A 70335-nucleotide genomic window follows, 5' to 3' on the forward strand; every position below is an offset into this window, starting at 1 on the left:
GGGAGGGGACAATGGGGAGGGTAGGTTTAGCCGGGGGAGGGGGCGCCGCCGCCCGAGCCGCCCTGGGGAGGTCGAGCGCGCGGGGGGGGGGGGGGGGGGGGGGGAGGGCCACTCGGGGATCTACTCTACTGGTTTTGATCCATGCATTGGGAGGCTTTTATTTTATTTTTCCTTGTCTCAATCTTTTCTTTCCCATTACAAGTAAGTCTGTTTGGTTAAGTGGAACGGACCAGGAACAAGTATGAACCGTGTTTTGAAATAGAGAAAAAAAAGGAGGAACCGTCAACTAAACAAGAAGAACAATTTCCTTTCCCAGGAGGCAGCAAACTGCCACCTTGCACTCTCTACAGCATCGCGGTCACAAGGGCATAATGTTTGCATATATCGCAACGCCAATCCATATGAATGGTTTGCCTGCCAGCAAGGATCACACAGGTTTGACTGCTCACACGGCGTGCCGCCCAAAGAGAACCTGGGGGTGCATGTACAAAAAGCAACTGTCGAGCTCTCGCTCACTCGTCTCGCATGTCACGGTCGCTGCTAGTAGGGTGCATGAGCTCATTTCGACTGCTTGGCAGGGCAAATTTAACAAATCTGACCTTGTGATAAAAGTATTTCACAAATTAAACTGTTAGAAAAATAATTTCATTTAGCTGATCTTTTTGTGTAGCGTCCGACATCTAGGCGTCACACTATACTGTGCAGTGCCTGCCTCTCCGGCGCTATACATCTGACCAGCATGAAATACATTTATTCTTTAAAAGTTACTAAGTCAATGTGTATAATGTAGCGCCTGACGTTTGGGCGCTTGCACAATTGAGCTGCCTCTGCCCGCGGATTGCATGGCTAATGTGAAGCTCCAATCACATGCACATGGCTTGTTCATCAACGTACGTATAGGTAGTAGCTTTTGTTAATTTGATGGGACACGCATGCAGAGTAGACTAGACTCGACGAGACGATCAATCGCTAAGCCAGTGCAGGTCGATTGCAGTACATGCATGCACACGCGGGACTAGCTCGGCTGAGCAGTGACCACGCCATGGGCCATGCAGGTTGACACGCCGTCCTCTCTTTGACCGTCAACAACGGAGTTCGTCTACGCTTCTCTCCCTTGCAGAGTGCATCGAGGCGCAGTGCAGGCAGCTCAATTGTGTAGCGCCCAGACGTCAGGCGCTACACTCTTAGCTCTTAGGTGTTACACAGTGACTTAGTAATTTTTAGACAACAGATGCTTGTCATACTGGTCAGATGTGTAGCGCCTGAGTGTTAGGCGCTACACAGTGTAGTGTGACGCCTGAATGTCGGGCGCTACACAAAAGAGTCAGCTGAATGAAAAATTTTCTTGAACAGTTCAGTTTGTGAAATACTTCCGTCTTGAGATTAGATTTGTCCATTCTGCCGCTTGGCAGAGTGTATGGGCTCACCTCGACTATGCCCATCTCATGCAAAAGACCTCTCAAGTCTCAACCATGCTGAGTTGGGCACGTCCAGATAGGGTGCATGGAGGCAGCCATGCTTACCTTGACCCTAAAAAATGCTTAGAATTTCAAAATTTGTATAAATTCTTAAATAATATTCAAAAGTTAAAAATATATTTTTAAAATATATGTAAAATTTCTTTAAAAAGGAATGTGTTTGATTTTTTGTTCATGTTTTTCACATTTTGCTGACTAGTAAAAAAATATTTGAAATTTGTTCAGCATGTTTAAATACATACAAGCTGCCAAACAAAGTCCCTGCTCACCATGTCTCAGCACATACATGATACATTGCTATCATACAACAGCAGATGCATATACTTAGCATGTCTCAAAGGGGAACAACAATGTTGTGGTGGCAATTGCTACAAAACACACCCGTGGTTGTTGACTCCCGCTGAACTTGCGACTCCCGGTCTAAATCGAAACCTAGACATGTTTGGTGCACCAGGAATGAGATGATCCCAGACGGGATTGCAGGCTACTCTCACTGTCATGTGGACCCTACGTGTCAGACCCTCTTCCTCAATTCTGGCAGATGCAAACAAGTGCGCAACACAGCGCAGGAGATCACGCTGGCGCCCGAGTGGAGACGGCGGATGCCTCAGCGGCGGAGAGCAGCGGTTGCTGGCCACGGCCTACCACGAGTGGCTCCGGCGCCGTCTACGCAAGGCAATGGCAATAAGGTTGACCTGCTGCTGCCCCTCCCGCCGCCCTGCAAGGAGAGTGGCAGCAAGAAGGGTGATATGCTCGTCGCCGCCGCCGATCTGCAGGCCTTGCTCACCGACCTGCAGCTCCAGGCGCAGGCACAGGGGCGGACCGTCAGCAGTACGGTGGTGGACATTTTTTTCGAAAAAGGACATTTCATTGAATAGATATATCAAGATGATACAATCGCATCGAAAGAAAGTCCGGTCTTTGCATAGCTAGATGCACACAACCAAAAAATCGAAAGTGCCCTAGAAATAAAAATAATTCGGTACAATGCGAAGCAAATAAATCAGGTCGAGCCTAAGGAGCGGCAGATCCCTATCCGTAGATCACACCGCCATCCATGGGATAGAAAACCTCCCTGGCCGAACGCTCCAGCCGTGTAGACGCCATCATAAAAAGGTTCCTGTCCTCCTGCCTCTGCAGGATAGACCAAGTACGGAGCCATCGTATACAAACATGAATAACCTGCATAGGAGATGAGACACATTTGTTATTAAAATTCACATCATTCCTGGTAAGCCACAGTGCCCAGCATAAGGCCGCCGCTCCCACGAGAATATGTGCAGAAAATTATTTATCAATACCCCGCAACCAGTTGCCAAACATATTCCGTGCACTACATGGTGGGTATAAATTTGAAGCTACTTGAACTATGGCCCAAACTGCGCGAGCGAACTTGCACTCAAAAAATAAGTGTCTAATAGACTCGTCATGTTGGAAAAAGACACATGTCTTAGAGCCTTGCCAGTTTCGTCGTGCCAGATTATCTCTCGTTAGGATGACTCCTCTATTTAGAAACCAGAGGAAAATCTTCACTCTTAGAGGAATTTTGAGCTTCCACAATTTCCTGTTATCAACTGGAACATCACAATGAACCATTGCATCATACATGGATTTGACAGAAAATTTGCCATTCTGATGCAAGTTCCATCGAAAGACGTCCGGCTCACCTGACAGTTGAATGTCCTCCAGGCGAGTGAGTAATTCATTCCATGCTGCCAGGTGAGGGCCAAGAAGGTCCCTACGGAAAGAAATATCAGGGTTTTGTTGTCCTAAAAACTTGTTTGATCTTGACAAATTTATGTCTGACAATCCTGTACAAGCTTGGATATTGCACCATTAGAGGGTTGTTTCCTAGCCAGGTGTCTTCCCAGAATCGAACCTGAGAACCGTCCCTAACCGAGAAGGTCCCAAATTGGAAAAACAATTCCTTGGCTTTCATCACGCCACTCCAAAAATGCGAATCCCCAGGTTTCCAATGAACTTGAGAAATGGCTTTGGATCCCCGATTCGTCCATTTTAAACGCGCTTATGACAGGCCTGGCCCGTATGTAAGTGCTGGCATGGCATCGTAAGGTCCACTCGCCAGGTTGACTGTTGACATGTTATGACAAATGGGGGCCGAAATATTTTTTGAAATGCAATCAGGTCCCTATAGAATTTTTTAAAAGCGATCGGGTCCCTATAAAATAAAGTAAAAAAGCAATGTCCGCCGGCGAGCTCGTCACCGGAACTCGTTAGCGACTTTGTGGGCGATGGCTGGTCTCTCTCCCGTAGCCCCGACACCACAGCAGCCAGCAGCAAGCGGAGCGTAGGCATGCAGCAGCTGCGAGAGTGGCAAGCGGCAGCAGAGGCATGCGGCAGCGGCAGCGGCGGCGGCGGCGGCAAGCGGGAGCAACGACAAGCAGCGGCGGTGGCGGAAGCAAGCAGCAACTGCGGACGGCAAGCAGCAGCACCAAGCGGCGGTCGCGCATGGCTAGCTAGCTCTGGCTGGCCGCAGTGCATGCGTGAGATAGCTAGCTAGCTAGCTCTGACTGCGTATGTGGTGAACTAGCTAGCTTCGGCCGGCCGCGGTAAGCGCGTGAGCTAGCTAGCGTGGTCCCGATTGTGGATGAGCGGGCATGGAGAAGTTACCATCACCTGGCGCTAATCACTTAATGAGGTTTAATTTTTGGCTAATCAATCATTAAGTCGATGTGGTTGTTTTTAGTTAAAGATTATAGAAAAAGTGGTAGTTTGTTGCATAAATTTGTAAAATGGTAGATTATGGGCACGGTTTGATGAATTGTGGTAGATTTTGTTGAATACTCATCATTGTAGTGTTGCTCTAACATCATGAAGATGGTACGAGTAAAATGGAAGCTACAAATTCCGGCAAAAAATTAATAAATCAAGACCAGGTAAACAACGGTTGAACACCAGAAGAACTGAACAAACAATCCGATATGCAGTATATATTTTGTCAACATGTCAACTCACAGCTTATCTACGGGATTGATTCAGTATGGAAAGGTGCTCTGCAACATCTACCATTGTTGGTCTTCTGCGCACATCACGGTCAAGGCATTCCACGGTAATTTTTGCCAGCTTGTCCAGCAGCTCCAAATCTTGTGTAGTCACAATTTCCTTGTCGAACAACTCAGCTGCTTTCCACCCCTGCTTGTGATTGTCAAGGAAATCATTTACTAAATTCAAAATTTAGCCACCCCCCCCCCCCCCCCCCCCCCCCCCCCCCTTTTCACATGCCAGAGTCTGAGATCTTTGGCACAAATTGGTCATCCAAGAGTATATTTGCTAACTTAACATCACCGTGTAAGAATTTTGTGTCAAGTGCTGAATGCATATAAGCTATAACACCTGTTGATTCATACTTGAAAGCACATCCAAGTTGAGAGGCACCCTCTTGTTGCTGTGAAGAATTTCATGGAGGCTATCTTTGGAGAAGAACTCATAGACTAGCATTGGGTTGTCAACTTCCACGCAACAACTTACAAGCCTAACAATGTTCTTGTGAATGTGTTCAGATTGGGCGATGGCTTCATTTACAAATCGATCATTCTCTCGCTAGTACTTCATCAAGAATGCCCAGGTAAACTTCTACAAAGGGACCTCTTGAAAGCAGATTCTTATATCCTTTAAAATTGGCTTGAGCGCTGGTTAAAGCCATCTCAGCACACTCGCATAAAATAAAAGCCAACTCAGCAAACCGGCGCACACCCCCCCTGCATCACGGGCTCAGCCCATTTTCTTTGTTTTAAACTTCACAAATATTGCATGTGGTGAGATTTGAACTCCGTATCTCAGTGTTCCCTTCCAAACGTAGTAACCAACTCGAACGGCTCACCTGCACCTTTTACTTCTTATTCTGCGCCTTCTGGACTCTGTTTCTTTTTTTGTTTACTTTGGCTGATTTTCATCATTTTTTTTCTGTTTCCCATTCTCTTCCTCTTTTCTTTTCTAGATTAGGTGATTTTTTTCAAATTCAAAACTTTATTCCAATCATGTACTTTTTTCTTGAAAACCATGAACTTTTTCATTTTCGTGATATATTTTTTCTAAATTGATGAACTTTTTTCAAATTTGTGAACTTTATTTTTATCAAAATCGGTGAACTTTTTCTCAAATATGAGAACTTTTTATTCAAAAATTTGGTGGACTTTTTTCGAATTCATTAGGCATCTAGTACTGGTGCAATGTTTTATATAACCACACAGATTCAGACAAACAGTTTGAAGCAGCCCCTGATGTGAACTACATCAGCATTGATGAACCCCCTATGAACAAAGTCAACACTCAACAGTACACAGTGCAAGAATTAATAACTAAAATCATAAGGATGGTACGAATAAAATGGAAGCCACAGTTCCAGACCAGGTTAGCTTATTCGACACAACATATATGTTCAAACTCTACATGTAAATGCATCGACTTGTCCACTCACAACTTACGGGATTGAATCAGCACAATGCGCCGTTCAACCTCTTTCATTCCCGGTCTTAGGTCCACATCAAGGATAAGACACTCCCCAGCAATATCTGCCAGATTGTCAAGGAGCGCCAAATCTCCTGTCACTGCAATTTCCTTGTCAAAAAATTCGGTTGATTTCCTCCCATGCTTGTGATTCTCAAGGAAATTCCTTACTAAGCTGTTATTGTCAGGATTTGTTGCCTTCTTCCTTGTAAGAAGCTCCAAGATGATAAGTCCAAAACTGTAGACATCACTTTTTTTAGTTAGCCGGCCTGTTTCTAGGTATACCGGATCCATATAAGATATGTCAGGAATGATTTGGCTGCCAGCCATCCTTGACAGGCCAAAGCCAAAGATCTTTGGCACAAAGTTGCCATTGAAGAGTATATTTGCTGGTTTAAGATCACCATGGAGAAGTTTGATACTCGCCTTTGAATGCGCATAAGCTAGCGCACCTGCTGATGCTGCAGCAATACTTAATCGCACGCCAAGGTTGAGAGGCACCTCGACGTTGATGTGAAGAATGTCATGCAGGCTATCCGTGGAGAGGAAGTCATAGACTAGCATGTGGTTGTCAAATTCAAGGCAACAGCCTCTGAGCCTAACTATGTTTTTGTGAATGACTTGAGACTGGATTACGATTTCATCTAAACATTCAGTTTCACTAATCAGCTTCCTAACTGTTATTGGTACATTGCAGACAAGGCCTCTGTAAACTTCTCCAAAGACATCTTTTATAATAAGATTCTCATACTTCAAAATTGGCTCAAGCTCACCCTGTTTGAACTTTCTCAAATTTGGAAAGTCCAATCTAGGCCCACCCTTCCTCGAGTAAAGATCCCTGGGTGCTTTTCTGCCGAAGATGTCCAGATTCTTCAACTTATGAAACACACCAGAGTTAGAGCTAGAAATGCTTGCACCTTGTTGCTCCGTATATTGCTGTTCCCAGCATGATGACCATAGATCAACTGGAGCATCTTCTTGTTCTTGCTGCCAATGTTCTTCTCTTAGTGTCCCAACATGTTCCGCGAGTTCTTCTGTTTCAGAGGATTCCCTGATACCCTTTCCCATGTACTCAGATGAAAGATCTGCAATTTTCTCTTCACAATATTGTTCCTTTAGAAAACCAACCTGGTCGTCAACTGATGAACTATTGATACCAGCTTCGACGGTATTTGCTGTGTCATCAAGCCTGTCAATTATATGACGTGCAACAGGCCTCTTCTTTCGGTCCGACTCCATGCACTGTACCCCTATCTTAATGCATACTTTTACTTGCTCCATCTGTGTCTCCCATCCATGTGATCCCTCCAACCGATTCATCCAAGTGCCAACCACCTAAAAATTGCAATTGTAAGTTAAGATCTAGATAATAAACTATGTGGTCTACCGCTACTCCAGAGAGAGAGAGGAAAAACAAACATGCTGGAAATTGCAAAATGGAAAAAGATAGCCATCATTAAAAATTGAGCTATGTTCTCGATTGGATGTTACATTTGTTGAAATATAAGTGCATTTCTCACATGTGTCCACTTTAGTTTGACCTATCAGGTAAGCTAGTTGGTGTATGAAACACAATACTTTATCCACATGGAGTAAAAACTTGGGTTTGCTCTTTATCAAGGCACCTTGATAGACCAAAATCAGCAATTTTGGGTGCCATGTGTTCATCTACCAATATATTACCAGGCTTCAGATCCAAGTGGAGAATGCATAAGTCATGAAGATGAAGTAAGCCCTCACATATTCCCTTGATAATCTTATAGCGCTTCCTCCATTCAAGTCCGCAAGACGCATCTATGGATGAAGGGGGTTTCAGATTTTACTCCTTTTGATACATATAATTTAATGCAAATCACAAATGCCTAACAATGGAAGAAATGAGTTTTATAGATATGTTCCGGTTTATCCTCCAAGAGGCAAGAATAGCATAAATCTCAATCAGCTGTTTGTTGTTAAAATAGGCAAATCCAAATTCATGCCCATGTGCAACTTAACCTGCTACAACAGGTTGCCTCTCCTTTTCAAAAAATGGAAAAGAATCAACTTCCCCAAATCCATATTTGTTGCATGTATTTATTCCAAGAAAAGGATATCATTTTCTCCCTTAGCTAAATAAACATTTAGTATTTTGACCAGCAAGAGTTAAAGCAAAGCCAAACCTGGCTACATTTCCGCACACAAAAGGTAGCTACCTTTGATTACCATTGGTTGCCCCACATGTCATGGACTCATGGGCCATTATTTTTTAGGGAGGAGAATTTTTTTCATAGATCAAAAGTCTGTATTTTCTGGTGATAGTACTACCAATGTAAGTTCACGTCTTTTTAATAAACATGCATGGAAAGGAGTACAAATACTCTACAAATGAATGCAAGTATGAACTATGCAAGACAGCGAGGTGAAATAAATATAACAATAAATATTTAACAGGGCGTTCCTTTTTATGAGTAATTGGTCAACATGCATCTTATAACAGGCCGTTGGATCAAAATGGTATGAGAGAATCTTGAAATTCTAATTTTAAATTGTGGTATTGTTTGTGTGGGACACTTGGACTATGTAATGGCATTTGGTGAAGAAAATAAATATTAATATAGATGTTACGAACATTACCGGTAATATACTTATCAAGGTAATAAACCACCTCGAACCCACCACTGCCTATTTGCTGAGCATCGGAGAAACAGTTTGTGATATCTTCTAAAAGTGATAACGGCAGGTACGTTGGCTCTGCATTTCCATCAAGCAGCATGCGTTCCAGGTCATCTTTGTGTCTGATAATAATTTCGGTATCCATTTGTAATTAACACCACGGTGCAGTACCTTCGAAACAAGAGCAAACACATACGGATTTTAATTAGCTAGCTAGCATACTACTCCATTACTAGCTTGTGAATTACCCAAGTATCATTAAAGAAAACTGTTTTGCTAATTTGCATTTTTGATTCCTAATAGGTTTAGGATACAAGTCACTAATACGTGAACAGTTTGTTAGATTTTAATTAGCTAGCATAATACGGATCGATCAAGTTGACGATTTGACTACGAAAAGCTGCAATACAAAGATCATAGATCTACTGTGGAGACTAGCAATTATCTTGTCTGATTAATTTGACTTCGTACAGGGACAAGAAGTTAGTGATTTTAAAGTGCATCAATCATTCGGCAACAGCAACAGATGCTTATATAGCTAAGCCTGATTTTATCTACATAGTTGTCCTTTTGGGCTGCTATACTAGCACACGCGACGAGAAATCGGGAAGAGGTAGGCCAAAGTTAATTAAGAAGAAATCAAAACACTATATATGCAGCATGGTGCTGACAGAGGCCATTCAATTCAGAAACTAAGAGAGATAGAGAGAAGAAGCCACATGTACCATACATACCAACGGCAACGAAGTATAATGAACCAAGTAGTCCTGTAGAACCCACCCGCCCCGGGCCGGCGAGCAGACAGCAGAGATCGGTGAGATCTGGATCACCACGGTGCTCTGGATCCCGAGCTTAGAGGAAGGCGACGACGACCCCAGGCTGCAGCGTCAACGCTTTAATGGTAGCTAGAGCGTCGTTATCCTCCAGCGAGATTAGTGTGGGGTGTAGTAGAGCAAGTTGGGCTGCAATTATACACGATGACAGTCGTTGCGTCCACTAAACTAATGGCGTAATTGAGCTACCCTAGGGATAAAGAAATCCTTATGGGCTATGTTCCACGTTCTCTAATCACAAATTGTTCATACGTTACCCGCAAAAATAAAATAAAAGAAGTTGTTCATACCTTGTCCTTAATTACCCCCTGATTGCTTTGACCAAGTAGGGTTCCTACTCAGCAAGTGACATCGGCATCTATCTTCAGGAATTGACTGGGTCGTTTTTACCAGATAGGCCGCCGTTGCTCCTCCGGCTGGCTGCTGGCGCTGCCTCCCCTGCCGGCGTCTCAAATGTTCCCCGCGACGCGCATCCCTGTCCGCGATCTCACCTAAAATGCTCAAACCCCCGCCGCCACCGCCACCGCCGTGAACGGCTACCCCACCGATGAGCTCCACTCCGTTACTACCTTTTCCAGTGCAGCTACAACTCGCCTTTACCTGAAGGGTCACGCTGCTCAGCGGCCGGCGCCGCCCGCATCCGCAACGACCTGATGCGCGGGAAGGTTGAAGGGATGCCGTCGCCAGAGAGATCACGCGCGTGTGGGCGGGGTCGAAGAGTAAGAGGGGACGGGCGGTGGACAGAGTGGCCCCATGCGGCCGGGAGATACGGCGGCATGCGGCGGGTCAAGTATGAGGAGCGGCGGCCGGCGACGGTCGAGGGAGGAAGGGGACGAGAGGGGGATGAGAGGGCGGGCCTGGCGGAGAGAAAGAGAAGGCCAGGCCCAGAAGGTGAAGGAACCCACATCCTGGCTCATTCGTGTAGGCCAACCATTTCCCGGCCCAGGAAGGCAACCATTTTCCGGCCCATTCCTGGCCGACACCCGCCTCCAAGGCACGGCCGCGCCGCCAGCCGCCGCTCATCGCCGACTGCCTCCAGCTGCGGCAACAAGCCTTCTCGGCGGCGACCGATCCCCGGCCTCCCCTCCCCCTTCATGCCTCACCACACCTAAGCGCCCGCCTCCCTTCCAACTCCGGCGGCACGCCTGCCCGGCCGCGACGCCCCGGCTCCGCCTCTGGCCGCCACTGCCGCTACACGAACCCAAGGTTAGCAGCCACTATCATAAGTCACCGCCATCTGTAGAGCTACAATTTTATTTATTTATTCTCTAGGCATGGATCTAGAGAAATTCCACAAAAGAGATATGTATTACCATGCTATGCATTATCTAATGAGTATCAAGCACTTTTGCACAGTTCAGTTATCTAATGAGTATCTAAAATGTTTCAGAACAGTTCAGAGTGAACTGTTCTGAAATGTTTCGTTCCGTTCACTATTCATTGATGATGTCCTAGGCTTAAATTCTTGCAATTTGACAAGCTTCAGTTTACAATGGCATCATATATGTCATGTCCTTGCGGATGAGTGAAAATGCACAAGACGAACAAAGCGCCTGATATCACCCAAAATTGAATCTGTGCTGAAAGACAATCAACATGGGTCTGTCTCTGTCCTGCACCCCCAACGCCTTACGACGACGAGAAGGAGATTCTGCGATTGATGAGACCGTGGAGCACATCACTGCACTGCTATGGGGGGAGGGGGACTCCTGCAGTCGGCGTCCTCTATGATCTTAAAAGAAACTTCACTAGATTGTGACCTTAAAGAAACCGGTCCTTTTTTTTAGCTTTGTATACACCCAAATTTGATATAGCTCATCCGGAATTGTTAGTTTCGTTCAGTAGCTGAGGTTTGACTGCTAATTTCTTTAGATGGCCAACAGAACATGAGGGAGTGTGCACACGAACAGTAACTGCCAGCCAACTCTCGTTCATCCGCCTGTCACTATCGATGTCAACGTATGTGCAGCTGTTTGCCTTGCTTTCTTACTGCGATAGACTGTGCATTGCACCTGTCCAAAGTTCAGAGAAGCATTACGATAACAATCCTACAGAACGGGTGGTATTTCACAGCACACGATGTAGGAACTATGAACTCTGTATTTTCAAACAGAAGGGTAAACCCCACGGAATGTTCATATCTCCACACAAATTCATACAAATGGTTTTGTGGCAGAGTGAAGTGGACTCCGTCAGCATTAGCCCGCCATAAATATACTCACTGGTACACAGGCCATAGGCCACTGGAAATCAATGCAAACACCGCCATCATCGTCCAACATAACACGGTGGAGTACGCTGTGTAAGCATCGCACTGCAGGGTTCTTCGAACACAGCATCAATATTAGCAGCCACAGAGTGTATGCGTTTGTGTAAGTTGCAGAGGCTTGCGTTGCAGCCCCTACCCGCGGAACTACAATAAAGGAATATAGATTAACTGATTGTTCATATCACCATGCAAAATTGCAAATTCATACAACTGGTTGGTGGCAGTGTGATATGAACTCCATCAAAATGAACCCCCTATGAACAGAGTCAACACTCAAGTAGTACACATTGCAAGAATTAATCACTAGCATCATAAGGATGGATGGTATGAATAAAATGGAAGCCACAATTCCTAGAAAGTGGAACCAACAATCCGACAGAGACCTGAGAGGGCGTGCTTTCATCACAGTTTACAGTTGGCATTCCAAAGATTTTTTCACAGCAACACTTCGATCATCACACGTTAACATATAGTTGTGCCTATCAGAAGCTTATTCGACACAACATACATGTTGTTCAAACTCCACTAGTAGATGCATCAACTAGTCCACCCACATTACGGGATCGGTTCAGTATAGATAGACGCTTTGCAACATCTACCATTGTCGGCCTTAGGTCCTCATCATGGTTGAGGCATTCCACAGCAATTCTTGCCAGAGTGTCAAGAAGCTCCAAATCTTCCGTCACCGCAATTTGTTTATCAAACAAGTCGGTTGATTTCTTACCCTGCTTGTGATTCTCAAGGAATATCCTTACTAAGCTGTTGGCCCTCTTCCTAGTAACAAGCTCCAAGATGGTAACTCCAAAGCTGTACACATCACCTTGTTTGGTTAGCACGCCTGTTTGTAGGTATACCGGATCCATATAAACCATGTCACCAGCAACTATTCCAGTGTGTGGCACAGCCATCCTTGACATGCCAAAGTCTGAGATCTTAGGCTCAAAGTTGTCATTCAAGAGTATATTTGATGGTCTAAAATTACCATGTAAGATATTGCTACTACTGGCCATTGAATGCATATAAGCTAAACCATGTGATGATTTTGCAGCAATACTTAAACGCAAATCCAAGTTGAGAGACACCTTGTTGCTGTGAAGAATGTCACTGAGGCTACCTCTAGAGAGAAACTCATAGACTAGCATCGGGGTGTCAACTTCCAAGCAACAACCTATGAGCCTAACGATGTTTTTGTGAATGACCCGGCATTGGATCTCGACTTCATTTGGAAATAGTCCCCCATCCTCCGGCACAGTACCACTAATCAGCTTCCTTACTACGACTGGTGCAAAATCATCAACAAGTCCCCTGTAAACTTCTCCATAGCGTCCTTTTCCAATCAAATTCTTATCCTTTAAAAATGGTTTGAGCTCACCCTTTCTGAAAAGTCTCACAGTTCTTGTCTTCTCCAATGTAAGCCCACCGTACCGCTCGTAGTTCCTGCGTGCTTTTGTGTTGAAGATGTCCAAATTGTTTAGCTTGTAGAGGAAACCAGAGTTAGAGCTAGAACTGCTTGCACCTTGTGGGATGTCAATCCGCTTTGTATCTTGCGCTCCCCATAATGGCCACTGATCACCTGGAACTTCTTCTCGACCTTGCTGCCAATGTGGGATGACATTTTGATTTGTATCTTGCGCTCCCCATAATGACCATTGATCACCTGGAGCTTTTTCTCGAATTTGCTGCCAATGATCTTCTTTAGGTGCCCCAATATATTTTGCAAGTTCTTCTGTTTCAGCATGTTCCTTGATGTCCTTTCCAAGGTACTCAGATGAAAGCTTTGCAACTTTCTCTTCACAACATTGTTCCTTTAGGAGACTAACTTGTTCAAATGATGAACTACTGATGCCAGTTTCCATGGTACTTGTGATTTTATCAAGCCTATCCTTTACATGCCGTGCAACTGGTCTCTTCTTTGGGTCCGAGTCAATGCATTCCATCCCTATCTTAATGCATACTCTCACTTGCTCCAAGTGTGCCTCCATTTGATCTGATCCCTCCAACCGATTCATCCAAGTCTTAACCACCTACAAAATTGCAGTTGTGACTTAGACCTAGAAAATAAACTACGACGACAAGTGATCTATGTAGAGAGACATGCTCAAAATTCTAATATGGAAAAAATGTAGCCATTATATATTATAAATTGAGCTATGCTGTCAGTTGGACGTTGTATTTGTTGAAGAATAAGTGCATTTCTCACATTTGTCCACGTTAGATTGACCTGAGTAAGCTGGTTGGTGTATGAAACACAACATGGTATGCGTGTAAAGAGATCTTGAGTTCAAGAATGGGCTAGCACAATTAAAAAAATTGTAGCCTACTTTCAGTCGGTGTTAGGCCTAAGGGAGCCACAGGGCTGGCCGCTTTTTTCTACATTTCCTCATGAAGTTCGATCTTTTAGGTGGACCGGCAAGGACAAGTGTAAGTGTGGTGCTACAAATGCGATTCTAGTGCTATATCTTAGGCCAAAGAGGCTTATATGCAAGTTTATTTTTTGTTAATTAAGAAAGCAATGTGGTACTGAAGGTGGGGTGCCACAAAAATATATACTGTTTTAGACTATACCATGCAAGTGGGACGTGATTTTTAAAAATTCTGTTCTTTTGGGGAGATTTAATTACAGTTTCTGTAAGGTAAACTAGAGTATAAGATATGTAGTTATTTGAATCCTTCAACATCGAGCAAACACTTAAATTGTTCTTACATCCACTTCTGGATATCCCTTCTCTCCTGTCATTATTTCCATTATGATAACACCAAGACTATATATGTCTGATGCGAATGTTAGTTTCCCTCCGAAGGATTCTGGTGCCAAATATCCCCTGCAAGAAGTTTAGATCGTCATCAACAAATGTGCACTCAAATATCACTTCGTGCCAAACAAAAAAGGGCTTTCAAGAGACTGGCTTACATCGATCCACATGGGTTCAAGGTAGAAGCCCGGGTTTGCTCTTTATCAAGGCACCTTGATAGACCAAAATCAGCAATTTTGGGTACCATGTGATCATCTACCAATATATTACCAGGCTTCAGGTCTAAGTGGAGAATGCGTTTCTCGTGAAGATGAAGTAAGCCCTCACATATTCCCTTGATAATATTATAGCGCTCCCTCCATTCAAGTCCGCGATATGCGTCTGCGGAGCAAAGGTTTTTCATATTTCGCCTCTTAGATGCTCATAATGTAATGTAAATCTACAAATTCCTAATCATGCAATGCATCTAATGAGTTCTCATTTAAGATGTTCTAACTTATCCTCAAAGAGCCAAGAATAGCTAATAAAACTCAGTAAACTATTTGTTAATAAAACAGGCGAAGCCAAATTTATGCTCATGTGCAAGTAACCTGCTAGAGCAGGGTATTTTTCTAGTGAATTTCTAGTCTACAGTAAGAGCCCAAAACAGAGTGAATACCAACAGATAACGGTCCTATCAGATGTAATTTCACGTTGTTTATTGTATACGGAAATGAATAAAAATATTCTACATATAAATATAACTGGGAGCTATGCAAGATACTGACGTGAAGTAAATAAAACATCACAAACTTTGACAGGTTGTTGGAGATCAAAATGAGTAGGTGGTTAAAAATAGTTCAGGAGCATCTTGAAATTTCTCATTTCAAATAGATGTATTGTTTGAGTTGGACTCTGGTACCGCAATGACATTTGATAAAAATAAATATAAGAATTGGCATTATGATCATTACCAGTAATATACTTATCGAGGCTTCCATTCGTTACATACTCAAAACATAGCAACCAATTTCGCAGCTCTGCCATGACAAACTTCCCTTCGTAATTTGCAGTTCTCCCTTGCGTGTCGGAACAATATCCCAAGAAACGCACTATGTTTTTGTGCTTGACCTTCATTAGGCACTCAACCTCTTTATAGAATTTATTCTCATGCACACCAAATGTGTTGGACAGCTTCTTCACAGCGACCATCCCTTTTCCCACCATTCCCTACAGTAACAACACGCATTACTTGTCTGCACATGTGTTGTTGTATGATTCTGATGTGCACATGTCGTTCATGTTTTAGATCACACCAATGGATCAGGAAAGAGATATCATGCTAGAGGTAATTTGTACCTTATAAACCATGGCGAACCCACCGCTGCCAATTTGCTCATCATCAGAGAAACAGTTTGTGATGTCTTCTAAAAGCGATAACGCCAGGCGCGTTGGCTCTGTACTTTCATCAAGCAGCATCCGCTCCAGGTCAACTTTGTGTCTGATACAAATGTCGCTATCCATTCACAATCAACACCCGGTGCAACACCTTCAAAACAAGAGCAATATATAACATTACTTTAAGTCCACCATATACCCCATTGCATAACTAAACCATGAAAACAGAGTGGAAGAACGAAGATCATGTATACACATGCATCTCAACTCCACATTAGCTAGTGAATTACTCAAGTATCATAAAAGACAACTAGTATTTTGCTAGCTCGCATGCTTGAATCCTAATAGGTTGGGCCTTTTCCTTTGGAGTGTTCGCCAAGGAGTTCCTCCTCTCCACTAGGCCATGGTTGGTTATTTCTTGAATTGTCATGGTGGTTGTTGGTGTGGCCAGACCAGGTTTTGCAGGGAGTTGTGGGCGAATTTTGGGAGAAAGCTTTATTGATCGATGGGGTCAATGCCAGCGACGACGGTGTCTGCAGACGTCGTGTTTCTTTCTTCAAGGCGTCTCGAAAGAGCTCACTCACTTCTTTCCGGGTAGCGGGCGAGTAGGCGGTGGAGTTTGAGTTGGGGCTTTGCTGTGTGTTTTCGCGTGATTGTCCCTTAATAAAGCAATCGTGTGGTTTTTGGCCTAGTTTTTCTTATAAACCGAGCCAACTCTATTCTTGTTTACGAAATTGCAGTAGCACCCTGCCCTCTTGACGAGGTTCCATAAAAACAAATCCTAGTAGGTTGATGATACAAGTCACCACTTCGTGAGCAGTTTGTTTTGTTTTAATTAGCTAGCACAAATATGGATCGGCCGAGTTGATGATTTGATGACAAGAGCCTGAAATACAAGATCAAGATCTACCGTAGAGACTAGCAATTTTCTCGTATGATTAATTTGACTCTGTACAAGGACAAGCAGTTAGTGATTTTAATGTGCATCAATCATTCAGCAACAGTAACAGATGCTTATATAGCTAAGCCTGATTTGATCTAGACTAGTTGTCATTTTGAGCTGCTATACTAGCACACGCGACAAAAAATCGGCGGGAAGAGGTAGGCCAAAGTTAATTACGATGAAATCAAAACACTATATATGCAGCATATGGTGCTGACAGAGGCCATTCAATTCAGAAACTAATTAAGACCCTGTTCGGCAACCCTCCACTCCTCCACTACGGAGCGGAGAACCGTTCTAGCTGCTCGCCATGAGAGCAAAACACTATATATGCAGCATGGTGCTGACGACAGAGGCCATTCGATTCAGAAACTAAGAGAGATAGAGAGAAGAAGCCACATGTACTATACATACCAACGGCAACAAAGTATAATGAACCAACTAGTCCTGTAGAACCCACCTGCCGGCCAGTGAGCAGACAGCAGAGATCGGCGAGCTTTGGATCGCCGCGGCCTGCCTGAGTTTTGAGGAAGACGACGATGACCCCAGGCTGCAGCGTCAACGCTTCGATGCTAGAGCGTAGTGGTCCTGCAGCCAGATTAGTTAGTGTGGGTTGTAGTAGAGCAAGCTGAGCTGCAATTCTACACGATGATGGTCGTCGTATCCACTAAACTGAAAATGGTGTGACTGAGATACACTAGGGATAAAGAAATCCTATGGGCCATGCTCTACATTCTCTAATCGGAAGTTGTTCATACCTTACCCCCTGCTGAGTTTGACCGGGTAGGATTCCTACTCAGAGACAGCAGCATCCTGTCTTCAGGAATTGACTGGGTCGTTTTCTCCCTTCGTTTTAACCAGATGGCAGCGCGTCCTCAAAAACATAGAAAATAAATAGTATTCCTAATAAAATTTCTGTACGCGTTTTCTATGCATCTTGCAGAAATTTTCCTCTGGAATCCTTGATCCTATGTTTTTCCTACGAAAATCCTTCAAAACTAACGAGGCCTTAGCGATTTAAAATTAAATCATTCAGCAACAGAAACATATTCTTTGTTTAATTTAGTCTTGAAAAGGAAGATTTTATTGCTAGCCACAAGTCTGCACAGATCATCTGAAAAATTCAAGAGAGAAACAGAGATGTAAATACATACCGCAGCGGAAGCAAGATATGTAACTAATCCTGTAGAACCAGGCGCCCGCTGAGCAGTGATCGATGAGATCTGGCGCTCATGTGCTTTGAGGAAGATCGACGACGACAACAACCCCAGGCTGCATGCCCTAGCCTGCAGCGTCAACGTTGATGGCAGAGCGTAGATTTTGCTCCAGCCAGATTAAGGGTGTAAGGGTGTTAGATGTAGAGCAAGTTGAGCCCCAACTCACCAACTATAATCATATAGAAATGATGATGGTCGTTGCGTCCACTAACCTAATGGTGTGAGTAACACCCTTACACGTCATTTCCTTTTAGATAACAAAATTTGGCCGGCCGGCCGGCCGGGTTCGCCATTGTCTGACAACACGGTGTAAAATATTTTGAGTTACTACATTCCACCCGTTGCGTCACTGGCGCATGAGGTGAACGAAGGCTGTGTAATATCTGATAAGTAACTACCATACATTTGTATTTTTTTAGGGAACTTTCTTAAGGGCAGGGTGCTCCTGTAATTTCATAAAAGGAATAGAGTTGATCCGATTTATAAAAAAACTAGTCCAAAAACCACACAATTGCTTGATTTATTAAGGGACAATCAGGCGAAAACCCCGACCAAGCCAACTCAAACTTCAGGGTGGACACGGTCCGGGCCGGTCCGGGCCCTGACCGAGCCGCCGTCTGGACCGGCCGCCGGCGGACCGGACCGGACCGGACCGAGCAGTCCCGCGGTCCGCTTTCCATGGACCGGACCGCCGGTGGTAAAGCTCGGGCCGGACCGAGAGGACCGCCCATGGCGTCGTACGGCGACGGCAAGCGGCGGCGCATGGCGACTGTGAGCTCCTGCAGGAGATTACGGGGCACAGGGAGGAGAGGAAGGAGAGAGACACAGCCGCGTGCCCATCATGAGCACGTTTAAAGAGGTCGGAGAGGCCAGATAGATGACGACGGCGATGAATGGAGATGTTGCCGTAGAGGTGGTGGCGTCGCAGGAGCCGGTGGAGGTCACCTCGACATGAGGCTGCTGGAGTTCTTCATCTCGGAGGCCACCGAGCGAATGAAATCCAAGGGCGGGTCTATTCCTGGCGACACGCAATTAATCTCGTTGCTTCGGTGTTTCCTATTTTCTTTTTTTAAGGGTGTTTTCTATTTTCTAAACTAACTACTGCCTGTCGCTCGGAAACCGGTACACCTGGGCCTGACACTCCGGCCACTCGTCGTATACTCCTGGCGTAGCACTTCTTCGCCATCGATGATCTATGCACCTACATCGTCACATGAGTCGATGATATGAAAGATATATAGTTGGGCAACAGAAAGAGACAAACTTGGCAAAAATGGAAGCAACATATCATAAGCATAAATAACAAAGTTCATCGTACCCAAAATGCCCTAACTAGAGTGATCTTTGCTAGCTGAGGAGGACGGTTTAATTACATCACAAATAAAGTTTCATCGTGCATAACTCAAAGTTTTGTGATACAGAAAGTATGGACTAAATGGACACATTGTCATATATCGTCAATCACTCCAACATGTCGTGCCATCCATCCAAGTCAGGTAGATAGTCCCCGAGCTTAGTGAAAGGCTTCAGGTCGAGACGCTGAGCGGCTACGCGTGTTCGGACGTCTTCCGGCGGCATTTGCCCTTTTTCGTAAAACATCCCTGTTTTTTCGAGGACCTCCTTCATGATGATTTTGGCAAGTTCACATTGGATGTGATAGAACTCAGCTCGAAGTTGATGATCCAGGATATCTCCTAGGTTCTTTACCCATTGCAGAATATGGGCATCACCGGATGTAGGTGACATGCGAAGGTTCTGCTAATCCTGTCTGTACTCCAGCATGTGGTGTAGGACATAGAATCCATCACTAAGAGTACCACTCGGTTGCTGGATGCAGCAGAAGTCGGTATTATGGCCGAAGGCGGACCTGCGGTTCCTTGTCTTCCTGGTCTTGATCTCTCCACCCCGTACGCCGTAGATAAAGATAGCACTGTCAAGAACAAACTTGATGTGGGTGTAATCCTTTTGTTCATGTTCTTCGACGAATCCAAGCAAAGAGCGTGGGAGAATCGGGGGTAAAGGATGATGAGGACGGCGCTCCCGTGGCTGCGCAAAATAAGTACACCTCAAATTAGCCTCCATCGTGCAAATGAATGATTGAAATCGAAGGAAGGATATCCGCGTGGATGACTTACATGGGATGATAAGGCACGAGAATCGTCTCCTTGTCCTTATTGGCGACCATGAAATCGCGATGTAGTCCCTCACGGTGCTCTGGGCAGACTGCCAAGAAGCCCTCGTGCATGAAGTACGGGTCAGCGACACAGATATAAGGTATCTGCTCAATCCCGATAATGTAGTTCATGTACAAGGCAAAAAGGCGGACAAACGTAAAATCCAGCTTTTTCAAGTGAAATGTGTCGAAGATGTAATCGAATCGAAGGAAGAAATTTTCCGCGGGGAATATGTCGACGTAAAACCTTTGCCGTGGCACGTTAACCACGTACAATGGGTATCCTGGATTTTCTGAGGCGATTAGGCTTTTCTCTCTCCGCAGCACATCATCATGAAGTCTCCTTAGATCACCATATATGGCCTCTACCGCTGCCTTAGGTAGGATCGGATGACCGGGGATATGGCATTTTGCCGCACCGAGGATAGCTATACGATCTTGAACCCGAGGCTGCTGAGGCGGCTGGATCATAGAAGCAACTTTGTTGCCTTTCCTCGGTCCCTTCCTATGCTTCTTTGCTACTGGAAGATTATATATAATACGTTCATCCTCCGGCAATTCAGGCACCGACTCATGACGCTCAAACCCTGAGTACTCATACTGCTGAGCCATCAATCCTCCATCGTCATAGGCGCCAGTATTTAGATACTGTAGAGTGTCATCGTCATCCTCATCCTATTCGATGGCATCGATATCATGCATTGCTTCTTCGACGGCGGCGACGTCATCAGCGACTAATGAAGCCTCTTCCTCACCCCGTCCGCTATCACCCGACACGACAGGCGACGCTAATTGGGTAGGTGGGGTGTTGATGTTCATACCTTGCTGAGGTTGCGTGGTTGTGGGTGGTACTATAGTCGTACTCGAGACCCTATTGAGCTGCTTAGTCTTCTCCTTTCTTTGATGATCTTCAACACATCTATTTGAATTCCCTGCGAGTGAAGGATTTCTCGTATGGAGAAAAACCTCTTGAGCGCTATCTGATCTTATTTTTGTATTTCAAATATGGGACCTGCCTTTTTAATGGGACATCCCGGCAACAGGCCTACTCATGCTCCCGGCCGCCTCCAGACGAAGCAGACTCTTTGGCCACAACAGGACCCACCTCTTGCAATCGCCAAGCCGCCGCGGGGTCTCGTCGTCATCTCCCCTAGTATCGGAGGAGCCAAATTCTCGTGGCCCGGTTTGACACTGGCCACAGAAACCTTGAAGACGTCAGGGGGATCGGCCGGCTGTGGAACAGTTGTTCCTTCGGCTTCACTATCGTCGCCTTCCCCATGTCAAACTTCTGGCCGCTGATGGTGTACAATATGGTGCACGGGGTTAGGTCGGCCTGCAAAGACATGTCTACGACGTGAGACATCCGAAAGACAGCGGAAACGGGAGATTATACATTTATTGAAGAGGGCCGGTGTGACATGTACCGTGAGGGCGTCGAGCTCAGCCAAAGATGAAGCATTGCCGAGCATGTCCGAGACGAAGGACGAGTTGCTATGAGCAGGTGCGGGAGCCGGTGCAGTAGCTGGTGTGGGAGCCGGTGCAGGAGCTGGTGCGGGAGCCGGTGCAGGAGCAGGTGCTGGTGCAACGCTAGTCGAGCTGCTCCCGAAGAAGTCGGAAAGGGGAAAGTCCGCTGCCTCTTTATTTGGACTTTAGTACGTTTGAAAAAAGTTCATCAATTTTAAAAAGGTTCAAAACTTTCAAAAAAAGTTCATATATTCTGAAAAATAAATTTAAGCTATTTAGAAAATAGTTCATCCACTTTTAGATGTGAAGAAAGTTCATAGGTTATGAAAAATGTTAATTGAAAAAAATAGTTCATCGAATATAAAAACGTTCATCCAATTTGAAAATAAGTTCACTAATTTCGAAAACAAATTCATCGACTTTGGGGAAAGTTTAATTCAATTTAAAAAAATGTTCATCAATTTTTTTTAAAAGGTTCATCGATTTTGAATAGTCATCGATTCTAGAAAAAAAGTTCATCTATTTGAAAAAAAATCATCAATTTTGGGAAAACGTTCACAAAAAACTGAAAAAGTTCATCAATTTTCAAAAAAAGCATCAAATTAAAAAAACAATCATGCAATTTTTAAAAAAATCATAAATTTGAATAAAATTTCATCAATTTTGAATTGTTTTTACAAATTTGAAAATAAGAATCTTAATTGTTTAGATTTTTTATGGTTTTGAAAAGATTCATCAATTTTGAAAAAAAATCGTTGAATATGAAAAAGTCCATACAATTTGAAAATAAGTTCATTGATTTTTAAAACATATTCATCAGTTTTGGAAAAAGTTTCATTCAATTTTAAAAATGCTCATCAATTTTGGATAAATGTTCATCGATTTTTAAAAGGGTTAGACAAAAGTTCATCTAATTGAAAAAGAAATTTATCCATTTTGATAAAACATTCACGAAAAACTGAAAAAGTTCATCAAAATTTACAAAAAAACATCAAATTTGAAAAACATTCAGGCAATTTGAAAAAAAAAATCACGATTTTCAATAAAAGTTCATTGATTTTGATTTTTTTACAAATTTGAAAATAAGACTGCTTATTTAAGAAAAAAAAAGGAAAAAAGAGAAACTAAATAAAAACTTTTGGAAAATTACAAGGGAACCCAAAAAAACCGCAAACTAAAGAAAGAAATAAAAGGGAAGGAGAAAAATAATGTGCACAAGCGGGTGAATAGCCTAGTGGTTGTTGTTGTACCCTTAGAACGCTGAGGTTGTGAGTTTGAACCCGAATGGCCGCACTGTTTTTGGTTTTTATAATTGAGAAAAAAAAAAAGAAGTTATATGGGCCAGCCTAGAATGGAGCGCGCGCACGAGTTTGTTCCATCGATGCCCACCCCGGGAGCGAACGAATCGTTCGATCTGGGTAACTCCCAGACCGAACGTTCGGTTGTTATCGGCGTCCCTGCATCGTTTATAGCATGATTCTTTTTTCTAGCGCGAAACTATATAGCATGATTCAGCACAACAAGATATTAGGAACCTCATAAAGGAAGGATGAATCTCCCGCAAAATAAAAAGGAAGGATGAATAGATTGGGGTAGAACAAAATTAATCAAGACCAAAACAAAAACACAGTATATATTCAGTAGGGTGTTGATAGATAGCAAAAGGCCATCCATCTAGGAATTGAAACAAAAGCCACATGTACAAACATACATACATACATACCACGGCAGCGAAGTGTAATGAACGGACTAATCCTGTAGAACCTGTCCGCCGTTGAGCGGAGATCGGTGAGATCTGGATCACCACGGCGCTCCTGAGGTTTGAGGAAGACGACGACGACCCAACGTCAACGCTGTGATGGTGGGGCGCAGATTAGTGTGGTCAGTAGTAGAGCAAGTTGAGCTGCAACACATATATAAAACATGGTGACGTGTCTACAGACTAAACTATTTTTTTTGCGGGGAAAACAGACTAAACTAATGGCGTGTCCCTTTCCTGACGTCGTACTTCTTCAAATCAAATCAAATAAAGTAATTCGACCGGCCATGCTCTCCGTTCTCCAATCGCATGCTCTGGCATATGGACTTGCAATTTGAATTGGTAATACCTTGCCTTACAATATTCCTCCTCCTATGCTCAGCTGACACGTCATTTTATCCTTCAACATCAGCTGACACGGCATTTTATCCTTCATCATCCCCGCCGGCGGGAAAGGAAACCCCCTGATAGAATGACCTAGCGTGACTGAAAGAATCCCCGCTGCTAACTAACCCGACCACCCGCTCCGCTCCCGCGAGCGGACGGGGGAATCCATAGCCCTCCGGACCCGTCCCTCTCCCTCCCGCCGCCGCCTGGCGAAGCCCAGCCGGCGTAGGCGGCGGCGGGGCCTCTTCTTCCTCTCCGCGCGGGGGCTCGGGTTGGCGCGGGACAACCTGCCGTCGGGGGCGTCGGGCTGCTGCGGGGCTCGGCGGCACAACTGCGGGCGCGTGAGGCGGCGTCTGGCGGCGGAGCCCGGCGACGGTGCCTTGCTGTTCCTTGGTGGTGTGGTGGCTGCATCTTCGGTGGTGGCGGGTTGACCTTATCCCTGCCAGATCTGGCACGGGATTGGCTGACGGCGCAGGGCCAGGGCGCGGGGGCGGTGGGTGCATGCTGCCGGTGTGGATCCAGCGGGGCAGCACGCGCCCGTCGCTGTGGTGCGGCTCAGGCTGCGAGGTGGGTGGCGGCGCGTCCGTCCTGGAACTGGCGGTGGGATCCAGGTGGACGGCGTGGGCGGGGCAGTGCCCTGGGATAGCCGTTGCTCTGGCCGTGGGCGGCGGCGCGCGGAGGTCCGGCACGTGGTGGTGGCCTCCCGGGAGCGTGGCGGCTACACGATGGTTTGGCGGATCTGCCCGCTGTGACGGGCGGCTTTCCCCGGCGTCGGCTCGTTTGCGGTCAGACCGCTTCGACCATCGCTCCATCTCCTCGTCGTCCGGGCGATACTTCGATGGAAGGCTGGCTCTCTCCCAGCTGCGGTCCATCACTCGTCTTGTGCCCGGAGCTGCAGGACGGCGCTCGTTTCGCGCCCGGCCGCAGGACGGAGCTTGTCTCGCGCCCGGCAGCAGGACGGGGCTCGTCTCGTTCCCGGCGGTAGGACGGATCTCGTCTCGCGCTCGGGGCTGCAGGACGAGCGGTGGAGGCTAGTTTTGGCTGGCCTTTTGGGTCTCGGCGTTGGGGGTGGTCCATGGGTGCGAAAGGCGGGGCCTTTTCGCTCGTCTCTTCGGCTGGACTAGCGGCGGGTCTCCGGTCAGGTGGTGCCTTGGTCTTGGGTGCCAGGGCGGCGGCCCCGGTGGTGGTAGCGCGGTGCTTTTGGGCAGAGCCCGCGGCTTGGTGCTGCCCGGTGGCCATGGTCGTGCGGGCGGTGTGGCAGCCGGGGTGCGGCATTCGGTGGCAGTGAGGTGTGGCCGGGGTGAAAACCTGTTCTCTCTGCGGACAGACCGGCGGTGGCGAAACTCGTTCCCTTCTTGAAGGCGTCGTCGCGGCTCTCATTGCCCATCGTGTGCTTCAGGGAAAACTCTGATCCTTGGATCGGGCGGTGGCGGCGTTTCGGTGTCGTATCTTTGCTGAAGGCGCCACCTTGGAGTCCACGTATGCGGCTTCATCTCTTCGTAGTTAGGGGTGGTGTTGCTGCGTTATGTGTGTTGTTGTGATGGCGTGCGTTTGTATCGGGATGTTGGTGATCTTTGCTTTATATGTAAAACGGGGCGGAAGCCTTTTTGGTAAAGGAAACCCCTGTCGCCGACGAGCGCCAATGATCGTTAGCACATTGGTGATGTGAGTTCAGGTTCAGAGGGAAAAAAAACGTGCGAGGAGCGTGACAACAAGCAGCAACGAGGAATGCAAATTTGAACTAAAAAAAGTTGGGTTGGGCTGGTCAACCGGTTGACAGCCCAAGAATCTGACTGAATCCTCTCTCAGCTGCTCTGAATCTTGATCGTTTCAGTCTTTTTTGGCTGTTGCAGCTGAGATGAATCTGTTTGGTGGTGCCGTGTCACTATCAGCTGATATACTACTCCGTAGGAGCAAGATCACATCAGACATATCCAAGTCTGAATGAGGTGCAGGCGTGCAGCTGTGTGAATCTGAATTTAATTCCCCTTTCAGGTTTGGCTTGGGAGGCAGCAGATGCGACCTGAATGCAAATTTACATTTGCGCTGGATATCGGGCCGTAGGGCATAGGCCACCTGAAATCAATGCAAAACACCACCGTCATCGTCCGTAACACAAGACGGTGGACTGTGCTGGGCAAGCATTGCACTGCAGGGTTATTAGCAGCACAGACTGTATGCGTTGCTGCCGCTACTCGCAGAATTATTGTTCATGTCACCATGCAAATTCATACAATTGATTTGGTGGCAACGTGATGTGAAGTCCATCAGCGTTAACCAAACCCTATGAACAGTGTCAACAGTAAACAGTCCAAGAATTTAATCACTAACATCATAAGGACGGTACGAATATGATGTAAGCCACAAATCCAGACCAGGTAAACACCACAGAAGCATAACCAACAATCGGACTGAGCTTTTCTTACCGGAGGCCTGGGAGGGCGTGCTTTAGCACACTTAACAGGTGGGACTTAAAATATTTCTTCACAACCACACTTCGATCATCACACATTTATACATAGTTGTACCTATCAGAAGCTTATTCAACACATCATACATGTTAAAACTCCACTAGTAAATGCATCAACTTGTCAACTCAAATTACATGATTGATTCAGCATGGATAGACGATTTGCGACATCTACCATTGTTGGTCTTAGGTCCACATCAAAATTAAGGCATTCAGCAGCAATTCCTGCCAGAGTGTCAAGAAGCTCCAAATTTTCTGCCACTGCAATTTCCTTGTCAAACAACTCGGTCGATTTCCTCCCCTGCTTGTGGTTCTCAAGGAAATTAATTACTAAGCTGTTTTTGTCCATATGTGTGGCCTTTCTCCTAGTAACAAGCTCCAAGATGATAACTCCAAAACTGTAGACATCACTTTGTTCGGTCAGTAGGCCTGTTCGTACATATAGAGGATCCATATAAGCCATGTCACCAATGCATGCTCCGCTATGTTCATGGCCTCTCACGATCAACCTTGATATGCCGATGTCTGAGATCTTTGGCACAAAGTTGTTATCCAAGAGTATATTTGATGGTTTAACATCACCGTGTAATATTTTCGTAGCAAATGCAGAATGCACATAAGCTAGAGCACCTGCCGATGTTGCAGCAATACTTAATCGCACGCCAAGGTTAAGAGGCACCTTGATGTTGATGTGAAGAATGTAATGGAGGTTAGCTGTAGAGTGAAACTCATGGACTAGCATCGGGACTTCAAATTCAAGGCAACAACCTATGAGCCTAACCATATTTCCGTGAATGACTTGAGACTGGATGATGACTTCATTTGCAAAATCTTCATTCTGTACCACACTACCACTAAATAGCTTCCTTATTGTAACCGGCACACTATCAACAAGGCCCATGTAAACTACTCCAAAGCTATCTCTTCTAATAAGATTCTTATTCTTTAAAATTGGACTGAGCTCCTTTTTTTTGAAAAGTTTCACAAAATTTACATTCTCCAATGTAGGCCCACCATACCGCACGTGATTCCTGTGTGCTTTTCTGTCGAAGATGTCCAAATTGTTCAACTTGTAGAGCACGCCATTGTTAGAGCTAGAAATACTTGCACCTTGTGGGCTTACAGTTTTCTTTACATCTTGCACTCCCCTTAATGGCCACTGATCACTGGAAGCTTCTTGCTCCCCTTGCTGCCAATGATCTTCTCTAGGTATCTCTACATATTCTGCAAGTCCTTCTGTTCCAGCGTGTTCCTTGATTTCCTTTCCAAGGTACTGATAAGAAAGCTTTGAGTTTTTCTCTTGGCAATACTGTTCCTTTAGGAAACTAACCTGCTGCTCAACTGATGAACCACTTATGCCAGTTTCGATGGTAATTTCTGTTTTATCTAGTCTATCAAGTATATGGCGTGCAACTGGTCTCTTCTTTGGGTTCAAGTCCATGCATTGTATCCCTATCTTAGTGCATACTCTTACTTGCTCCAACTGTGTATGCCACTGATCTGATGCCTCCAACTGATTCATCCAATTTGCAACTACCTACAAAGTTGCAGCTAGGAGTTAAAATGTACTCCCTCCATTCCATATTACTAGTCCCTGATTTAGTACAAAGTTGTACTAAATCAGCGACAAGTAATATGGAACGGAGGGAGTAGATGGTGAACTTTATAGCAGCAGCGACTACTCAACTACAGATGCAAAAAGTGGTTTGACATTTATAAGCGCATTTCCATATTTCTTTGTAAATTCAATCTTTTGGGTGAAACTACCCTTTTGCAGGCTGCCATGGATGTGATCTTAGTGCTCACAAAGGCTTAATTAAACATGCAATGTGGTCTGCTGAAGGCACAGTGCTACAAAAGTGGATATTGGTTTAGACCGTTCTTGTTTGGGAATACATGATTTCTGCAATTACTCTAAGGTTCAGTTAAAACATAGCATATTTCATTTGAAAATCTATCATTAACATGCGCAAACACTTAAATTGTTCTTACATTCTCCTCTTCTGGATACCCCTTCTCTCCTGTTAGTATCTCCACAATTATAATGCCAAGACTATATATGTCCGACGCAAATGTAAATTGTCCTCTATAGAATTCTGGTGCTAAGTATCCCCTACAAGAAAATTTATACGGCCCAATAAATTAATGTGCACACAATAGAGATGTGTGCAGAATAAATAAGAGATTTCAAACCCCCGCAAAAAAAAGAGCTTTCGAGACGGTGGCTTACTGAGATCCACATAGATGTGAAGTAAAAGCTCGGGTTTGGTCTTCATCGAGGCACCTTGAGAGTCCAAAATCAGCAATTTTAGGTACCATGTGATCAGCTATCAATATATTTCCGGGCTTGAGATCTAAATGAAGAATACGGTTCTCATGAAGATGAAGTAAGCCCTCACAGCTTCCCTTGATAATACGATAACGATCTCTCCATTTAAGTCCACAAGACGCATCTGCGGAGGAAAGGGGTTCCACATTTGCGTACCTTAGAGATAATAATGTGAATCAATTGATGCATGCCATAGAAAGCATTTCCAATATGTTTTCAAAGATGTCGAAATTAGTGTCAAAGAAGAGTAGAGAATAAATCTGAGACGTTCGGTGTTCAAATATGCAAAGGCAGGTTTACACCCAACTATAGCATGTCACTTTCTAATTGATTAATTAAATTAACTTCCCCACTTGCTATTTTATTCAATGATATTATTCCAAGGAAGAAAATAAACATATCTTCTCACATAGATTAGCACTTTGACCCAAAAAACTGTTAAGAAAAAACCGGACGCTGGTAGTTTTGATCACCATTATTAGTTGCCCCACATGTAATGGACCAACACTACCCTTACTCAAGGGAGGAAATAATTCATGGATAATATGCCTACACTTTTCTGGTGAGTTCTAGTCTACAATACCAATCTATATTAGTTATACTGTATGTATTTTTATGTATTTACGGACATGGAAATGAATAGAAATACTCCAAATATAAATACAAAAATGAATGCAAAACCTATATCAAATGCAACCTTGCGGCCGGTTTTGTGAAACAAACAGACTGCAATGAAAATAGAATCGAATGGAAGGCCACATGAAGAGATCTCCTACTCTATGGAGGGTGCGACGGCCGGGTTGGTGTACACTAAGCTCCGCCAAGGTTCTCCCCCAACGAACCCACCCCTCTACAGCGATCATAGGCAGTGACACTGCCATTTGCATTTGTCGCCTTCCTGACAATACAATAGTGATGGTCACATGCTTCACCCTGGGCTCACCGCCGCACCCGAGAATGAGGGGGAGAGGACTGTCCTGCCGCCGCCACCATATCCAAGCCCTGCCCCTAGCTCATCGTTGTGCCAAAGGAAAATATGACATCTGTACCACCACCCAAGGATTTGTCCGGTGCCGACACATTGGTATAGGCACTGCCAACACCTTTGTATGGCTGCCTTGTTGACTCCTTCAAGTGGCCCCCAACACGCAATAGGGTGCGCTCGTCCATGACCCCACCGTCACAAAAATATGGTATGCTAGGACTATCACAAAATATGGGATGCTATGACTATGTAGTGACCTGGAAAAAAAACATAGAAATAAGCTTCACGATCATACCGGTAATATACTTATCGAGACTTCCGTTAGGTATGTACTCAAAACATAGCACCCAGTTTCGTACATCTGCCATGACAAATTTCCCGTCATAGTCCCCCACCATCCCTTGCGTGTCAGAACAATATCCCAAAAAACGAACTATGTTCTTGTGCTTGGCCTTCATTAGGCACTCGACCTCTTTGTGGAAATTATTCTCATGCATGTCAATTGTTATGGACAACTTCTTCACAGCGACCATTCCTTTTCCCACCGTTCCCTGCAGTCACAATGTGAATTACCAATGTGTGTGCACGTGGTGGTGTGTCATTGTGATGTGCACGTCATTTATCTTTTAGATCAACAATGATAAGGAATGAGAAAGCTTACAAGCGGGAGTAATCCGTACCTTATAAACAATCGCAGACCCACCACTGCCAATTTGTTGATCATCAGAGAAACTATCTGTGATTTCTTGTAAAAGTGATAATGGCAGGTATGTTGGCTCTGCACTTTCATCAAGCACCATGCGCTCTAGGTCAACCTTGTGTATTGTTCTTATTTTGGTATCCATTTGCAATCAATGCCAGAGTGCAGTACCTTTGAAACAAGACAACACAACTATTAGCTTTTAGTTTGTGTGTGTCGTTGACAATAAGACAACTATTAGAATTTTTCTCAAGTAGTCAAGTATTCACTTTGGCACATGGGAGCATATGCTCCTGCCATTGAAAAATATATTTCAAAATGTCAAAAAAATCCAAACACAAATTTGACACGTACATCTCAACATTGTATGTGCGCACGCCAAGTTTAGTGAAAAACCGACATTTTATACGCCTTGTGTAAAAAAGACAAAGGCGAGTGTTAGGCGCCGGCGTGCCGGCCCAAATTTGGGCCGGTCGTACCAGCACCGTACGATTAAATAATAAGGAGCCGCACGATTCCCATCTTTCTCTTCCTCGGGCGTCGTCTTCTATAAGAAAAAGCTTCCTATGCGCCGCCATGGATGACGACGCGCCAGCCTCGAAGCACCTCCCCTGCGTCTCCCTTGTCGTTGTGCTCGTCGCCGGTCGCCGTCGTCGTCACCGGTCGCCGCTGTCGCCTCCTGCGTTTCTCACCAGCAAAAGCGAGCCCGTGGTTGCAGCTCCCCGTGGCGGCGATTGCAGCTCTGGCCACTGCTCGCGAGCTCACCGGCTCGCCGTCGCCACTTGCCGAGGCCACTCACCAGTCCCGCTTGCCGATTGGATGGTTGCAGCAAAATTCAGTTGCTAGAAAAACTGGTCCCAGCTCTGATTCGCGGTTCCAGCAAAATCAAATGCTCGTTGTAGCAAAATCAAATAATGGTTCCAGCAAAAAGGAACAAAATGCAGCATAAAAACTAAAAAATGCATCTCGCCGCCACACCTCATGAAGAAATTTGGTTCCAGCAAAACTCTCTAGGTCCCATCGCCGTTGAAGCAAAACAAATCGCCGGTAGTAGCTATATGTGTTGCCGGCTCCAGCAAAGAACTAACGATGCAGCTCCCATCCACCCGATTGAATTGTAGCAAAAAATTGCATTGTATCCAGCAAAATAAGAAAACAGTGGTAGCAAAATATTGCAAAACAAAATGGAAGTTGTCCCCCAGCAAAAGTAAAAAAACACGGATGTAGCAAAAAATCAAGCTCGTTCCAGCAAACCAGAAAGCCAGTGGTAGCAAAACAAAGCACCTGTGATGGCAAAAAAGAGTATTGGTTCCAGCAAAACCAAACGCTTGTGGTAGCAAAAAGGATTAATGGTTCCAACATCAAGGAACACTGGTTCCAGCATCATCGCATGCCGGTGCAGCTCCGAGATGAACGGCAAGAAAAGAAACAACAATCTCCTTTCCCAAGAGCAGAGCGTGCGTGCTGCATGTGCTTGAGCCCAACCTCGTGGGATCCATGGCGGACTGCACATGGCATGAGAGAGAAGGTAAAAAAAAAAGCAAGGACGAGCTGACCCCTCTCATGGATCTATGACGGAAAAATGCTGCAGGAAGCAGAGAAGGCAGTAAAAACGAGCTCAAATTGATGGGGAGATTTCTGGAGAGAACACACGAAGGAGAAGGAGGAGAGATTGAGAGCCGGGGGATTGAAGGACGAGCAGGGTGAGGATGCCTGGTGTGGTCTCTAGAAAGTGCGAGCGGATAAGATGGAAGTGGTGGGGATAGAGATAAGCTTAGTCGGTAGTGGGCCTGGGCTGCCTAGCAACGCGAGCGAGCGGACCGGCCGAACGCTCGGCCGGTCGACCGTATACAAGCGTTTCCCAAAGACAAAATAATGTCTCATGAAAAGCCTTTTTAACACTTATTTTTATATTTTTACATCTGACATAAAGTTGTTGGTTTTCCGCAAAACGAGTTTCTGTGCACGTAGAATGTTGAAATGTAGTTGGGAATCATTTTGTCACAATTTTGTGACATTTCAAAATATGTTTAAAACATATTTTAAAAACCAGGAGCATATGCTCCCACGTGCCAAAACGCCTCTCTCGAACCCAATCATGAAAGACAACACATTTACGTACATGCATCTCGTCTCGCTAGCTAGTTACTCAAGTATAATATGAAGATCACTATTTTGCTAGCCTGGTTTCAAAGTATAACAAATGAGCGATTTAAAAGTAAAGTAAATAATTCAGCAACAGTAACCGATTCTTATGTCGCTAGCCTCATTTGATCTGGATTAATTAGCTGTCTTTTGATTTACTATAGTAGCACTGGTGACATAGGAATTAGCAAGCACATGAAGGAAGGATGGATCGATGACCAAAATTACTTGAGAGGAAACCAAAAACACAGCATATACAGTAGGGTGTTGAACTGTTGATAGAGGCCATCCCGTCACATGCACATACATACCACGGCAGCGAGGCTAACTAGTCCTGTAGAAGTAGAACCTGCCGGCCAGTGTGCAGAGATCAGTGAAATCTGGATCGCCGCGTCCTGCCCGAGCTCTTAGGAAGATGGTCGATGACGATGACCCCAGACGGCCTTAGCCTGCAGCGACAACGCGTGATGGTAGAGCGCAGCTAGATGACGGTCTGGTGTAGAATGGGGAGGAAATTGTGTGGAGAAGGCTGAGACAGGGGAAAGAAATTGGAGAAGATAGAGGTGATATATGCGCCTGCTGTTCGACCTCAAAAAGACATCCTTGGGATATGGTTGCGGAGAAGGCTTAAATGTCGTCCACAGATAAATTCAAGACTAGTGAGATATATTGTGTACTCTTTGTATACTTCCTTTTTGAATTGATATGTGTAGTATTTTTGTACCGAAGCAGAAGTGTCTACTCAACTGAGAGTCATTCCACACGGTGTGTAGGTACAATATTTCAGAAGATTATTATTGTCCGAGGCCACTGCAAGGGTGGGTTAATTACCCTCTCATTTATATCATAAAAGTGTTGTTCTCTATTTGGTTTTCAAAACACAGTACGACATAGATGCTCACAAACAATTATAATAATAATGATAAAAAAACTGTGGGGTAAATACTAATGATAATTAACTCAAATGCTCCCAACTAAAATGTGAAATAAAAAAGGAACCGGCTCTGGTTTTCTACTGTTTTTAATCAAAGATCTAGGCTGGAATTTATGAAAAATTGTACTACAATATTCAAAAATAAAATGTGTCATTTTAAAGTATTATAGGAACCCAAAGTCTGATAATACAAATTTCAATGTCCGCAGGTTTTGGGTTTTAGTGAATGAAACAACGACATTTTAGTTTCAATAGAGAATGATGATTGTGTTTTGAGCATTAGTTTTAATTCAAGTGTTGCAGATTTCTAGAGTATAGTTGAAAAATAAATTATGATTATTGAATTACTGATATTATTGAATCTTAAATCTTAGGGTACCTTCTAACTTTTGGTGATCCCGAGTGGAGGTTCAGTTTTGTGAACCAGCACCCACCGGCCAACTCTCGTTTAATTCTTCTTCGCAAGAAAGACAAGTGAACAATTTTTTCTCAAGAAGTTTCAACAGTAGTTGACTAAGATAGTCATGGGCGGATATACAATACTTGCCCCATGAGCACGAGCTCTGGCTCAGCACCACCATTACCTAAAAACCGACGAACTACCAGGGCGATGAAGATCGCTGCAACACATCAACGATGGGTGCACATGAAGGCGGAATGGATGTCGTTGGCAAGAGAGGGCGTCTAGCTTCCACACATTGTGGATGACATCAATGAGTAAGGGTGTGTGCACAATGGAGAAGCGAGGGAGTGGCGGCACGCAATGTAGAAAATAGTGACCGGATACAAATACATAGGCGGGTCAAGACAATCTCAAATACAAACATAAATAACCAGCCGCAGTCCATAATAATGTATGCGGTTTTCAAGACTTAACTTTAAGTAGTAATTGGACTAGTAATGCATAAGTCCTGTAACTTCAAATTCATACCATGGGGGAAAATCCAGATACTAATTTAATGGTTTAAGTTTTGTCCATTTTATTGGTTAAAATTGTGGTTAAACTTGAATCTTGAAAAGTATGTGAATCTTCTTCTCTTTTAGTCCTAAGGAGTACAATAAAAGAAGAATTAAAACGAATGGATCGTTGTTGAGAAGATCCATGGCAGGAGGGCGATGACAAAGACGCATTTATCAACACATGTAACACATTGTGGTGTTAACACGTGCTTGGTGATTTTTTTTAGAACATGATGAGATTCTTGAACATGGTGTAATTTTTCTTTGAGACACACTCCCTCCCTCCGTGATTATTAGTAGTCTTCTTTGATTACTTTTGCAGGTATAACTGATGTCCCAATGTTCAGAGAAATCAAGGCCGATGTTGTGTAGTTTGAGAGCTATAATTTTATTCATGAATCATAAGAGTAGAAACTTTGAAGCAGACAATCTAGCTAATTTCCCTTTTCTCTCGAGTTGGGTAGACATGTGTCGCTCAATGAGCCACATGGCATTGTAACAGTTCCTTTGGACCTTGTTGATCAATAAAGCAATGTAGTTTCCCTAAAAAAAGACTACCTACCACCGTGAATGCTATACCTCGCTTCGGTTGACGTCTTTTTGGGCCCGCCCATGTGCAGGGCGGAACGACCCTGTCTTTTATTACTTTTTTTTCCTTTTCTTTTCTTTCATTTTCATTTTTCAACTTTAAAATAATTCGAAATTTTTAAAAAGATCCAACTTTGAAAAAATACCGAAATTCAGAAAACGAATGTTTGAGAAATCATTAACTGTCCCTGAATTAAAAACTGTTCATGATTTTGAAAATTGTTCGCGAAGTTATAAAATGTTCGCAGATTCGAAAAATATATAAGATTTTGAAAATAATGTCCGCATATTCAAAAAATGTTCATGATTTGGAAATAATGTTAAGGAAATCAAAAAATGTTCGCGTATTAAGAACAAATTCTGAATTTGAAAAAATGTTCATGATTTTTCTAAACGCCAACAAAAAATCAAAAAAAAATCATGAATTTCAAATGCAGTTCATATATTCAAACAATGTTCAATGATTCCACAATGTTCATGCATTTCAAAAAATATTTTTCAAAGGAAAAATGTTTTTGAATTTTAAATTTTGTTCCGAAAATTTTATAAAAAATCACAGTTTAAAAAATGACGGCAATTTGTTAAAGATGGTCATGTTTCAGAAAATGTTCAGAAATTTGTAAAACAATTCAGAATTTTTTAAAAATATGTTCGTGTTTTCCTAAATATTTAGTTTTTTATAAAAATGTTCACAAATTATAAAGATATTCATAAAATGAAAATGCAAATAAAATTAAAGAAAGAAATAAAAATGAAATAAAAGACAACAACAAAGCCTTTAGTCCCAAACAAGTTGGGGTACACGTGAAACCCTTAAATTCTAGCTACCAACTCATGGGTCTTGACATGGATAGCAAGTTTCCACGGATACGTGTCAATGGCTAGTTATTTGGTGATACACCAGTCCTTCAGATCTCCTTTTATGTATTCCTCCCATGTCAAATTTGGTCTAGCCCAACCAAAAGAAAAAACGAACAAGAAACAAAGAAAAGAAATACATAATGAAACAATAAAATAAAAAGATAAATGAAAGAAAAATCAAATAAAAAAGAAAAAGTCGGTCCATCAAACATTCCCAAGACCGGAGGGAAAAAGACCAGACTGGGCGGCCCACCCGCTGGACAGGCGCGAAACGGGGGTATACGCTAGGTCTCTATACAACGACCTACCCGCCAAATAGGTGCCACGTATCTTACTTATAGCAAGTATAGCATCCGTCTCACGCATAGAGTCCCCAGCGAGAACACATATGGGCAAAGCCAGTAACGTGACTGCGATTTTTAATAATTTTTTTTTCTGTTTTTAGTTTTAGTTTGGTTAACTCCGGTTTTATTTATTTCTTTCTCAGTTTTCTTTGTTTTTACATGTTTTCTTTGTTTCTTTATCGGTTTTCACAAAAAATTCCTTGTTTTCCTATGGTTTTTTGTTTCTTTCTTGGCTTTTCTTTGACCATTTTGTTTTCTTTGTTTCCTTCTCCTTTTTGCATTGTTTTTTTTGTTTTCCTTTTCCCATTTTCTCTTTGGTTACTCCTTTTCCTTTTTAACATATATCTACATATTTGTTACATATTGTACATTATTTTTTATAAATTGAGAATACTTTTTAAATACATGTTTAATATTTTTCGAATACTTCCTCCATACCATATGAATTGATGCTAAAATATATGTATCTTAGACACACTAAAATGGATGTATATAACACTGAAATACGTCTAGATACGTTTATTTTAGCACCAATTAATATGAGATGGAGGGAGTACATGATTAATTTTTTTCCAAAAGATGTTTCAATTTCTTTTGTTTTCATACACATTGTACATTTTTTATACAAGCAAAACCAATTTTAATATTGGTTTAGCATTTTTTTGAAGCTGTGGTTTAACATTTTTCATATATATGATTAACAGTTTTTAGAGTATATCTTTGATGTCTACTTTTCTTCGTAAACATCGTATATTTTTGTTATACATCTGATACATTTTTTATACATATTTAATATTTTTATATACATGTTTGACATTTTCCAAATACACGATTAATATTTTTTTTTAAACATATATTTTTGGATGTTCACTTTTTCCATACACGTTGTACATTTTTGTGTCGCCAGGAAAAAAAATTATATACACGTTTAACATTTTTTGAAATACATGATAACAATTTTGAAAACTTATATCTTTTGATGTCGACTTTTTCCATCCACATTGTATATTTTTTGTATACATCAGAAATATTTTGTCTGTACACATTTAACATTTATTAAAAGCCTCATTTGATAGCCTGCTAGGTATACTCGCGGCAAAAATTCATACAAATGGTTTGCTGGCAACGTGATTTGAACTCCATCAGCATAAATCACCTATGAATAGGCTCCATCAGCAGAAAATAATTGCCCATACTAATTAAGCTCTTGTACAGCTGCTCCTCTTAACATCATAAGGAAGGGTAAGAATAACTGGATCCACATATCTAGACCCGGTAATCACGGATAAATTGCCAGAGAATTTAACGGAGCGAACAATCTGACAGAGCTTTTTGTACCAGTGGGTCGACAGGGCTGAGGAGGCCTGCGAGGCGTTGCTTTTAGCGTGTTTTACTTTTACAGCTGTATAGGATTTCAAAGACTTGTTCGCAACAACAAAATACATAAATTACACGTCGATCATCACACATCACTCTAATTGCACCTATCAGAAGCTTATTCGATGCTACATATATGTTGTTTAAAGTTCAAACTAAACTAGTAAATGCATCGACTTGTCAACTTAAGACCCACTGGCCACGAGATTCATTCAGTATGTGGAGCCGCTTTGCAACATCTATCATTTTCGGTCTTAGATCCAAGTTTTTGCTAAGACATTCCACAACAAGTTGTATCAGATTGTCAAAGAAGCTCCAGATTCTCCACCACTGCAATTTTCTCATCAAATAGCTCGGTTGATTTCCTACTCAGCTTGTGATTCTCAAGGAAATTCCTTACTAAGCTATTATTGTCAGAGTGTGTGGCCTTCTTCCTGCTAAGAAGTTCCAATATAACGACTCCAAAACTGTACACATCACTATATTCGCTAAGTAGGCCTGTTTGTAGGTATACTGGATCCATATAAGCATCGTCACCCTTGGCTATTCTGGTGTGTTTGTAGCCTCTCCCGGTCAATCTTGATATGCAAAAATTTGAGATCTTTGGCACAAAATGGTCATCCAAGAGTATATTTTCTGATTTAATATTACCATGTAAGATATTGTGCCTTGAATGCATATAAGCTAGACCACGTGCTGATTCTGTGGCAATATTTAAACGCACGCCCAAGTTGAGACGTACCTTGCAGTTGTTGTGAAGAATGTCATGGAGGCTGTCATTGGAGAGATACTCATATACTAGCATCGGGATGTCAACTTCCACGCAACAACCTATGAGCCTAACAATGTTCTTGTGGAGGACTTGAGATTGGATAATGACTTCCTTTGCAAACTGTCCATTTTGTAGCACAATACCACTAATCTGCTTCTTTACTATGACTGGTACTCTATCAACAAGGCCTATGTAAACTTCTTCAAAGACATCTCTTCCAATACGATTCTTGTCCTTAATAGCTGGCTTAAGCTCCTCCTTCTTGAAAAGTTTCAACATGTCTATCTTCTCAAGCATAGGCCCACCATTCCTGGCATAATTCCTGCGTGCTTTTGTACTAAAGATGTTCAACTTGTTGAGCACAACAGAGTTAGAGCTAGAAATACTTGCCCCTTGTTGTTGGCTGGTATTTTGCTTTGTACGATGCACTCCCCGTAGTGACCACCGATGTTCTTTCGCGTGCCGCCAATGATCTTTAAATGCCCCAATAAATTCCATGAGTTCTTCCGTTTTAGTGCGCCCATTCATATCTTTTATGAGATACTCAAATGAAAGATCCACAATTTTCCTTTGACTGTGTTGTTCTTTTAGGGATCTAACCTGCTGCTCAACAGATGGACTAGTGATGCCAGTTTCGACGATACTTGCCGTTTTATCAAGCTTATTGACTATATGATGTGCAAACGGTCTCTTCTTTGGGTTAGGGTCCATGCACTCTATCCCTATCGTAGTGCATACTCTTACTTGCTCCAACTGCGTCTCCTTTTGATCTACTGCCTCCAACCGATTCATCCAATTCTCAACTACCTTTAAAGATGCAATGGTGAGTTCAGATCAAGATAGGAACTCTATTAATCCTAAAAAGAAGAAGATAGGAACTCTATTTACAGATGGTTTATAGCTACTATAGAAAGAGAAAAAATACACTGGAAAGCCTAGAAGAGAAGATCATATATAGCCGTTATGCATTCACATGGACATATATGTTATAAGTTCGATGTTTTATTTTTTGAAGCCTACTTAAGTGCATTTATCATGGGTTGTCGTGAGTCTGAGCTAACGGCTGAGCTAGTTGTTCGTGTATAAAACACAACTCCGTCTCGGTGATAAGCTCAACAACATGCTAGCACAATTTAAAATGTAAAATGCAATCATTTTCAGTCCAAATATAGGCCTTTGAGAGTTACACATGCCGAGAAGTGTTGATATATTAGTGCATTTTCAACATTTTCTTCATAAGTTAAATATTTTGGTAAACTACTGAGAATAAAGTGGTACAAATGCAACCTTAATGACTCCGCCTTTGGTACCACCTTGCATGTTTAATTAAGCCATGTTGGCCTATGCCCAAGCATTAAGATCACATTTATAGCACTCCGCATATGCATGGTTTTGGTAATATCTCCAAGTTAAGTTATCCCGTTGGCGTACTTTACTTGAAAATATATCCTTAACATGGAGCACATGCTTAAAACTATGCTTACATCCTGTTCTTCCTGATACCCCTTCTCTCCTGTCAGAATCTCCATAATTATAATACCAAGACTGTATATGTCTGATGCAAAAGTGACTTGTCCTATGAAGAATTCGTGTGCCATGTTATCCCCTACAAAAAGATTTATGAAGTTTGATCCATGAATGTGCACACAAATATAAGTTCATGTGTCAAACAAAAGAAGAAGAAAAAAGCTTTCAGGAGACTGACTTACAGTGATCCACATATGTTTGAAGTGAGTCACGGGTTTGGTCTTTATCAAGGCACCTTGAGAGGCCAAAATCAGCAATTTTGGGTACCATGTGAATATCAATCAATATATTACTAGGCTTGAGATCTAGGTGGAGGATACGCTTCTCGTGAAGATGAAGTAGTCCCTCACAGATTCCCTTAATTATTTGGTATCGCTCTCTCCATTCAAGTCCACGAGATGGATCTGTGGAGGAAGTTTTTTTTATACTAGAGATAATTTAATGTAATAAATAAATTAGTTTTTCTAAATATGTCCCAACCTACCCTCAAAATTCATAAACAAGCAGTGAATAATACTCGATGGTTTCTTAACTTTCCCAAATTTATAGTGGGTCTCCCCTCATTTTTTTTATGCTGGATCATTTCTGCTTTCCACAAGATTGAAAATTAACTTCCTCAAACCTCGTTACTTTACTGCATGCATCTGCTCTGACAAAATAGAAATATTTTCCCCTTAAATTATTCTCCCTCCATTCCTAAATATAAGTCTTTTTAGAGATCTTGTACAAAATAGAAATATATATATATATATATATATGTGTGTGTGTGTGTGTGTGTGTGTGTGTGTGTGTGTGTGTGTGTGTGTGTGTGTGTGTGTGTGTGTGTGTGTGTGTGTGTGTGTGTGTGTTTTAGAGTGTAGATTCACCCATTTCACTCCATATATAGTCCCTATTGGAATATCTAAAAAGACTTATATTTAGTAACGAAGAGAGTAGTATTTTGATCAGAATTCTGTTTTTATTATGAGTTAAATTATACGAATAATTGCTAATATATCGAACACAATAAAATGACCTTTAGTAAAGACATAAATATGTAAACATTGTGATCATACCGGTAATATACTCGATGAGACTTCCATTCGGTACGTACTCAAAACATAGCAACCAGTTTCGTACATCTGCCATGACAAACTTTCCTTGGTAATCTTCAATTCTCCCTTGCGTGTCAGAACAGTATCCAAGGAAACGCACTATGTTTTTGTGCTTGGCCTTCGTAATGCATTCAACTTCTCTGTGGAATTTATTCTCATGCATCGTTTGGGATAGTTTCTTCACAGCGACCATCTTTTTCCCCACCATTCCCTGCAACCATAACGTGCATTACATATGTGCACATGTGGTGGTCTGACTGTCATGTGCATATGTCGTTTACTTTTTATATCAACTTCAACTGGAATTGAGGAAGGTTACTAGCCAGGGGTAATTCTGACCTTATAAACTATGGAAAATCCACCGCTGCCAATTTGTTGATCATCGGAAAAACAGTCTGTGATGTCTTCCAAAAGTGATAACGGCAGGTAATGTTGGCTCTGCACTTCGATCAAGCACCATGCGCTCTAGATGAACCTTGTTTATAGTACCGATTTTGGTATCCATTTGTAATCAAATGCAGAGCACGGTACTTTTGAAACAAGATAACTGTTATCTTTTCCCCCTCTGTTGACAACAAGACAACTATTAGCTTTTACTCAAGTAATAAATAACGAGTCCTTTCACGACACATCAAATTAATTTGGGCCCTTTATTTTTGTGGTCCAACTAACTCTACTAGAGCATGGTTAATTAATAACAAAGCGTGTTGTTGGCTATATCACCTAAAGCCCATGAAAAAGTCCACTGGTATAGTAAGTTAGCTGTAGATTACTATCTCCGTCCTGGTTTATTAGCCCTCTTTGTATTGTGCGCCCAAATTTGACCATATGAGGAAGTATTTTTTTTGTGACATGCATTAACATTTTGTTAATTAAATCCATGATCAAAATTTAGTACAAAATACTAAGGGGATCTATAAACCAGAACAGAGGTAGTAGCTACTACTCCCTCCGTCAAATAATATAAGATGTTTCTCGATACTACACTAGTGCCAAAAAAGCGAGTAGGGCGTTTCGGTGCCGAGGCTCATATGCATCCGGTTAGAAACAAATTCGTAAAAAATCAAAACAAAATCAAAAAATTCCAATTTTTGTGTGTGCTAGACAATTTGATGCATGACGCCCGCACCGAATTTCACGTCATTTGGACATTTGAGGAGCTCTCAGCAAAAACGACAAATCGGACCAAATCGGACCTCACGCATCAAATTGTCTACCACACAAAAAAATTGGTGCATATTAGAAGAAAGCAGCAATTGTATATGCTTGATACAATAGTTTAACAAGGGTACCATCTATGTTCTGTAATATGCAGTGAGTAGTCCAAGGAAATACCACCAAGTCGAACAAGGACTTCATGGCTTGCCACGATCAGACGAAGGATCTGCAATCAAGATTAGTATTTAGAAACGACTGTTGTTACTTGATAGTAGTTCATAAGCAATAGTTTAAATTTCTTTACACCCACTTGTCCTGCATACCTTTTATTTTGCTGGGATGAAATGTGCTTCCTTCATTATTTGTGTTTACGGTTAACAAAAATCTGGTAGGTGGCTCCTATTTTTCTAAACAAATAATTGAATAGTCTAAGGTTATATATCAATTGATGATTTACTGATTGCAATTTAGAGGGAGGAACTTAGCTAATGAATAGTTCATGAATGAAGAGTCCAGTAACAATGTGTTTTCTGGGGAGATACAAAATTTCATGTTTCCATGTAACTAGTAATTAACAAGTTTGCCTCTATCATCTTAGTTAAAAAAAACATGGCTCACGCCACATACCAAGTGCTTGGATGGATTAAAACCTGTTTTGTAGGGAAGTTTGAAACAAAACTTGTCTACTGAAAATCATGGAAACTATACCAGCTCAACAACTTGATTCTTTGACTTGCTCTTATATGTTGAACCTACATTCTTCGAGACAATTTTGATTCTTGACTGATGACTGCAAACGTTATAACTACTGTTGTCTCTATCGCTAACATTTTATTGCGTAGTACGTTCCACTACAAATCACACCTCGGTACCTTCAAAACAAGAGCAACATATGCTATTGTTTGGAGCCCACCATATACCTGATTATTATACATATGCCATTGTTACATATATGCATGCCAACCCATATTAGCTAGTTACTCAAGTACAATAATCATAAAAGACAACGGTTGGCATGCCTGAATCATAAAGTATAGTTCCCGCAAAAAAAAAGAATCATAAAATATAGTCACCACTTTGGAAAGAGTACATTTGAGTTTAGCTAATACATATGAGAAGATGGTGATTAATCTGCAAACAAGATTATAGATGTATCACACAGACTTCTGAACATGGTTCCACGGGACCCTTTATGAATACTAAAATTCAAAACCAACAAATGAAAAAGAAAAAACTCAGCTTTTTTTTAAAAACATACATACATATACTCATGTGTGAACTTTCACAAACAAATGACATCCGTGGTATTCTGGGCAAAAGAACACTGCTTGAATGAATAGTAAGATCTCGGTGCTATTTTCTTATTAACTAAGAGTACCACGGGTGTCATTCTTTCACGAAACTAGAATGGTTGGTCTGTTTCGATAACCAAAAATTTCATGATTTTCCTAATCTTTGTAGTATTTTTTTTCATATTTTACTATTCACATGGGTGTGCGTGAAACCATGTTTACCTTTGTATTTTCGCAACATTCTTTACTTATTAGTAACTTTCTTTAGGGATAACTAATTAGCAGTTTTAAATTACATCATTCAGCAACAGAAACAGATTCAGATTTAATTTAGATTTTGAGAAGCAAGACTTTATGACTAGCCGCATGTACCTACAATTTTTTTTAAGGGTTGCATGTACGTACAAATGAGAGCTCCTGTACAGCGCTACCTTTTTTTCAGGGGTCCTATACAGCGCTACCGATCTGGCGCTCACGCCCCCAATGCTGGGCCGGCCCATCTACTGTTCACCATCGCAATATGAACTTTTTACTTTGGTTTTTTCCAGTTGACCGGCGACCACTTGACCTTTGACGACCGAAATAAAAATTCTGAAATTTGAATTTTTTTAATATACTCCCTCTATAAAGTAATATCAGACCTTTCAGATCACTACTTTATTGATGTAAAATGTGTTATATTACTTTACAGAGGAAGTACAAAAAATGGGGTGAAAAGTTCACAAAAATTGAAAATAAAGTTCTCAAAATTTTAAAAAGTCCGTAACTTTGAAAAAAATTCTGAAAAATTGAGAAAAGTACATATTATTTTTATAAAATTAAGGAAAATTAAAAATTTCATCAAATTTCGAAATTCAGAAACAGTTCCTGAAGTTGGAAAAAAATTCAGGAAGTATTTCCAAAATTGTACATTGAAAAAGTTCACACATTTATAAGAAATAAAGAGAAAATAAAAAGAAGGAAACAAAAGAAAAATGAACTAAAAAGGAAAGAAAAATGTCTAGGAAGCATCCAAAAGCTTCCCAAAACCGGGACGAGATCTCACTCCTTGCCTAAGATCGGCCGGCCTATTCTGTGAGCTGCCTGTCTGGCATGGGCTCCTTGCCTGTAACTGGCGCCATAAGCGATGAATAGGAAATGGCTAGATATATTATCACACACACATAGAGAGAGAGAGAGGGCGGGAGGGATGGAGGGAGAAACAGAGATGCACATACATACCAGTTGCGATGGTAGCGAAATAGTATAAACTACTCCCTCCGTCCCATAATATAAGAGCGTTTTTTACACTACATTAGTGTCAAAAACGCTCTTATATTGTGGGACGGAGGGAGTAGATAATTGCTTGTCCATCGCAACAAGATACAAATATTCTACTAAGTTTAATCGTGATTTCCATGCCCATATTACTGCGATTGTGTAAATAAATATTTATCAAATGGTGAGCCCATGATTTATCAATCTATAAATAAATTGTAGGATTTTATTTGCTAATCATAAGTACTTATGGGCTTATACCAGAGGAACCAGTGAGTCGATTAAATATGAATTTTTTTTGAAGACAATTAAATATGAAAAATTAATATGCTGGATTCCGCACTAAAGCACAACAAGTTTTTGTTTTTTAGCTATAATGTGTAAAAACGTATTCCCTCCGTCCGGAAATACTTGTCATCAAAATGAATAAAAGGGGATGTATCTACATTTATATTAGTTCTAGATACATCTCTTTTTATCCATTTTGATGACAAGTATTTTCGGAGTATTCAAATGTGGTAGTATTTTTTATTTAATTTTTGAACCGAAATGTGGCAGTATTGTTTGGATATTTTGAGATGGCGATATGGCAAGTGACCCGGCAAGGGCATCATCCATGTGCCAAGGCTGCAGCTCAAGATTTTCAGTTGGGATCCGTCCTGTGTGTGTGCGTGTCCTCTTCCCACGTGATGGCGAGAGGTAGTATCCTCCGGCTGACTCACGCCGATCTTATCCTAACCTCCGTGCGACCGTGCCGGCCCCGCAGCCAGCAGATTCATCCATCCAAATCCAACACACGTCGCCAAACAGCAGCACCCAGCCCGCCCCCGGTTTGCTCCCTTTCCCCTCCCCGTGAGATCTCATCCGATCCCCCATAAATAAGCCCACCAAGGAAGAGATCTCATCCGATCCCCCATAAATAAGCCCACCAAGGAAGGAAATCAAAGCGCATCGCATAGTGGTTTCCATCCATCCATCCATCCCTTTCTCTCGTTGCTAGGCAGCTAGATCTTGATCTTGTTGTTGCAGGGCCGGCCATGGACGGCGGGAAGAAGGGCGGCCGGGACCGCAAGCCGGCGCAGGAGCGCAGCGACCGCAAGTCGGGCACCGGGATGAGCGGCGACGCCAAGAAGGGCGGCCGCGGCGGCAAGTTCACCTGGGAGGGCGCCGACGGCTACACCGACGAGGACCTCGACCTCGTCGCCAGCAAGGGCGCGGGGAGCGGCGCCTCCGCCTCCGGCAAGAACAAGTCCTAGGGTGATGCCTCGCCCGCCCGTCGCCTTCCCGTCCGATCGATCGATAGATTTCTAAATCGTGTGAGTTGAATAATTAAATCGAGTCGTGGCGTGTTTGGCATGTACATATGATCTATTTCCAGTCGTGGCCTTGCTAATTAGGTGTCTGGATCTCGCACTAAACTTGGGTTCAGCCTTGTCTTGTGTTTCTGTCATCTTGGTCGTTCATTCTGAGTTGATTTCTGCTCAATTTACTTACCGATCGATTTCCTACAAGGAGGATTACCATGATTTCTGAACCAGCTGAGCAGAAGATGAAGAAGATCCATAGGGATCACTTCTTTCTTACCTTCGTCTGCCTACCTAGGCTGATCCATAGTTTAAAAAACCGGACCGACCTACAATTTCATAGATAGCTTGGCTGGACAAATCTCCAGTTACACAGTCTGACACAAAGATTGGAAACTGGCCAGGCCAAATTTCATAGGTACCTACATTCATAACTGTGCCGTGCGCAGCTTGATTACACACTCTTGGACAGTGTTCAACACAAACATTCATGAAACCAACTCTAAGCTGAAACCTGATGTCTCTGAAGACAGCACATAATTGAGGAAGGTCATAAGCATCAGAGGTGACAGCTTTGCTTCTGCATTATAGAGTCAGTTTCAACTATCACTCGTTGGCGTCCCATTCGACTAGCTGCATTCACGGCATGGAGCATCGCCAAAGCTTCCGAGTGCGGTGCATCTGTTACACGCTCCAGACAGCCTGCTCGACCAGCAATTAGCGTTCCTTCTTCATTTCTGATGGTGCTGGGGGTGGAGTCCACTTTGGGGTACTGGTCTGCAAAACAGGGGAAGAGTTGGCACCGAGCAAAGCAGTGCACCTTGATAATAAATAAACCTGATGAGCATGTATGTATAGATGAGAAAATACATGTCACATTGTTCCCGATTATTGCTTGCCTGCCTTCCTAAAACAAGCTCTTAAGCTGCGGATTTGCTTGATAATTACTTGGCATTAACAGAGCAAGTTTTTGTGGCTTTGAACAGAGGCAGAACAAGCTGACATTTGCTGCCCATGTTCATGCACCAACATGCACAGATACGAAGATGACTGCACCAATATAAATGTCCGTTGAAATAATGGGCCTGTTGTTGTTGAAATACTACCCATGTTACCTGGCATGGGTAGAGGCAGAACAGAGGCGGTTTTTGTAGCCTCGAACAGAGGCATCAAGATTTCTTTATAACCACTAGAAATGGGCATTCAATGACAGGGAATGGCACAAAGCTACAATATCTGACACAATGCACAAAAGAATGTATGAGGATAAAATGAATAGTTGGGAAAACTTGCCCATTGCTGAAATGCAGATTAATGATTACTCCCAAACGTGAATGCACAGACCATCCATTTTACGAAGAGACAATTTGCGCATATGTTGCATTTTTCTGATGCAGCATACAAGCAAACTACATGAGAGACAATGAAAAAGCAAGACACACAGACAACAATCTCTCTAGAGGATACCGTATATCCAAAAGAGCATCACATAAAGTTTGATTAAGGAAAATGCCTTTCCAAAAACATCTACAAATTGTTCTTCCTGACAACCATTAGAAAAGCGTTTTATATGACAGGTAAGCCACAACATAACTGCACGCGATAACAAGGCTAGCTGGGAAACTTGCACACTACTGCGATGCAGAAAAATGTTGATGCTTACACTGTAACTTATAAACCATCAATTCCATTGAAGAGAAAGCTTCCCCATATGTTGGGTTCTTCAAATTCAGTATATAAGCAAATTTTACAGGGCGAGACAAAATCAAGAAATACCATATATGCAGAATACTCTCACTTGAGCTCTCTTCCCAAGAAATACACTTTGGTTCCTGGTTGTATATGCACCCTATATGGATTTTTTTAATATTTTAATAAAAAGTCAAAATAGGTAAGAACTATTTTGACAAAACACTTGACATACTTTTGCACTGATATATAAATGTTGACGAAAAAAAACAAAAGTTGACCTCACACCAAAAAAGACAAAATTTATTTGCTATTATAGGTCACTATTCACACTATTTTAGTCAAAAATTTGTCTTTTTTGAAAAGAAGTCAAAAGGATATTATTTTTGTGGATTTTATTTCTCACGAGTACAATAGAAGGTGAAGTTTATTTCAAAAATATTTTCAGGAATTTCAAAAATATTTTTGTGAATTACTAATTTTTTTTCCATATAGGGTGCATATGTCCCCATAGACCAAAAGTTCCCCTCCCTCTCTTCCCATGGCGCGCCGCGGCCTGCTGACCACCCGGGCGTACGGCTCCTTCCTGCGCGACCACATCCCCGCCGAGCTCTCCAGCCCGGCGCCGACGGTGCTCTACTCCTACTCGCATGCCGCCACGGGCTTCGCGGCGCGCCTCACGGGACGCCAGGCTGCGCACCTCGCGTCCTCGGCCTCCGTGCTCGCCGTCGTGCCCGACGCCATGCTGGAGCTGCACACCACCCTCACGTCGTCATCGGGGTCATCGACACCGGCGTGTACCCGGAAGGCCGGGCGTCTTTCGCCGCCGATCCGTCGCTGCCGCCCCTGCCGCCCGGCAAGTTCCGCGGCGGGTGCGTCTCAGGGCCGTCCTTCAATGGCTCCGTGCTCTGCAACAACAAGCTCGTCGGCGCCAAGTTCTTCCACAAGGGCCAGGAGGCTGCGCGCGGCCGTGCGTCGGCGAGGACTCCGAGTTGCCGCTTGACACCAGCGGCCATGGCACCCACACCGCCTCGACCGCCGCCGGCTCTGCTGCTGCCGACGCAGGCTTCTACGGCTATGGCAGAGGAAAAGCCGTCGGCATGGCCCCGGACGCGCACATTGCCGTCTATAAGGCGTGCTGGGAGGAAGGGTGCCCGAGCTCTGACACCCTCGCCGCGTTTGATGAGGCCATCGCGGACGGCGTCGACGTTATCTCTGCGTTGCTCAGTGCCGACGGCAAGGCCCCTGACTTCTACGCCGATATCATCGCCGTGGGCGCGTTCCGGGCCGTCAGCAAAGGCATACTCGTCTCCGCCTCCGCGGGAAACTCCGGCCCTGAAGAATACACCGCCGCCAACATAGCGCCGTGGTTTTTGACGGTGGGCGCGTCCACGCTCAACCGCCAGTTCCGGGCAGACGCCGTTCTCGGCAACGGCAAGACCTTCACGGGCACTTATCTCTAGGCGGGCGAGCCACTCGGCGCGACCAAGATGCCACTGGTCTATGGAGGGGACGTCGGCTCGAAAATATGTGAAGATGGGAAGCTGAACGCCACCATGTTAGCCGGGAAGATCGTCGTGTGTGACCTCGGCATGTTTGCCGGAGCGATCTTCGGTAGCATCGAGTCATGCGGCGAGCAGGTCATGATCAGCGCCAACCTCATCCCCGCTACGGTCGTCCCATTTGCCGCCGCCGAGAAGATCAAGAAGTACATCAGCGCGGAAGCATCCCCGACCGCGACGATCGCGTTCCGCGGCACCGTCGTCGGCCGCCGGACGCCACCATATGCCAAACTCCCGCGCGCCGGAGATCCTGAAGCCGGACGTGGACATACTCGCCGCATGGACGGGCGCCAGCTCGCCCACCGGCCTCGCCAGCGACGCGAGGCGGGCGCAGTACAATATGGTATCGGGGACGTCCATGTCATGCCCGCACGTGAGCGGCGTCGCCGCGCTGCTCCGGCAAGCGAGGCCGGAGTGGAGCCCCGCGGCGATCAAGTCCGCCCTGATGACGACCGCTTACAACGCGGACAGCGCAGGCAGCGTCATCGGCGACGCGTCCACGCCGTTCGCGCGCGGGGCCGGGCACATCGACCCCAACCGCGCTGCGAACCCGGGCCTCGTGTACGACGCCGGCACGGAGGACTACATCGACTTCCTGTGCGCGCTCGGGTACACCGCCGAGCAGGTCGCCGTGTTCGGGTCGTCCGCCAACTGCTCGGCCCGTGCGCAGTGGGGCTCCTTCGTGGGCGACCACAACTATCCGGCCTTCGCGGTGGTGTTCACCCTGTCGTGCGCAACGTCGGCGGCGATGCCAGGGCCACGTACAGGGCCAGGGTCACCGCTCCGGATGGCGTGCGCGTCACGGTGATCCCCCGGACGCTGCGGTTCAGCACGAGACGGAGGACACGCGAGTACGTGGTCACCTTTGCGCAGCAGGGTTTTTTTTTTTTTTTTTTTTTTTTTTTTTTTGCGGATAACCTTTGCGCAGCGTAGCTTCGGGAGCGTCACGAAGAATCACACGTTCGGGTCGATCGAGTGGAGCGACCGCAAGCACACGGTGACCGCCGAGCCAGGTTGCGGTTGCGGAGATGTGAATGTGATTGGTCAATGGTAGAGCTTTGAGGAAGACTAGGAGCCGAGGCTGCATTGTCATCGCTTCGATGGTAGAGCACAGCCAGATTAGTGTAAAGAAATGCTATTGGCCATGTTCTCCGTCTTGTAATCACGTGATAAAACACTTCTTTTTAGAATCACGTGATCAAACACTTGCAAGGTTATGGCTGGGGACTGCATGTGAGGCTGGTGCCGTACGTCTGCCAATTCCTATTCGAACGGTTAGAACCTTTCCTGAACTGGTGTTTTTTTCGTCTTTTAATCTCTTTTCGTCTTTTCCCCTTTGTTTTCTTTTTTTCTTTTCTTCCTTTCATGTTTTTCTTTCCTCTTTATTCTTTTTTCTTATTTTGTGAATATTTTATAACCCGCAAACATTTTTGAATTGGCAGACATTTTGTAAAAATTATGACTACTTTGAAAATTCTTAAATGTTTTTGAATTAATGAATAATTTTTCAATTTTAATAACTTTTTTTATAATGTGTGAGCAGTTTATACAAACTCGTGGACATTTCTTTGAAGCCATGGAAAGCAGATAGCTCTACCACATGAAATCACAGCAGCAGTGGTTGCTTATATGGAGAAATGGCGAATGACAGATGTAGTTTCTGCCAAACCACTAGCTAAAGAGGGTACCGAACGGGCAACCAAACCGGTGAGACCGTACGTTTAGATTTTTACTTGTCGGACCGTCGGTTTATCTGTTCATTTGCGACGAAGATCAAAATATTTAATATGGAGGGGAGACATGGCGGCGACATAGAGTTTTCACCCGTGTCGCCCTGGAGGAGCGACAAGGGTGGGGTTGGGGTGTTGCCGATCCACATGTATCACCCGCCTAGTTTTATTACTATTTGACTGCAAAAATATAATGTATATGCTATGAAATATATATAGTTGAATTTATAATTGAAAGAGGCTGGCTATGGTATCAATTTTTTTATAAAGGCCATGGTATCAATTTTGAGCCAACACGATGCATGAATTGGAAGCCAGTACATCCTATCGAGTCGGACTGACCTACTGAGTCATACGGCTCATAAGAGCATCTGTAGCAGACCCCTTAAAAATGGTCAAACCCGTAAAAATTCGCATTTTCAGTTCCGCGGTGTCAAAAAACGTCCCGAATAAAGCCCGTAAAAGTGGTCAAACCCATAAACTTTTTTCAGCCCCTGATAATCCACCCCCGCGGCACTTCTATTTACAGATTTGAAGGCAAAATATAAGGAGGACTGAAAACCGGTCAACGCTACGCGATAAAGAAATTTCGCCGTGCGCACACGGGCTCCGGTGACCTTCCGCCACGGAACTCGTCGGAAACTCGTCGTTTACAGCTGCTGCTGCGTCGGCCTGCGGAGTAGCTCGCAGGAGCAGTGGCGGGAGCTAGCTCCATCAAGCTACGGCGACGGAAGCTGGATCTATTCGAGGCGACGGGAGCTAGCTAGCTCCTGATCGATTCATCAAGCTACGGCGACGGAAGCGAGAAGCTAGCTAGCTTCTAATCGATCCATCAAGCTACGGTTACAGAAGCTAGCTAGCTAGCTCGATTCGATCCATTCAGGCTACGCGCGATGGGAGCTAGCTAGCTAGCTTCTGCACCGATTCTTTTTTTTTTTTGACTCGAACGGCTCTGCCTTTTCATTGAAGATTAGGAATGTACATAAGAGTGAGCGGTCGTCTAGAGAACGCTGCCTATGCAAAAAAAGGAGAATTACATCGCTACTCTCAGGAAATCTAAGTCAGCTTTTATCAGAGAAACCACGCCGTCCGCTGAGGTAGACTTGGCGTTGAAGACCCTCCTGTTCCTCTCATTCCACATGTGCCAAGCAAAATAAGCAGCAGCAACGGCCTGCTCGTTGTTGCGCTGGGAGCAAACTCTCCACCAATGAGAGATGGACTGAATGCTAGCAGGCAGGGAAGGGTAGCGCAAGGGTCGTGCCAAGCATAGCTTGTTCCAAACATCCTTGGAAAAAAGGCATGTGTTGAAGAGGTGGAGTGCAGTTTCAGGGAGTTGGAGGCAGAGAGAACACGTCGCGTTATGATCGCTCCCATGGGCTCGCAGCCTGTCAGTGGTTGGGAGTCTGTTTTGAACCAAAGTCCAGAGGAAAAACCTCACCTTTCTTTCAATCTTGAGCCTCCAGATCAGGTCAGACTCAGGCTTGGCAATCGAACCAATGAACTGACAGGAATATGCAGACTTGGCGGTGTATTTCTTGTCCTTCGTCCAGATCCAATCAATAGTATCTCTTGTTTCAGATAAGTTGACACTCTGAATCTTCTCCCACAGAAGCAGAAAGGAGTGCAGATCATCATGGGAGCTGATTCTTTCAAGCCCCTTCATCCACTTCCTGTCGTGCATGGCTTGAGCCACAGTGTAGTTTTTCCTGCGCGCCAGCTTGAAGAGGGAGGGTGCAAGGTCACGTGGTGCGGCCCCATCCAACCACTTTGACTTCCAGAAACTCGCAGTTTGCCGATTTCCAAGGTGAATGTTGGTGGAGGCATGAAAGAGCTGCATATCCGCTTCAGAGCAGGGGAGTTTCATTCCAAACCAGGGCCTAGGTTGGCTTTGCCACGCGAACCAGGCCCACCGCAGCCGTAGAGCTCTGCTAAAAGAGGAGAGGTTTTTGATGCCCAGTCCACCGTACTTTTTTGGTGAGCAAACCAGCTGCCAGTTGACTGCACAAATCCCACCTTTGGCCTCCTCCTCACCGCCCTTCCAAAGAAAACTTCTCCTAAGCTTGTCGATTCTCTTGATCAGCCACTTGCTAGGAGCGAACAGGGTCAACAGGTAGGTGGTGATAGAGGTAAGGACTGAGTTGATCAACGTTAGCCATCCCGCTTTGTTCAGGAGCTTGCCTTTCCATCCTGCGAGCTTCGCAGCTATCTTGTCAATCAGAATTTGGAGGTCGGCGCGCCTAAGGTTGTGGAGGCTAAGTGGTAGCCCGAGATATTTGCAAGGGAAAGAGTCAGTTGTTCCCGCGAACTCGGAGAGCACTTCATTAGTTGCCAGCTCATCACAACAGATAGGGAAAGCCGAGGACTTGTTGAAGTTGGTGTAGAGTCCAGAGATTCTCCCAAAGGCTTCCAGGATTGCTTGTGAGGCCATCATCTCAGACTTGCACGGGTTCAGAAATAGGGCAGCATCGTCCGCATAAAGGCTGACTCTGATGGAGGCCAAATTGTGCGCAATAGGCTTCAGGATCCCGGCTTCGGTTGCAGACGCGAAGATACGCTGTAGTGGCTCTATAGCAAGCATGAACAAAAAAGGCGAGAGTGGGTCGCCTTGTCGCAAGCCACATCGATGGTAGAAAGGCAGCCCGGATCACCATTGAGGATTACTCTGGAGGAGGTTGAGCAGAGCACGATTGCAATCAAATCACGGCATCTCTGTCCGAACCCCATGTGGCAGAGCACCTCAAGCAGATAGTCCCATCTGACGGAATCAAATGCCTTCGCAATATCCAGCTTCAGGAAGATTGCCCCTTTCTTGGCTCTATGTAAACTCTGGACGAGATTTTGAACATACAAAAAATTGTCTTGGATCGATCTTCCTTTGAGGAAGGCACTTTGGCTCATAGATATTAGATGCTGCATAGTTGGCGCCAGTCTATTGGCAAGGAGTTTTCCCAGGATCTTAGCAACACTGTGGGAAAGACTTATTGGGCGATAATCAGCAGCGCGTAGAGCATTTTCTTTCTTCGGGATTAGGACAATGAATGCAGAGTTCAACAGGTTCCAGTTTCTAGCATCAAGGGCAGAGAGCTGGTTAAGGGCATTCAGCAAATCCACCTTAATCGTGTGCCAACATCTTTTGAAGAAAAGCCCAATGAAACCGTCCGGGCCCGGTGCCTTCTCTGCTGCCATTTCTTTAATAGCTTTGCCCAGCTCATCCAAGTCAAATGGGTGATCCAGGTGTGTCAGGTCTGCAGATGGCAGATTAAGATTAGACAGTTCATTCGCAGAGTGGCGCTTTCCGGTTGACCCAACAAGGAGATGAAGTGATTTTTGAGGACTGCTGCCTTGTCCTCATGGTCAGAAGCAACATGGCCACAATGATGAAGGAAGGGGATATGATTCTTCCTTCTTCTGCTGTTGGCGCGAAGGTGAAACAGCTTGGTGTTCGCGTCGCCAACTCTGATCCAAACTAATCTTGATCTTTGCCTCCATCTTATTTTTTGAATAGCAGCGAGGGCAAGCAGCCTCCCCTTTAGCAACGCACGCAAGTCAAGCTCCTGTTGTGTTAGTGACCGGTTCTCCATCGCGAGGTCAAGCTGCAATATGACCTCGGAGGCAACTGCAGAGCAGAATCTTCTCTCTTTGATCAGGTTTTTACTCCACTTTTTGAGGGCTTTGGCTGTTCTAGTAAGCTTGATGTGCAGCTTCCGAATGCAATCATTGGTATGCAGTTGCTTGGACCATGCCTGGGAGACGACCTCACTAAAGCCATCCTCGTTTGGCCACCAAGCCTCGAACCGGAATCCAGAGAAGTGACGCGCTTGAATCTTCTTCATGATCAGAGGGCAACGGTCAGAGATGTCAGTGGATCCCGACAGTAGCTGGAAGTCAGGGTATCTTGATTCCCACTCCTCAGTGAACAACACTTTGTCTATCTTGGTTAGGGTAGAATTCAGCCTTTCATTTGACCAGGTGAAGCGGCGTCCGATCAGCGGCAACTCCTTTAAATGCAGATCATCAATGGCGGCACGAAAGGCACGGATCATACGAAGGTTGATATTGTTGTTGCTCTTCTCGGATGCACGACTAATAAGGTTAAAGTCTCCAAGTACAATCCATTCAGACGGAGCCAAGGCTTTGATGTGTCTGATCTCATTCAAGAAGTTGAGTTTGTCCTCGTCAGATTGTGGGCCGTAGACCCCTGTCAATAGCCAAGGCGAGTTGCAGCAGAGGTCGGTGATCAACGCGGACACTGAGAAAGTCCCCTGTAGCAGCGGTTGCGGAGTAACTTTGATGTGATCAGAGGAGGCGGCAATGAGGATGCCCCCTCTGGTGCCAACAGCAGGAAGGAAAACAAAGTTGTCCATGAAGGAGGGATCCAAAGTTTCGGCGATGATGCTGTTAGAGATAGAATCCAGCTTTGTCTCTTGCAGACAGACAAGCTTACAGTGGTGATCTCGAACAACGCCAGCAACAACTCGGCGTCTCGCGGGATTGTTTAGGCCTCTTACATTCCAGCTTAAGATCGCACTATCCATAAGCAAACCAAAACACAACTGGGCAGGACCGGACAGAAGCACATGTAGACTTGGAGCCATAGTAGGTAACAGCAGCAGGTACAGACTTAAAGAGACAAGCAGCAGGCGAAGTGAAGAGGTTGCAAGGCAGCAGGTTGGCCGAGACCGCTCGTCTCGACATGAAGCAGTGGCGTACAATCATTGGGAACCTGGGAGCAGCCACCGTGGCCGGCAGCAACCGAGCTACTGCACGACCGCCGTGGTCGGCAGACTTGTGGAGGCGGAGGCCGAGGTACATCTTCCCTTCTTCGTAGTGGCGGTGGTCAAATCGGTGACCGCGTCGATGAAGTGGGGTGGGAGGGGCCTCTGGTAGATATCCTTGTAGCGCTGAATATCGTCAGGGGCCGACGGCTCGGCCGTCGTCTGGCCGTGCTTCTTGAGAAGGACGAGCTGGACCTTGGCCATGGTGGAGAGGCCGTGGCTCGGCAGTGAAGCAAGGCGACCACTACGCCGCTGGTCGGAGGTGCGAGCAGAGTCTGGGCGAGGGGGCGGGGGGGGGGGTGAGCATCGGCGGCGATGGCGGCGGTGGGGGGAGCAGGGGAGATGGCGCTGGGGAGCAGAAAGATGCAATGAAGCGGTCGATCTGTCCCTGTGGGCTAATAGGAGGAGTGGTGGCTTGGGCCGGCCCAAAAGAGATCAGGTCCGGAAGCGTGCCGTTCGCTACAGGGCCCACCTCGGTAAGGATTCCGAGCTGGCCCGGGCCAATACCGCTCAGCCCAGCATGCAGCCTAGCTGGCACAGCCACGGATTCGCCATCGCACTCTGGCAGTTGCATGTCCATGCATGCAATGGCCTCCACATCCAAGCAAGGGAGTGATCCGGGGAGGCCAGGTCGCGCCTGGTCCACTGGCAGCAGCAGAGTGTTGGCAGCTGCGACAGCAATAGCAGGCACGCCTCCCAGCTCGGCAGAGGATTCAGTAAACATGAACATGGGATCTGTCTCCTGCACCGGGTCGGAAAGGTGGTGGCCAGCTTCTTCTCTTGGGTGGTCGCATGCGACCAGCGCTGGGGGTGGGGCGTCTTGCTTGTCTCCAGTGGCGTGGCCATCAGGCGGCATGGCAGTGTCGGCGCCCATCCCAGCCTGGTTAGCAGTGGCTATGCCAGGATAGTTGACGCCGTCACTGCCGAGAGCGCCGTCATCACGCACAGGAGTATCCACGGCCAGCGCGCCGTTAGGGCCAGCACCGTCCACCTGACGTTGATGCCGGCCGTGATGGCGGCCCTGCGCGCCGTGCTTCGAGTGTCTGCCGAAGCCAGGGCCATGAGAGGACGGCCAAGGGTTGGAGCCGCCTCCTGCAGCTCCCAGGTCGGCACCGGAGGTCGCGCCACCGCCTGGGCCTTCCTGGTCGTCGCGGCCGGCGAAGTTGAGGCGCGAGTGCACGGGTCCCCGCTGCTGCCGAGGAGGGAAGGTCCCGTCCTCGAAGTGCAGATTCCACCGGTAGTGCCACTTGGCTGAGTCGTCGCGAGGAGGCGAGTCGAGGTCGTCGGAGGGGATGCCGCTGTTGGCGCTGTGGGAGCTCGCCGGGCTGCCCCGGAAGGGTGGCTCCACCGGCTCGGCGGAGTAGTCATGGATGCAGTCGAGGTGAATGAGGATCGGGTACGCCAGCAGGCTGACCAGCTCCGACCGGCTTGGCTCGTCGCAACGATTCTCCAGGAACCTCCTGTGGAAGCTTGCCGAGGACTGGTCAGGAGGTTCCTCGACGGTTAGGGTTCCCCTGGTAGCGATCTTGGTCGGGTCCTGGACCCAAACCCAGGTGCAACAGCACGTGGATTCCTCGTCACTGAAGGCGCCTTCTTCGATGTGGTCGACGATGGCAGGGGCGGGGAAGAGCTGCTCCACATCTTGCGGCGTCCAGACGTGCCGTGGCGGCCCCTCGAGGCAGACGCGCGCCTTGAACGGCAGGCGGATCAGGGTGGCACCAGCTCGCCTGGACCAGGCGGAGAGCCTGAGCACCACGTTGCCGATGCGCAGCACGCCCGGCGGGCGCAGGGCCACCCCACGGTAGCGCTGGTCGGAGAAGCGGATGAGGAAGTCGCCGGGCTCGAAAACGGAGACGTGCATCTGGGTGCGGGCGATGCCGAACTGTATGGACGCCGCCACGGAAACGTCTTGCACCGTGAAGTTGGGGCGGTTCCCAAGTACCGTGGCGATAACGGCGTGGCGCTTGAGATCCCGATCCGCGTCGGCGAGGGCAGGCCGCCACGCGATTGTGGCGAAGACCATCCTAGGGCGCAGGTGGACGTCCGGCACCGGGTTCTCCATGGCGACAGCGGGAGCGGCAGCAGCTGCGGCGAGGGGTGGCGCGGCTGCGTTTGGTGAGTGGGGGGCGGGGATGACACAGGAGGTTGCGGCGGCGGGGGGTGCAGGGATGGTGGCCTTGCGGTGGTGCTTGAGCTCGCAGGCACTGGAGACGTGCCCGGAGCGGGAGCACAAGAGGCACCGAGGGAGGTTGGTGCACGAAGCAACACGGTGTTTGGGCGAGAGACATCGGAAGCAGCAGCCCTCCGCACGCGTCATAAATAGATGCTGGATGCGGGTGAGGGGGCGAGGGAGAGGTTTGCGCTGCCGTCCACCATTGATGGTGTGCCTCCTAGGCCGGTCACGGCGCCACCAGTATGGGGGCCTGACCGTCTGCCAGCCCTGGCCGCCATGAATGCGGGAGCTGCTGGCTTCAGGATGGGCGCCTCGGGTGGCCGTTGGGAGGCGTGCCCACGACCGGCCGCGGGGGCGGACGGAGTGAAGGCCCAACCACCACCGAGTTAAGTCTGGGCGCAAACAACCCATCCCTGACGGAGGTTGCATCGGCAGATCCAGCAGCAGGGCTCGAGAGGGCGTCACGGTAGGAGGATGGGCAGCGAACTGCTGACGGTGGGGGTGGGCCTGGAGGAGGTGGTGGGAGGGGTCGGTCTGAGCTGGGGGAGGTCGGCGAGCGGCCGGCCATGGGCGCGCCGCCACCGCAGACGGGGCGAGGGCAAGCAGCTAGGCGGAGCGGAGCACTAGCGAGGGCGGTTTCTGGATTCTGCACCGATTCGATCGATCCATTCAAGCAGCGATGGCAATGGACGCGGGCGGCTTTGTATTGGACCGCTTCGTGCGTTGTCCGCTGGATTCATAGGAGCAAGCTAGTTGATCGTGGACACGGGCGAGAGAAGGAAGAAGACATGGGAAAAAATATAAGCGAATATTCGATTTTACAATTTTAGTTTGAGGGTCTGTTCGGCCGCAGTTCAAAGCGACCCTTAAAACGCGTTTTTCGCGAACTGAAAACCGCGTTTACAGTTCCGCGGTTTAAGGGGTCAGCGTGATGGATAGGATGCGTCAGGTGCCTATCGAACCGGATGATCCCTCGAGCGTTGGCCTTCTTTTTTTAGTATTTTTGTGATTATCGAGGTTTCCGTACTTATTCTATACCTAAAAGGAAAATCAAAACTGAATCAGCATATGAACAGGGTTTAACATTCCAAAAAACGGAAACAACAAACAGAAATCGGAAACCATAGCGGCATCGAGCAGCCGCCGGAGATCAATCGCGCTAGCTACTTATATATACCTAGAATAGCATAGTTCACGCGGCGGCCGGCGTGTCCAGCCGCCGGTGTGCACTACTCTCCTTTGGATCCTTTCAAGGCCGGCGCCGGAGTGCACTCTTGGTTCTTTGCATCCTTTCCAAGCAGGCATCCAGCTTCCCGCGCGCGCCGGCGATGGGCAGCAGCCACTCCTCGCCGTCCGCGCCTGTCTCGTGCACTGTGCTCCAGCGGAAGTCCACGACGCGCCTCTTCACGGTCCCCAAGTTCTCCGAGTGGGCGCGGACGCCCGCCGGCACCGCGCTCCACTTCGAGTTCTTTCGGTTCCGCGGCATGTTCTGGCAACTCAAGGTGTACCCGGCGGGCTTCAGCGACGAGGACGGCGCGGGGGACTTCGTCGCCGTGTTTGTCCGCGGGAACTACGCTTCCGCCGCCAGCAGCACCAAGATCTCCGTGGAGATCCTGGACGCGCGCGGAGAGAGCGCCGTCTTCGACGGCCGCACTGCGGGGTCTGAGCAGACGCTGCTCGACGCCCACGACGACGACGAGGGGTTCGGCCGCGACAAGGGGTACGTCCGGTTCGTGGAGCGGAGGGAGCTGGAGGAGTCGCAGTGCGTCCGCGCCGACGGCAGCTTCACGGTCAGGTGCACTGTGTCCTCCAACCGGGAGATGACCAAGTCAGTCGCCAAGGCCGCGGCCTTCTCCATGTCCGACCGCCACCACCGCTCGCTAACGCCGTCTCTGCCGGAGTACTGCACGTGGCGCAGGACGAAGAGCACCTCGCGCCTCTTCGCGGTCACGGAGTTCTCCTCCAGGTGGGCCCGGACGCCCGCCGGCCACGCGCTGAACTTCAAGCCGATGACGTTCCGGGACAGCAGCTGGCGGCTCAGGCTGTTCCCCGCGGGGCTCGAGGACGACGCCGCGGGGGACTCCGTGTCCGTCTTCGTCTCGTCGGGGATGTGGACGAGGCTTGCTCCGGTGCACCCCCTAACTCAATTTCCTAGGGGTATTCTTGACCCCCGCCATCTATTTTTTCTCCGGCCCGCCGCTGCCCACATCCAAGCCCCGTAGCACATATCCAAGCTCCGTATAACCCGTATGACCCATACATATGTATACGGTGACATCCCGAAAAAAAAGGATGACACGACCCCATGACCAGGTAGGACCTGCCGACGGCCGATCCATCAATCATGCAGCTCAATTAATCACGCAGCTCCATCATTCACGCAGCTCCTCCATCATTCTGGTGAGGTTCTGTAGGAATATCGGCGGCAGCGATCTTATCGCCGGCGATCTCGTCCGAGAGCGCGCGCGGCACCGTCGTCAACCTCCAGCGCTCGCAGGTACCGCATCCCGTTTGCCCACGTTTGTCTCGCTCGTGGCAGCATCAAACGAACTGCCGCTGTTTTCGTCGTAGTGGTTAACCTAGCGGGGCGGGCAACCTAGCTTTCTGGCGGTCCAGGCCATCGCAGATCTTGTTCTGGTAGTGCTGCTCGTCGTGATATACACAGTGATCACGCGGGCTAAAGTGGGTTTCTTCTTTCTAGGGTTAACCTAGCGTCGGTTGCCGTCGGTTGTGTGCACGACGGCTCCGTTATTTGATGCGGCGGCTTACCTAGGTATCCGGCGATCCAAAGTAATCACGACTGGTGCCGTGGGCTAGGAATCCGGCGGCGCATGTTATCACGGGTAGCGCTGCTTCTCGCGATCCAAAGTGATCACGTACTGGATTCGTGGGACGTACCTTAACGCCGCTCGGTGTGGAGAGGGGGGAGGATCCATGGGCGATCAGAGGTCGTTGGCGTCGGTTGTGTGCACGATCTGAACGCCCTCGGTTGGGGCGCTCTCCGGTTGGTGTAGTTTATTTAACATCCGTGATCGTGCGCTAGGTGTTGTATATGTCAGCATTGATAATGTTTGCACATGTGATGATACATATTAATTGTTGTAGGAAATGGCGGACGATGAGTTAACTGATATGATGTATGACATGGAGTTTGGAGAACTGATGAAAGACTGGATAGAAGATTGGTCAGATGATGAAAATTCAGATCGTGGAGATAGGTCAGAGAATGGGAACGTATTGGAAGATCTTAATGTGAGTGGCATTATCATGTTGTAATTTTTTGGTGGCATCCGACAATATTATATTTTGAAAATTTATAGATGGATGAACATGATGATGGTCAGGAAAACAATGAGCATGATGATGGTGAGGAAAACAACTCGGAGATCTCGAATGAAGATTACATTAGTCAGGTATGGAAGTGGAATTTTTTGTTGGCATGCATGCAAATTGAATTAATCCTGGAATATTATATGATAAGTACTTATGTATTTGTGTTATATTTTTCAGCTCATTTCCGAATGTCATAATGCGTACGACTATTACGGTGAATCCGACGCGGAGACAGGCCTTGATGTCGAATCATTAGCTGCACCTGATTCTGGGGAGTCGCAATCGTCGGTCATCATGAGTGAGGTATGTATGTAATCAATGTTGTATGGAAGTAATGTTATACCATAGAAAACTGTTTTCATGGCTATGTTATGATTGTGTAGGTGACAGAAGTTGAGGGGAAAAAGAATGTCCAAGATACTGCTAGTGCAGATGATAAGAGGGATATGTTCATGCAGATAATACAAATGACTTTTACGTCTCACGAGGCTGCGTATGATTTCTACAACAGCTATGCTAGAGATAATGGTTTCAGCATTAGAAAGAATAGGGTCAGGTATAGCAAAACCGAGTCACGTCATATGCGTTATAGGCGGTTTGTTTGTTCCAGACAAGGAAAACGTGACAGCAGGTTGCTAACCGAGGAAGGACACAGCCGTAGGCTCAGACCCGAGACACGCTGCCACTGCGAAGCGCACCTGACCGTGAAGCTTGACCAAAAGCGTGGGGTTTGGTATGTTGATAGTTTTGAGGACAAGCATAGCCATATCTTGGCAGGACCGGACGAGGTACCTTTTCTTTGGTCCCACAGAAAAATCAAAGAGTACCAGAGAGCTGAGATACTGTCCATGGGAGCTGCAGGGATTAGAATTCACGACATGATGGATTCCTTCATCAGCAAACATGTATGGTATGGCGGTGTTGGTTTTACCAGGCGTGAAATATACAACCTTTGCGCCAGGGAGAAGAGGAAGCTGCTTTCAAAAGGTGATGCTGCCACAGTCATAGGCATCATGGTCAGTAGGAAACAGAGGGATCCTAGCTTCTTTTTCGAGTACAAGCTAGACAAGGAAGGACATATGAATAGGATGTTCTGGTGTGACTCCCAGTCTCGTCATGACTATGAGGACTTCGGCGACGTGCTTGTATTTGACAGCACGTACAAGATGAACCGGTATGGTATGCCATTCATACCCTTTGTTGGTCTTAACAATCACCGGAAGACCACTGTTTTTGCTTGTGCCATAGTTTCGGACGAGACCGAAGAGACATATGTGTGGCTGCTGGAGACTTTTTTGAGGTCCATGTGTCAAAAGATGCCGAAGAGTGTTATCACGGACGCCGACGCTGCGATGATCAAGGCAATTCGCCAAGTCTTGCCAGACGTGTGGCACCGTATATGTACGTGGCATATAGAAAAAAATATGAAGATTCACCTCAGTCACAAGTCCTTGAAGGAGTTCCGAACTCTTCTGTACTACAGCACGTCCACGGCCACGTTTGAGGAGAGATGGCACGCGTTTTCCAAAAGATGGCAGTCGGAAAAAACAGTAACATGGTTGAGACGGATGTATAAGAAGAGGAGACTGTGGGCCGCGGCTTATCTGACAGAGGGTTTTTGGCTTGGCATGAAAAGCAACCAGAGGAGTGAAAGTCTAAACTCATGCCTTCACCTCCACCTAGACGGTGAAATGACCCTGGTGGATATGATTTTGCACTATGAGAACGCCGTTGTACGTATCCGTGAGAATGAGGCACGAGATGATTGCACGGCCTCACAGAGTTTACCGGTGCCAGTTACTAGCTCGAGGGAACTTGAGATAGCTGCTTCTCACGTCTTCACTCCAGCAAACTTCTATATGTTGCAAGCTGATCTTAGGAAAATTGGTGGCATGGAGATTGTAGAAATAAAGCTCGGAGACGGATCACAGCAGTACATCGTGGCCTGGAAGAATAACCGGAAGAGCCGTTTTTGGGTGGAGTACACTCCAGTAAATTCCGCAGAAACTATAAGGTGCAGCTGCAGAAGAATGATTCGAAAGGGTCTACCTTGCAAGCACATATTCCATGTACTGAAGTACTTGAATATATCTGAAATACCAAAGTGTTTAGTTCTTGTGCGGTTCACGAAAGACGCAAGGTTGGGACTGCCCGCCAGGCGCACAAGCGATCTGTTGGGATTTGGATGGACTGGAGCAGCTGAAAGAATGAAATATAGCCAGGTCAGTGTGTTGGCTTCAGAAGCTATGCATGCAGCATGCAAACACCCAACTTTGTGGGATCAGTTACAGGAGAGTTTGAAGACCGTGATAGCTAAGAGCCATGAGTATGATCAGCTAAAGGAAAATTTGAGTAAGAAAACGGCTGATCTTAGTACTTGTGCAATTGAATATGTAGACGATGGTGAAGGCAACATAGTTGAAGTTCATGATCCTATTAAAGTATCAACGAAAGGTGCAACTAAGGTAGATGAGAACCGCCCTATGTCGAAAAATGGTAGGCCACTTTCGTACGACGAGATCAGAATCAGGTGCGGCGCATGCAAATTGCTAGGGCACACTAAACGCAGCAAGAAATGCAAACTAAATAAGAAGTAAGTTTTTGTATGCATTGTAGGTTATAATTGTTTTTAACTTGTCATTCATTAACTTTTCCTGTTATCGTGTGCAGAAGCGTGGTGGGCGAAGAAGAGTAGAACAGTTGCTAAAGTTATGTTAGGATGAATCCAGTGATCTAATAGTGAGGTGTTTACAATGTGTTACTGCATACATGATACATGATATATACTATTGCAAGAGGCCAGTACCTTGAGATAGTGCTTGTAGCATATATGGACTAAACAGGAGGCGGTCACTAGGGACTTTAATCATGGAAAATGGATAGCATTTTAGCCATTGTAATGATGGCATCTTTTGTGTTGTCCACTGTAGTTATATTATATTAGAAAACTAGACGATACCCGGCATGTTGTTGCGGGAATGTTTTGCAATATATTCATAGAGAAATGGTTACGTGTAACATGTATATGTTGTTGCGGGAATATTTTGTTTGCATGTTGTGGTGGACCTTTCTCCATACATGTTGAATGACGAGGTGGCAAACTTGCATGTTAAGAGAAATAGGTTAGTGGTGGCTAGTTGTTTAGATATAGAAGATGTAATTATGTGTGGTAATAATTAAATTTTTTTCACTCCTTTGGTTCACCACCATTTAGATATAGAAGATACCAGCTCACTTTGGTCTATAGTATAGACTTCGTACCAAAAACCCACCATTTTCCCCTCATAAAGAAAAGAAAAACCCACCATTTTATGGCTTGTAGTGTAACTCGGGCCGCTTGTCGCGATGACGTGGAGGGGGGGGTGACGGATGCCGTTAGATGGCGCGACACACGGCCGCTCCCGTTGCCGAGCCCATTTAACAATTTTTATTTTGATTACAACCGTTTAAATGGGCCGCGCTGGCCACCTGGTCGGGGCGGTTCTTCCCTCGCGATCTCCACGCGCGTTCTATCTATCCACTGCGACCGCCGCCGCCGCCGCCACCGATCCACGTCTTGCCGCCGGTCACGTTACGCCATGGTTTCGTGGAGCGACGAGTCGAGCTCTTCTTCGGATGGCGAATCCGTGACTAGCCTGCAGGTACGCTCCTACTATATAATCTCCAAATAGTGCTAGGCTTAGGGTTAGGGTTCTTCATTTCCGGTATTTAACGCAGGGCGTTGATTTGTGCATTATCTCTGTTGTTTCGTTTAGCTTCCTACGACTATCCCTTGCTATGAATGGAGTGGCATTGCTCACGATCTGTCTTCTCGTTGTCTGCATCGAGAACCTTGCGTCAGGCTAGTTGCTTTTGATTCCTTGGACACTGGCAGACGTTTTCTTGCCTGTGGTCAGAAGGTATGTTGTTCCGTACTGTAAATATATGTTTACATTACCTCGTGCTCGATTTACTTCGCGGTAATCCATTGTTCTGCCCAAAATTGCATACAATTTCAATTAATTTGTGCATTTACAAAGTCCGTATTTATGTTGTTTTTTTACGGTCTAATATTTGTTTTAGCACATAATAGCATATACTTGTAGTTAATTGATCCATATATATATATATATATATATATATATATATATGTATGTATATCATTGCATGCTACATTTTGTGTTTATATGATTGAGACCATATTTTTAGTGCATTGCATGTAATTGTATTGCATTTGTGCATATATGATTGAGACCATATTTTTTCATACTGTAGGAAGAAGTGAAATGTAACTATGTGGAATGGGTAGACCCGGAGTGGTCAGTGGCTACGAAGTTCTGCCTGAGAGAACTGTGGAGCATGTATGACGAGAAGCTGAGACAGAATATTAAGAATGCTGAAGAAAAATGCATGTTAATTGGAGAAAAGAGGAGGACGGAGGAAGAGCTGAGATTTTTCAAAATGGACTTTGCTAAACTGGTGGCTGATAAGGAGGATGCTCTCACGCAGTTGGGCAATGCAAGATTGTCACTTAGCGATCTCAAAGAGGAGCTGGAGAAGAATAAGATGGCAGACCATGGTTGTGCCAATCTACATCAGGTCCTGAGGGTAAAGGCTGAGAAAGACCGGGACCGGGTGGTGCTAGAGAGAGACCAAGTGATGAGAGAGAGGGACCAGCTGAAGCAAGAGAAGAAAAAACTTGAGTATATTATTGCAGATTTTCTCAAACAGAAACATGGGTACGTTGATAAGATCAAGAAGCTGAAGGAGATTTGTGATGAATTTTAAGTATGTTTTGTGGTTTATTGTTGAACAGAATGATCAAGTCCTATCTGCATTGTGGCCAGTTCATTTGTGTAAGGTCTAAGTATATTATATTAACCAATAAATTATATCACTTTCGAAATAGTTTGCCCTTGTTTGACCTGCATCCTAATGCGGGTTCTCGGCTAAGCACTGAAATTCTTTTGCTTCCACCGGAGCTCTAAATCGTACTGATCAAGGGGGCGAAATAGTAGTTGATCATGTGATTGATGGTGCTACTGATCCTGATCTTCATGATGCAGAAAAGGAAAAGGCTAACAAAAATGCAGCAAAAAAAACTGTGCAACGTGATTTCAAGCAACACATAACGCCAAGGGAGTCTGGCGCAAGACACGAGGAAGATCCACCTGCGGACGCCGATCCCGAGAGATCCAGCGGCAATCATGCGCACGGGATCCCAGGCGGATCTGCCTACTCCACCAATCGCAGGATCCACGGGTGGCCCGTCTGCGTCCGACACACGGGCTGTCTCCACCGAGCGGTCGGGCGGGACCGGACCTGGCGCGTCCCCCCGCGCCAACTGGCGCTCGTCGACTGGGTCGCCCGCGCGGGGACCGGATCTGTCGTTGTCTCGGGCGCGGGATCCCACACCGGATGGCACGACAGCCGAGGTTGATTCTCAGGCAAACAAAAAGGAATTTATCAATTTTTTCTTATTGTTGAATAATGCCAAATCAAATCAAAAAAATATGCAAAAGTAAAAAAGAAATGAATTACTCTTCCATGACAGAAAAGAATGAACACAGCAGCAAAAAACATTAAGGTAGAACAAATGAAGGGAAGCAAAAATTTATTGGTACGAAACGTATAGTCTGACTGCATTACACATACACAAGTATGTGTGAGCGACCAAAAATCCACACAAAATCCATGGTATCGTGCTTATTACATGAATGATAGAAAATCAAAGTTGTCCATGCCGGGAAACGTGCTTCCGGACTTAAAACAAACGACTAAAACTAGAATCTTGAATCATGTATGATGTCTTCACGCCTTGCTTTTCTTTGCGATGTCGCGGATTTTGTTCTTCACACATTCGAGCGTGTTGGTAGGTGAGAGAACCAACTCGGCGACGAGACGCCTTCTCCTTGCATTAACCGTGCCCTGCAATTTTTAGAACAAGGTTTAATGAATAGAAGTTGGTATTATACGACAATTGTACAAGTGTACGAACAGAGAGGACAAATTACCTGGGTAAAATCGGCGGTCCATCGATCCCCGTCCCAACGCTCCATAACTTCAATCACAAAAAGGCCACAAGAGTTCCTAATATATATGCAAACATTAGTCACCGTGCACACGAACATGTCTTTCGTAAGTAGAAAATGATGAACCATAACTCACCCGTCCTCTTGTAGTGGCATGTCGATCTGAGGTATGATAGGCCACTTAGTGACGTCTGGATATTTGCCAGGTGTAATACGGTTTGCCTCTTCCATATCAATTGCTATTGCTAGTCGCTATTTGAAAGAAAGTAGTAGTGAGAAACCATATGACATTTCATATGAAGAATGCTCAATGTTGGGGAGAGTACCAGTGCTTTCACAGTGTCGAGAGAGAACTCGAGAGGATAGAGCGAATCAAAAACTCGGAATTCTTTCTTGAGGTTGTGCATCACCACGGTGATCCAGTGTGTATTGCCGACGTTCAACGGGATAAACGACTAAAATGTGGAACACATTTGTAATCAGATGCAATTATGCTTGTTGAAATGAGTGTTAATGAACTAGTAAGAACATATCGTACCTTATCACGGACGGTATACTCGTCCAGAACCCTACGTACTGCTCCAGCTCTGCTCAGCGCACTATCCATGTTGTATTTCGACGGTTTAGGGTTGTCTCGTGCCTTAGCACGATCAACAAGGTATTTGGACCTCCAGGCTGGACAGAGGTGCCGATCATGACCAACGCGCAGAGCCAAATGTGTCTGATAAGCATCGATAATCTGCGTAAAATAATAGAACATTTTATTTTCATAGGTGACACCTAGATTATGCACTTAAATAGCAGGACATGGTAATAGATCTTACGTCATCCGCCAGCCATGTATGCTCAAGTACCGGTCGTATACTCTCCACAGTCACAGAGGTGCCACGTTCATTGTAGTAAACTCTTTTTGTCATATTCTTCTCAGACCGAGCAGCTGCCTCCACAAACGCAACAGCAGCATCGATGAGTTCCGGTGTCAAATCGTCCTTAACAGAGCCTTCCATGTCATTGTCACTAAACAGAGCTGCATGATAAATTACGAACGTCACGAACGGTGAGTACATGAAATGGTAGTAAATTAAGCACTAAGATAGCTACTAACGGTACCTCTAGTTGCGGTAGTGTTGCCGGATGGCTTAGTACCGCGAGCGCTTCGCTTGCCGGGCTTGTCAAGTTTAAAGGGGGATTCAAATTTCTTGGGAACAGTCCGTCGGCGCTTCCCGGATATAACATCGTCTTCTTTTGCGGTTGCTGCAGACTTTTTCCCCTTGCTCTTACCCACCATCCTGTCGATAGAACTTGCAGAAATGTCAATGTCGGACGATTCTGCTCGAGGAGAATTACCTACAATCCAAGGGTTCTCCGGTGTTGCGCCGCACTCATCAGTAGGCTTCGTTGTCTTGTCAACATTTAACTTGGCAGGTGTTTTCTAGTTAACAAAGAAATAATGTGATAGGTTCAGTTAACGAAAATGAAGATGCATAATTGAGATAAATGAAGACAAATAAATGAAAACATACTTCCTCATCATCGTTGTTCTGGTTTACAACAGGCTCGTCAGGCTGTGTCAAATCAATCACCGGCTCTAGACCGTCAGAGTCATCCTTGTACACGAATTCTTTTTTTTCTGGCGGACCATTCTCAAAGGAATCCACTTCTAGGTCGGCATCGTTGTTGCCGGAAGCCGCAGCAGCCGCTGGCTTGTACATCACACCATTTTGGTTCAACTTCTCTAACAATCTCTGCATTACATAAAAAATATTAATTAATGTCGGCACGGTTTTGCAACTTCAAAAATGTTGTAAACATAGAATTAAGGGTGTGTCACCTCGGCTACTTGTTCCGGTATTTCCTTCATTTGGCTGCGTATGTAATCCATACACCGCTTCATGATGAGGTTCATCATCTCGTCCGCGTTTGAGGCTAACTTGGACTTCTTTGCCGCACCAACGGCGGGCTTCATTTTTGGCTTTTCTGGTTCGGGTACTTTGCGCTCCTGCGCCCTATACTCCTTGGTTATGTTGTCTTCAATCTGCATGTGAAATACAAGTATATGTGATCAATAAAAATATTAATACAACTAATTATGTTATATAAAAGATTTAAGAAGTACCCAACGTAATGAATTACCTTGATGTTACCACGGCCACGGCCGTGGTCATAATCAAACTTGTCTCTCCTTGAGGCTGCAGCTTCAGTCCAATTCCTCATTAGAGGTTCCATGGACAAGCTAGGATTGAATGCGCATTCACCTTCCAGAGGCTGAACCTTCTCCCAGTACAGGTACTGCATGAATATGAAAAATTACAATTAGTACTATACAGCAGGTAAATTAGCAATCATATTTTTTTTGCAATGGTACAAGTCTGAAAGGTGTACCTGCAGGAGAGCTAAGTTCCCTCTCGGCCATTGGCGGAGGTGTTTGCCTTTCCTCACGTTGCGAAGGCAGTCCAGCAGAACCCGGAGGGTGAATGCATTCCAATTAATCTTGGATATACGCTTCACATCGTCCACCAATGCGTAATATTGCTTTGGTACAGTCTTGCTCGACATGGGAGCAAGAACTGTTCCAAGCAACACGAGGACAACTCTCCGAAGGAAATCGTCGTCGGCAGATTTATTTTTTGTGATGTCCACAATCAGATCATCGATGACTATGTTACCTGTGGTCTTGCTCAGGAATTGAGGCGGCACTCGATCTTTAACATCCTCACCTTCCTCACCGAGAATACCTTCTGCCGACAGTCCGTGGTTCTCCAAGGCCAAGATGCACTCAACATCCACGGCACCGAGAGACACTTCGCCAACCAAGTCTTGTACAATGAATCTGCCCTTGCTAGGATCAAAAATCTCAACCATGTACCGGATCAACAGTGTACGCATCTTCAGCGAAGGTATCTGAAGCATGCTACGGAGTGGTGTTTCGGCAAGTGCGGCCCGTTGACCGGAAGATAGACCGGCAATAAGTTTGCACCATTTTTCTACGGCGCAAACAATTTCTCCGTTGAGTTCATCCATCCTGTTAAAAAATATACTTGGTTATAGTACCATAAATTATGTAATCAACTTTTTTCCTAACATATTGTTGCATAAAACATAATAATGGAATACACTATCCCACAGTAGATAGAAAACTATACAACATAATTTATTCATACTGAAACATTCAGCAGAGACACGTGCAGCACAT

The 70335-nt window shown here is 45.4% G+C and overlaps 4 protein-coding genes and 2 pseudogenes across 10 annotated transcripts; 2 read left to right on the forward strand and 4 right to left on the reverse strand.

Annotated features, from left to right (window-relative positions):
- Positions 1–5790: 5790 nt before the first annotated feature.
- LOC123143148 (wall-associated receptor kinase 4) lies at positions 5791–10266 on the reverse strand. Of its 4 annotated transcripts, none has more exons than XM_044561989.1 (4): positions 9332–10266; positions 8559–8768; positions 7629–7739; positions 5791–7280 (listed from the first exon to the last, which is right to left on the reverse strand). In XM_044561989.1, the coding sequence occupies exon 4, from the start codon at positions 7263–7265 to the stop codon at positions 5913–5915; it is 1353 nt and encodes a 450-aa protein (XP_044417924.1). In that variant the 5' UTR covers positions 7266–7280; positions 7629–7739; positions 8559–8768; positions 9332–10266; the 3' UTR covers positions 5791–5912. The 4 variants fall into 4 exon arrangements, with proteins under 4 accessions (XP_044417924.1, XP_044417922.1, XP_044417923.1 ...); XM_044561987.1 differs by having other exon boundaries at positions 7571–7739; XM_044561988.1 differs by lacking the exon at positions 7629–7739 and having other exon boundaries at positions 9332–9559; positions 9721–10256.
- A 1690-nt stretch (positions 10267–11956) lies between these two features.
- Positions 11957–22157, reverse strand: LOC123143147 (uncharacterized). Of its 2 annotated transcripts, XM_044561985.1 has the most exons (10): positions 21587–22157; positions 20125–21495; positions 17927–20035; positions 17531–17646; positions 17233–17360; positions 15791–15980; positions 15406–15661; positions 14611–14833; positions 14404–14521; positions 11957–13723 (listed from the first exon to the last, which is right to left on the reverse strand). In XM_044561985.1, exons 6-10 carry the CDS (start codon positions 15953–15955, stop codon positions 12215–12217), a joined length of 2271 nt encoding a protein of 756 aa, XP_044417920.1. In that variant the 5' UTR covers positions 15956–15980; positions 17233–17360; positions 17531–17646; positions 17927–20035; positions 20125–21495; positions 21587–22157; the 3' UTR covers positions 11957–12214. The 2 variants fall into 2 exon arrangements, with proteins under 2 accessions (XP_044417920.1, XP_044417921.1); XM_044561986.1 differs by lacking the exons at positions 17531–17646; positions 17927–20035; positions 20125–21495; positions 21587–22157 and having other exon boundaries at positions 17233–17503.
- A 4028-nt stretch (positions 22158–26185) lies between these two features.
- LOC123143149 (protein STRUBBELIG-RECEPTOR FAMILY 5) lies at positions 26186–32983 on the reverse strand. 3 transcript variants are annotated; one of them, XM_044561993.1, is made up of 6 exons: positions 32751–32970; positions 30237–30427; positions 29852–30107; positions 28473–28695; positions 28235–28355; positions 26188–27779 (listed from the first exon to the last, which is right to left on the reverse strand). In XM_044561993.1, exons 2-6 carry the CDS (start codon positions 30399–30401, stop codon positions 26364–26366), a joined length of 2181 nt encoding a protein of 726 aa, XP_044417928.1. In that variant the 5' UTR covers positions 30402–30427; positions 32751–32970; the 3' UTR covers positions 26188–26363. The 3 variants fall into 3 exon arrangements, with proteins under 3 accessions (XP_044417929.1, XP_044417928.1, XP_044417927.1); XM_044561992.1 differs by having other exon boundaries at positions 26189–27779; positions 32713–32983; XM_044561994.1 differs by lacking the exon at positions 32751–32970 and having other exon boundaries at positions 26186–27779; positions 30237–30407.
- Positions 32984–37482: 4499 nt separating this feature from the next.
- Positions 37483–41363, reverse strand: LOC123143150 (probable receptor-like protein kinase At2g42960; annotated as a pseudogene).
- Positions 41364–48099: 6736 nt separating this feature from the next.
- Positions 48100–50692, forward strand: LOC123142340 (subtilisin-like protease SBT1.4; annotated as a pseudogene).
- A 12083-nt stretch (positions 50693–62775) lies between these two features.
- On the forward strand, positions 62776–63984 carry LOC123140826 (protein FAR-RED ELONGATED HYPOCOTYL 3-like). Its single transcript, XM_044560102.1, has 2 exons — positions 62776–63724; positions 63802–63984. Exons 1-2 carry the CDS (start codon positions 62823–62825, stop codon positions 63824–63826), a joined length of 927 nt encoding a protein of 308 aa, XP_044416037.1. The 5' UTR covers positions 62776–62822; the 3' UTR covers positions 63827–63984.
- Positions 63985–70335: the final 6351 nt, after the last annotated feature.

Source organism: Triticum aestivum, chromosome 6D (assembly GCF_018294505.1).
Source record: "Triticum aestivum cultivar Chinese Spring chromosome 6D, IWGSC CS RefSeq v2.1, whole genome shotgun sequence".
In the NCBI taxonomy this organism is placed as follows: domain Eukaryota; kingdom Viridiplantae; phylum Streptophyta; class Magnoliopsida; order Poales; family Poaceae; genus Triticum; species Triticum aestivum.

What these genes read in the sequence shown, in the direction of transcription:
- LOC123143148 (XM_044561990.1), bottom strand. Translation starts at nt 7,265, where the DNA reads ATGAATCGGTTGGAGGGATCACATGGATGGGAGACACAGATGGAGCAA.
- LOC123143147 (XM_044561985.1), bottom strand. Translation starts at nt 15,955, where the DNA reads ATGGATAGCGACATTTGTATCAGACACAAAGTTGACCTGGAGCGGATG. An exon ending in CCTCGATAAGTATATTACTG is followed by an intron (nt 14,834 to 15,405) that starts GTAATGATCATA and finishes TTTGCTCCGCAG; the next exon opens with ACGCATATCGCGGACTTGAA. An exon ending in TTGAACCCATGTGGATCGAT is followed by an intron (nt 14,522 to 14,610) that starts GTAAGCCAGTCT and finishes AACTTCTTGCAG; the next exon opens with GGGATATTTGGCACCAGAAT.
- LOC123143149 (XM_044561994.1), bottom strand. Translation starts at nt 30,401, where the DNA reads ATGGATACCAAAATAAGAACAATACACAAGGTTGACCTAGAGCGCATG. An exon ending in TCACATCTATGTGGATCTCA is followed by an intron (nt 28,356 to 28,472) that starts GTAAGCCACCGT and finishes ATTTTCTTGTAG; the next exon opens with GGGATACTTAGCACCAGAAT. An exon ending in GGTATCCAGAAGAGGAGAAT is followed by an intron (nt 27,780 to 28,234) that starts GTAAGAACAATT and finishes GCAACTTTGTAG; the next exon opens with GTAGTTGCAAATTGGATGAA.
- LOC123140826 (XM_044560102.1), top strand. Translation starts at nt 62,823, where the DNA reads ATGACCCTGGTGGATATGATTTTGCACTATGAGAACGCCGTTGTACGT. An exon ending in AAATGCAAACTAAATAAGAA is followed by an intron (nt 63,725 to 63,801) that starts GTAAGTTTTTGT and finishes TATCGTGTGCAG; the next exon opens with AAGCGTGGTGGGCGAAGAAG.